This window comes from Heterocephalus glaber, unplaced genomic scaffold (genome assembly GCF_053883595.1).
Source record: "Heterocephalus glaber isolate CG9 unplaced genomic scaffold, H.glaber_assembly_v1.0 deba00000546, whole genome shotgun sequence".
In the NCBI taxonomy this organism is placed as follows: domain Eukaryota; kingdom Metazoa; phylum Chordata; class Mammalia; order Rodentia; family Bathyergidae; genus Heterocephalus; species Heterocephalus glaber.
Genome location: NW_028258147.1, coordinates 7,684,954 through 7,756,650, shown reverse-complemented (window position 1 = coordinate 7,756,650; position 71,697 = coordinate 7,684,954). Strand labels below are relative to the sequence as shown.

Genomic DNA, 71,697 nt, shown 5'->3' with positions numbered 1-71,697 from the left:
GTCCTGAAGGTCAGCTTTATTTGTTATGCCTAAATGTTTTCAGTAAGAGACACTGTGTTCATGTACTATTTACCGTACATAACTTAAAAGGTGTGACCATAAAATACAAGGCAGATAAGCAAAAAGGGCAATATGTTAATAGAGGTGATTTCTTGGGCATAAGAATATAGACAATAGCATCATGATCCTTGTGTTTTTTTGTATTATTTTCACTTAAATCTCTCCTAACTGCTACTCAGTGAGGTTATGAAGATCAAGTAAAGTATTACACATAGCCTGTCCTGAGACCAAATAGAGTCCCAGTAAATATCTGGACACCTGAAAAATAAATGGAGGCTGAGAGTCAGCGACACCTGGTTTGGAGAAGGCTTGCTGTAAAGTGGAGCAGGTGCTGGCCTCCTGCTGTACCCAGCAGGGGAAACAGTTGTGCCTGTGGGTGTGGAGTTGGGTCCTGGCACCTTTAGGGTGGGGGGTCACCCCCTATCAAGAACCCAGGGTTTTCTGTACAATGTACTTGGGTTCAAATTCTTGCTTTGCCTCTAAGTAGCTGTATAAATTTCAGACATATATTACATGAGCCTCAGTTTTTTTCATCTGTATAATGGAGAAAATGTTTGCCTCACAGAGATGATAGTAGTCATGAACCCAGTTCTAGAGATCTTGAGCTGGTTTAGATCAGTCCTCTAAATATCTACCCCACCCCATTAAGAGTCCAGGACTCAGGCGGGGATTTAGCTTAGTGGCACCGAACATGCCTCGAAAGGGCAAGGTTGAGTGCAATCCCCGGTACAAAAAAAAAAGTCCAGGACCCCACTCTCTTTTCTAGGGCTTGAGGGGTGCGGGAAAGTTGGAGGGTGAGGAGGGTGATATGAAAAGCCAAAGGCAGATTGCACAGAGCACTCTCCCAGCTGGTGGCCTTCGGGCCAGAAAGGCAGCAGCCCATGCCTGTGTCTAGCACCTAAGAGATGGCAATGGGTGGCCATGGCTGGAGGTCCTCCCAGGCAGCCACTCTGCTTCCACTGGGTGCTGGAGTTTCAAATAATCCTCCTGCCGTGATTTTCAGTCAGGTTCTACGCTCTGAGCTATTTTCAAGCAGGGCCCCTCTTCTCAGGAAGTTGGCCCCTCAGGAGCCCCTAATGTTATGCTTAGTGTGTGTGGCAGGCGTGTCCACTAGCTTGTGGCAGAAGTGCTCTCCTCCAAAAACTGGATAAGCAAGATATTAATAGGTATCTGGATCAGTCAGTGTTTCCTAGAGAAATAGATATAACACAAAATATACAAATATATAAGAATTTACAAGATTGGCTTACATTGGCCACTCACAGAGCCAGATGAGGAAGAGCCCAGAGGGTCTGTCTGCACACTGAAGACCAAAGGATTCAGCCGAAGGTCTGGAGATCACTGCAGTGTCCCTTTCGAGTCTGTGTCAGGAGGCAAATGGGTCTGTGATGGAAGGCTGAAGAGTCTACTCTGGAAGGCTGAAGGATCCACACTGGAAGGCTAAGAGTCTGTGCTGGAAGCCAGGAGATGATGTTCAAGGTGAAGGCGAAGATTGGAGTGCCTTTGAAGAAACAGAAGCAGATCCATCCTTCTTCGTTTCCCCTTTATACCATCCAGGCAACAAGCCTAGAGTGGGTCCTCCACACCCTAAGGTGTGGAATTGCTGAGCCAATTTAGTTGAGCTTCTCTTACTCAATTTGACACAGACAACCATCCAACCATCGCAGTACCTAGCAAACCGGGCATTGATGATTTAAACAGACCTAAACAGGAATTGCCTGAACTTTGCAATTTTGTGCACCTTGTGAATTTCCATGGAGAAATAACCAGGCAAATTGTACTCAGATCCCTCAACTTCTTGGACTGTGGGGCTGTTGTTCAAGGAACATCTGTAGGTCTTGTGGAACAGGAGTTTGAGGAATGCCTTTTTGGAAATTGCATTCTAAGTAGATAGCTTACACAATTGGATTATAGAAATTGTGATTATCATTCTTTGCCTTGAGCTTTTAGACAGAGGCTGAGGCCAGGAGTGTGGCCCAAGTCCAAAGGATGTGATTTCATCCTCTTGGCATAGATTGATGATTCTTAAAGCAAAAGGGGCAGAGGTAGGGGTTGTGTGTTCTAACCACATCGAGAACATCTTCAATTCAAACCTCATCTGTCCCACAGATGCCTCCTTCTCCTTACCTGTCAAACAGATCAAGGCTTGGAGTCGCCTGAATCTCCGGGCTTTTAATCATGGAGTCTGGTGCAAGGTTGTGCTTGGTACATGCTGGGGTCACAGAACACAGTTCTTCACTTGGGTGCACTTCAAAACTAATTTTCTTGTTTCTATAGTGGGGTAAATTAAAGTCCCTCAAGTTTGAAAAATGGGTGATTTGTTTGACTAGCGAGGGGTATATTTGTTAACTTTCATTTAATAAAAATTTCAGACATAGATAAAAGTAGAGAAAATAGTTTAATGCACCTGTTGAGGGAATTCTGGTCCCAAGTCCTAGCTAGCTTCAGACTTGTTGAGTGAGGCTTATAAGTCATGGTACTTTGGTTTTTGTTTTTGTGTTCTATTTTGTTTTTATTTTGAGACCACTATAGATTCACATGCATTTTAAAGAAACAGTAGGGAGAGATTACTTGTGCTCTTTGCCCTTTTCTCCTCAATGGTAACATCTTTTAAGGATATAGTTACAATATTACAACCAGGCAGGTGGCATTGATACAATATATCAATCTTATTCTAGTTCCCCAGTTTTACTTAAACTACGAGTGTGATTCTTTTGAGGGGTTTTTGACTATGCAATGTGAGAGAGTAAGGAAAGGGTGACCATAGGAGAGGGAAAAGAAAAAAGAAAAAGTGGCAAGGCCCTGGAAGGTTGAGGCATGAAAGGTTGAAGTTAGCTGCAGCAGAGAGGACTTCATAAAAAGAAGAGAAGCTTAACAGGGATTTGCAGACAGTTTTGCTATGCAGTGAATGAGTGATGTGACCACTCCCCCACCAAATGTAAAGATTCACCCAGAAATTCACCTGGACTTGGGTTTGGGGCAGATGGGGAGATGGGGTGGTGAGGGGCTGAGACTGGAAGGAAAGCCTCACCAGGTGCCAGTGAAGGCTCACTTGCTTCTCACCACCATATAGAACGGAGAGAGGAGAAAATATTCTCTCCGTTACTGACACAAGAAGAAGGATTGAACATAAATGACTTGCCTAAGGTCACACAGCATAGAAGCAACAGGCTTTGGAAAAATCCAGGTGTGGAGATGTCCTGTTTTCTAGCTCCAAATCAAGTCTAGCTAATACATTAGGATGCATGTAGAAACCCACTGTTCCCTCCGGACCTCACCTCCTAGCTGTTCCCCTGCAACAAATGGCACCACCATGGAGTCCTCCTGGCTCCTCTCCTGTTTACTTCCATGTCATGTACATAGGCATAGCTGGGCCCAGCCCCAAACACCTGGAATCCTTCCCTTCCCTCCCGCCACTGCAAGCATCACATCAAGCCTTCACTGCTTCCTGATGGATTACTTTGCAAATGCCTCTTAAATGATGTATTGATCTGAGTTATTTGAATTGGGAACCTACATCAGGGGTTTGGTTGCAGGCTAACTTGTGGCTGCTGCCTGATTTCATATAGTTCACATGAGCTAAAGATGATTTTTACGTTATTAAATGGTGGGGAAAATTCAGGAGAATAATAGTTTGTGACACAAAATATTATGAGATTCAGATTTTATTGCCCATAAGTGGAGTTTTATTGAAATTCAGCCACACTCATTTGCTTATGTATTGACTGTTTCATAAGCTGCAAGTTTGCAGCAGAGATTGTGTGGCCTACAAAGCCTAAAGCGGTGCTCACTGGCTCTCTGCAGACAAAGTTTGCAGCTCAAGGGCCGTCGCTTCAGAGAGGCTTCCCTGTCTGCCTCTTCTCCCCTCCTTTATTCCATCTCGTTCCTCATTACTTCCTTTATTGCACTTTAGTTTAGTTGCGTATTGCCTGTGACCCCCCCCCCCCACTCCCCATCAACATAAGCTCCATCTGGGCAGAACACATAGTAAGTGCTTAATGAATATTTGCCAATGAATAAAGGAGGTTCAGAAGCTGTGTCCATTTAAGCTCCTGTCTCCTAATTGAGAAAATTCCTGTCAACTCCTCTTAGGGTTTTACTCTCCTCTTTCACTCACTGCTGTTATTAACCACTGTGAATTGCTTTTCCAAAGCTGTTGTCAGCCTTTAGAGCATTCCACAAGGAATAAAGAGATGGGTGGTACTTAAACAGCTTGCAGAAGAAGTACTTCCCTCTCAGCAGGTGAAGAGGCCCCTTATTCTACTATCAAGACCCCAACCTGTAAAAACAAGATCAGTCATATCAACATTTAAGTTCAGTGATTGGTTCAAATATGAAATGCTTCAACTCATTTGTTTTTCTAAATTACAGGAAACAAATTCAGCTAACAAACATAGCAGACTGCAATGTCATAGACAGTAAGGCTGAGCATATGAGTATGTGAAAGGTAGTGACCAAGTACTCTCTCTCTTTCTCTGAAAACAACACAGGTTTATTTCACCTACATTACATCTCCATCAGGGGTTGCCAGAGGTACCAAGAATGGTGGCCACTCAGGGATCCAGAACAAGGGGACAGCTGACATCTTGAATGTTACTGGTGGCAGTGCCAGGAAGGGACTTTTGGACAGTCTCACATCAGCAGTCGGGTGCTCTGGTGGGTAAGTTGCAAAGAACACTTCCCTCAGCAGCTGTCTTAGTCACAGTACCCAGGACCCAGTACCTGACAGTCTCAACTTAAAGGAGGAGAGGTATAATGTGGCTCATATCTTCAGTCCATAGTCTGCTGGCTTCAAGGCAGGCCAGCATGGGAGAGGGACACAGCAGAGGACATCTGCTCATATCATGATGGCCAGAAAGAAAAGAGCAAGTAGAGGAGCCCGGGAGAGAGATGTACACTTCTAGGCCATGTGATCCATCTTTCCTGCTCAGGCTCCCCCTCCTCACATTGCTCATGATTCAGTCCCCTTTTACAAGCTCGCCTATGAGTGCATGAGGCTTTGGGGGTCATCTAGACATAAACCATAACACCAGCCAGACTCATCACATGGGCTCAGTTCCCACTTATGGGGAACAGGAGTACAGTTCTGTCCTGAGCCTGGGAGGCAGAGGCCTGGTGTACTGGGTGAACAGCAGGAATGACAGCCTCATGGGCAGAAAATGTGTTCTCTTTGGAAGCAAAATCAGATGAGGGGAGGAAAGGAGAGCACAGGGAAGATAGGAACTATGAATGATAGACCTGCTAGGCTTATAAAGCCCTGTGGGTGAGGCTAATAACTCTGGTCACATGCTCTCATTCACCTGAGCTGTAAATTTCTATGTGTCATCTATTGTCATGGTACCTGAAAAGCTTATTATGCACTATTCATAGCTCCTCAACTACTTTCTACTCTTTAGCATTGATAGTACCCTTCTGAATGGTAAGTTACAGCAATCCTCCTTGGGTAAAATTATTCAGCAAGCTCCTGCTTCAGTGAGCAGAGGAATATAATCCCTGGGGGCCATGCCAGCCAAGGCATGAACTCTGTAACAAACACAGCTGAACACAGTATTTCATGCATACTTAGCAGTAAGAACTGTGAATGAATAAAACAAAACTCTTTTATTCATTCTCTGGGGCTGACATTAAATATGTTTTCTATTTATGTCCAACCTTCCAGTTGGTCAGTGTCTTCTTCCTTTGGATTCGTGCTGCCCAATAGCACTTTCTGCAATGAAGGAAGTATTCTCCATCTGCACCATCCAATATGGTAGCCACTACCCCATGGGGCTCTTGAGCACATCAACTGTGGCTAATGCCGTGGAGACACTGAATTTTCTATTGTGTTTAATTTTAAATAATTTAAACCTAAGTACCTACATGGAGCTAGCAGCTACCATATTGAACAATGGAGCTTTGGAATGAAAAGGAGAAGCATAGCTTTGAATTCAGCACATCTTTGCTATACCAAGAAAAAGATAGCCATGTGCTAGAAAGACCAAGATAGTTGCTGGTTACAGTGTTTGAATCCAGTGTCCCCTTCTAACTCAAACTGCCCTACTCACAGTCTCCTATCCAGGGATGTCTTGGAGAAGAGTGGCATCTAATAGAATAGGGAGATGAACGGCTGTCCAAAGAGTATTTTCTTCGACCTACAGGATGTGACAGCCCAGAAAGATGGCCTATCATGAAGTCTCCAAAGGTGTAGTCAGTCTATTGGGCTACTTCTTTTAGAATTTTAAAAGGTCTGGCAAGTCAGAATCAAGAGGAAGCACCAAATAGAAACAAAATCTTCTAGTTGAAGGATTTATATGACTCTAGTCGAGAGAGCTAGGTTCCTGACAGTTTTCCTGTTCTAATCCCAGACCCCAATCATATATATCCTTCAACAAGCAAGAAAATAAATACTAAGTGACTTGGGGGTATAGAGTGACTATATTTCTTTGTTTCAAAAGAAATCAAGTAACTAAAATTCCTTTAACTCAGAGTATCTTACCCATGACTGAATTTGGGGCCAGATAATTCTCTGTAGTGAGGCCAGTCCTGTACACTGCAAGATATGTCACAACATCCTTGACCTCTCTCCTAGATGCTGGTGGCAAATCACATCTACTCACCACTCCTGACATTGCAGAATGTCCTCGGAGTTAGGGTTGGGAGATCCCCCTCCCTTCTGGACTGAGAATCAATTCTGTAACTGGATCCTAAGTCCACCTCCTCTGTCCTCCTTAGGAGGAAAAGATAAAAGCAGTAGTTTATTCCTAGCAATATCACAGCTCTCCCTCCCTCGCTTCTCCAGGCTAAATAAAGATAGCTTTTTTAGTCTTTTTTTCTAGACTCTGTTTCACAGATATTGATGGAGACATCTAAAGATGAGGCTGGAACCCTTTGGTCAGGAGGGACTGCGATCCCTATTTATAGAGACAGTGGGAGGGTGCAGGGACAATGGAGCAACCCTGTGCCATGCAAGGAAGTGGTCATGCTAGAAAGGGGCTGCTCTGAGCTCAGCACTGTGCTGAGCCTGTCTTCCCTTGAGCTGACTCAGACCTACCAAGCCTGCCAACTGTTAACAAAAAAGAGGAAAATGATCCTTGAGCCATCAGTATTTATCTGTTCCTATTCTACTTTTTAGAATCAGAAGCCTGAGCCTCATCCTTGTCTTGTTCTCCTCCCTCATCACCACATCTAACCAAACACCCGGGCTCTTGTGCTGCCTCTTAACACCTCAGCCCTCCCCATCCCCTCTGCCATGAGGTTTAGCTATGCTCCCCTGGATTACTTCTTAGCCTCTGAACTATTTGAGTGGTCTTCACATCTCCCCTGATCCTCTCACTCTTTATAATGTAGCCAACACAATCTTTTAAAAAAATATAAATATGTTTCAAGGATACTTAAAGCCTTCAGTTATTACCCATTGCCTTAGGATGAAATCCAAAATCCTTACCATGACTGCAAGGTTCTCCAAGACACCCTGCTCAGCACTCAAGTCTCACCTCATTTCACTTTTGCAACAGTCTCTGTGGTCTTCTTTAAGCTCTTCAAAGATATCATGCCCAGGGTAGACTTTGGGCCTTGCACATGTCAGGTTCTGTGCACATCCATCCTTTACCTCTTTATCTGGGAGAACTGCTATCTGTTCTTTAAGTGTCATCTTAGACATCACTTTATAAGATCTTTTTAAGGAGACCTTAGGAAATCCAACCAGGTTAAATCTCCTTATTACATCTTCTCATAGCTCCTTGAAATTTCACTGTATTTAGTTAGGTCCCCTAATGAGCCATAGACTTTGTACAGGTCATGTAATGGGGATGTGATCATGCAAATCAGAAGCACAGGAGTGGGGAGAGACAGGATAGGAGGAAGGGTGAGGAATATGGGGTAGGAGGAAGGGTGAAGAATATGGCTCACAGTTTTGTAGAAAGTTTTCAGGTTAGTAGGGACTATCTCTTCCAGAACTCCCTCTCCTTCACATTTCCAAGAGGGCTCCCACAGAACTAGAGAGGCAGAAATGAAAACTTGGCAGTGCATAAGCTTCAAGGAGGATGTTGTCAGCAAGTGACAGATTTGGGCTTGTCCAGCACTGCCTCCAAAATCTGTAGCTGAAATCAGAGATGGGTTTAAAGAATGTGATCCAAGAGAACAAAGGAGTCTCCTACAACCACTTTCCTTGAACTTGCAACTACTGTACCTGGTTAATTCATCATACTTCATCTGTGAGCATGGAGCCTATGTTTGTCCTCTTCATAGCTGCATCCTCAATGCCTGGTCTCCTGCAGTGGAGAGTACTCTAAGAACACATTAGGTGATCAACCAATACTTGTTAAACTAAATTGAATTGAACTGGGGAGGGGTGCCCAGGAGAAAAGGAGCACTGAGGTTCCATTCAGAATTTGATAGCCCTCTATTCCAGTTGAGATTTGTAGTTAATTTATGGATTGAATGCCAACTTTATTGTTGCCTTTGTTTTTGTTTGTTTTTCTCTTGTCAGTTCAGATTCTTTTTGCTTTGGAAGTAAAAAACCTTGTCTCACCATTACCTCCTCATCCTGTCTTATTAACAAGATTATATTTCTAAACTCTAAACTAACATTCACTAGATCTTGATTATTAAAAATGCCAATAAACATCTTACTGGGATGTGATAAGTGGAACCTGATTACAAGGAGTCCTCATTTAAAGTATCTCCTTCCTTATTTGTCCTCTCATTCTGTCTACCAGTCCTAGAATAAATGCCCCTTGTCCTACGTTCCCTTGATACCAGCTCTTGAGAGATCTTTTTAAATCTGCTGCCTGCATATTTGAGAGTTCACTGCATCAGGAGTTGTGCTACATTCTGTGGCTACAAAGACTGTGCTTAGCTTCCAGGAGCTCACAAAGGAGACAAACTCATACTGAACTGTAAAATTCTAAAAATATGACAAATTCAGGAATGGAGGGAGGCTTGGAGCATCAACAGAGCATCACAGAGTGACACCTGACTGCCCTTGAGGTTTAGAGAAGATTACGTCTAAGACAATGTTTGAACTGAGCTTGGGAAGTTGTGCAGGAGTTAATTACACCAAAGGGAACAAGTGAAACACATTCCGGGTGGCACAGAGGCAAGACCAGCAGGTGTGGAGCAGTTGGTAAAATTGAAATAAGATATGAGAGGAAGAGATTGGCAGAAGAAAGTTCTGGAGAGGGAGACTGTGGCTAGCTCATGGAGGATTTTGTGTGCTATGCTGACTTTTCCAGGTTGACAGCTGCTTCTTTTCTTTCCATTGGTCATTTCCTTGTTCACTTCTTGCATTTGACTTTCATCCTTACCACACCATTCTTAATGTCTCCTTGAAAGCTCCCATCATATTCCCTGGCCTCATTCGTGGTAGGCATTAGAAAGGTGTATACAACAGGAGCCAGGAATCATGGGATCATTTAAAAATTCTGTCTTAATCACTTTTCTCATTGCTGAGACACAATATCTGACATCCACAACTTAAAGGAGGAAAAGTTTATTTTGGCTCACAGTTTGTAGAAGTTTCAGTCCATATTCAGCTGGGTTCAAGCCAGAAAGAGCATAGGGAAGGGCCCTTGGAGGAAAGCTGCTCATGTCATGGCAGGCAGGAAGCAGAGAAAGAAGGAAAGAACCAGGGAGGGAGATGCACCCTTCTAGGCTACACCTCCCACAGTGACCCACCTCTTCTGACCAGGCTCCACCTCCTAACAGTCAGTCAGCTATGGGCCCTCATGGTCCACTCCTCTTCCAAAAGCCCTGCCTATGAGCACGGGAGGCTCTTGGGGGACAACTAACCATAACAAATTATGCCACATATTTCCAATTCAACATATTAAAAATATTTTCCCAAATGAACCCTATGATTCAAGTTCACTATTTAAAAAAAAGAGGTAACTGTGCAGACTTAGCTCTTCTCTAGTACCTGAATTCCTCTTCTTGTATAGAAACAATCTACTTTGACTATAGAATTTTTATCTGGATATAAGCTTACTTAGAAAATAAAGACCATACTTCTTAGATTCTATTGCAACTAGGTATAGCCATGAGACAAATTTATGAACAAAGGAATGTACATGAACATGATGAATGGCTAAAGAAATCTCCCTCCAATGACCCTGGCTCTTGCATTTTACCAGTTCTTCTCCATGTGGATGCTGGAACCCAAGAAATGCTCTCTGGCACCATGGGAAGGGATAGCAGGAGTCTGGATCTCCAAGGACTTTGTGGAGCAGAATTGCCTTACTGGCTTTGAATTGTCCACTTTTGGACTTTTAACTGGTGAAGATAAAATCTTCTGTTTTGTTTAGGCCACTGTTGATTGGTCTGATACTCACAGTTAAATATAATCTTAACCAACATAGCAGCTATTTCTTTAGTCTTCCTAGATTAAAAGCTTAACTTTATTTTTCTTCCCTCAATCTCCCTAAGCTCTTATGTCCACTAAGGTCTTAAATCCTACCAACTCTTCCTTTGTGCTTCACCTCACACTCATCCTTTCTTTGCAATTTCCACAGTGCTCCTGATCCCATACTATTTCTGAACTCCATCTCTTCCTTCCAATCAAGACTGTCCCCCACAATTCCTGATGTACTAACTTCCTCATGTCAGGCTGCATCTTCAAACTATAAAATTTCGGTTTCTGTTATGCTTAATAAGATGAAATACCAACATTTCACCCTGTTATTACACAATATATATACAATACATACTATAATGACTTTCAGTTTCTCCTCCCTCTGTTACACATTCTTCCCAACACCTAAGCATCCCTAACAGTCTATTTTGTTCTAACTTCTTTGCCTTTGCATTATGCTAGAGGTTCTCAATCATGGCTATATATTAGAACTATTTGCAGAGCCATTTAACAGAACCAGTGTGAAGGGAGTTGTGATCTGCACTGGAAGGCATTATCTCATGGGGCTACAAAACAACCACAGGAGATGTAGGAGCTATTATTGTCACCATTCTACAGAGGAAGAAAGAAGAAATTTAGGAACCTCAGGACATCATTCTTGCTCAGATGGTCAGTGAGCAGGGAGCCATGATTCCAAGAAAGAGGACTTGCCTTTAAATCACTACCCTAGTCTACTGAACTATATTACAAATTAAAAAATAATATTGGATAGTATGACAGATAGTTGCCAATAAATCACAAAGTACAAATGAAAAATTTAAAACTATAAATGCCCAGGCCTCACTTCTTAACCAATGAAACCTGAATTCTCTGGGTGTGGGGCCTGGGTATCTTTACATTAGCTTTAGGTCGAGGCCAAGCCAACCCCCAGGGGATTCTAATGGAAAGCCAGGGTGAGAACATAGATTTGTCCAGGGGCTCCCACTCCTGTCCTTCTCCTGTTCCCCCTCCCCACCCACACCCTACTTGTCTTTGGAGTTCAGTCAAAGTGTCTGTAGACCCTGACCTGCTTTCTCCAGCTGGCATGAACACTCCTTTTTCTAAATGCTCATTGTAAAACTTATCCTCCTCAGCTAAAACGGTGCCCCTTGTACTCCTTTAGTTTGAATCTAGCTCTTGGCTTTATGCCACCAGATGTTTGGCAAGTTCTCTACATTTAATCATTTGGTGCTCAGCTACCTCTACCTCTCCCTTAAACAACAACAAGGACAATGATGCCTCTATCAGAAAGCAATATTTGAACTCAGGGTCATGCCAAGCGGTATCTTTGACTCAGTATTCCCCTCCTAGGCTTTGAAAACCACCTGAATTTGGGAAAACAGATAGTGGGGAAGGGCCAGGGGCAACAGAGTATTGGAGGAGAGAAGTGTGGGTAAAGGCTCCAATGATCTCAGATGCAGATCTGGAGATCAGAAAGATGACCACAGGCATCTTTAGAGGACAGGTTGGACCCACCAGCTGGGAAATATATAGTGGAAAACCTGGGTAGGGCCTAGGACAAAATCTGGTAGTTAAGAAATGAGAACTGAGGGCCAGGGATTTAGCTCAGTGGTTCCAGTGCCTGCCTTGCAAGAGCAAGGTCCTGAGTTCAATCCCCGGTACCAAACAAACAAACAAGCAAACAAAAAGAAATAAGAACTGAAAAGGGAATAACTGGGACAAAAGTGGTATTGGGCCAAATGAAGTTGCTGAATGACTGAGAGAATGGCTCTTCACTTGTATTGATGGGGAGAACTTAGAGGGCTATAACATTTTTGCTTTGTACAGGAGGCTGTCAGACAAGAAAGGGTAAGAAGGCTTCAGGTGGAAGGCTAGTTGGGAGGAGAGGGCCTATGACTACCAGAGGTCCAGCTAGCTAGGCCACCTCACAAAAGAGCAACTCACTCTGCCACCTGCCTACCTGTAACCCATGTCTCAAGGGGAATGGACTGCTGTTGGCTGGGAACAACTTCCACGGCAGTCGAGGCTGTTGCCAGGTATCCAACTCTGCTTGATTATGCCATTCCACCAGCATATAAAGCAGGTGGTAAAAAGAGTCAATCAGGAAGTAGGGAGCACAACCCTCCTCTAGAGTTATGCCAAGATTTAATGTCAGTGCTTGGATTAGAAGCCAGTACTCCTAATTCCTAACCCAGGCTCTTTCCTTTTTTTTTCCCATTATGTTTATTGGGACATTTTCGGTATAAAATACAGTTACATTCATCATTGGGATCTTGTACCATTACATGAGTTTCTTGGTTCTTTTGTTTTTCCCCTTCCCTTGCTCTCCCTTCACCACCCCCCTTCCCTATTTGCAAAGACTTTGTTTCCAGTTTTTTCCTTTTCTCATATTTTTTCTTTTCCCTTTTTTCCTTTCCCCTACCCGTCCCACTTCCCCTGCTCCTTTAGACCTTGACTTCCTGCTACACAATATCAATTATACATTTTTAAAATTACAATATCAAGGTCTAGGAGACATTACCACAGATTTTACAGAATTTAAAAGGATATAGAAAGCATATTTCAAAAATCTGTTTTGAAATAAATTTGAGAACTTCTAAGAAGTACCTTGGAAGACAAATTAATGAAACTGACTCTGGAGGAAATATAAAATTTGAATAGCACCTATTAAAGAAAGTATATTCCTAGCTTGAAAACCTACCTATATGACAACAACAGGCTCATACACATTTTAACTGATGAATTATATCAAACATTTAAAGCAGAAAAAAGAAGGAACACTTCTCCCCTCATTTTAGGAAATCAACATTGTGCTAATCCTAAAACTGGATAAAGATAATAGAAGAAAAAAGTATGAACATAGATAGAGATTTGTTTAACAAAACAAACTATTAAAAGTCAGATCTGGCAGTATGTAGAAAGTGGTTTGAGTGAAGCTCAGCTGGTCCCAGCACCCGGAAGGTAGCTCCCTGCCTCCATCCCAGGCTCCTAGGGCAGTGAAGCTCAGCCAGTCCCAGCACCTGGAAGGAAGCTCCCCAGCTGCCATCCCAAGCTCCTAGGGCAGAGAAGGTGAGCCATGTGGGCACCAGAAGCACTCCCCCTAAGTGGTTTTGTTATAGAGATGGCAGTGTTGGTTCAGCATTGGAAGATCCACCCCCAAAAGTCATCATTTTAACAGAGGGAAGGAAAAAGCCATATGATCCTGTCGCTAGTTGGAGAAAAAGTATTGGACTAAATTCTACAGCTGTTCATGGTAAAAGTTATCAGGAGATTAGAAGTAGAACAGAACCTTCTCAACAGATGAAAGACATGTACTCCATACTTCCAGCGAGAATGCCTTATATGAATGGAGAAGATACAATGCTTTCTCCTTAAGGTGGGGAACAAGGGCAGATATGCTTACTCTTTATCTGTCCATTAACCTTTGAAACCTAGGCCCCACCAAAATAGTCTGGCAATAAAATGACACAACTAGGATAGGATTGGCATGGCAGGACAAAATCTTTATATGTAGATGAAATGATCATCTACAGAGAAAATACTAAGAAATCTCTAGGAGCCTCTAGAACTTGTACTTGAATTTAGCAGGATTAGAAAACACAAGGTATATATAAAAATTCAGGTCTGTGTATACTTGCTATAGATGAAGAACTGGATATTGAAATTTAAAAGTGATGTAGGAGTACAAAGGACCCAGCAAAGCCAAAAACAAAAACAAAAACAGAGTTGGAAGATGTTTAGTACCCAATTTTAAGACTTCCTCTAAAGCTACAGTAATCAAGGCAGTGTTGGTGTAAGGAAAGACATATAGATCATTGGAATAAAACAGAGAATCTAGAAATAGAACCACACATATATGGTCCACTGAGTTTTGAAAGATTATTTAACATTAACATTTTATAGAATATAAACTCTATTCAAGAGCCGAGGAAGAGATAGTGTCTTCAGCAAACGGCACTAGAACACCTGGTATCCGTATATAAAAATTAACCTCAACTCTTTATTTCCATACATGAAAATAACTTGAAGGGATCTATGAACCTAAATATGAAAGCCTAAAACTATAAAACTTTAAGAAGAAATTATGAGGGAAAATGTTTATGAATTCAGGGTATGCAAGAACTACCTAGTATACAAAAGACATGATGTATAAAAGAAAAAAACTGATGAATGAGATTCCAGCAAAATTTAGAACTTTAAATGACATCATTAAAATGAAAAGTAGTCCTTAAACAGACCATATTTACAATGCATATAACCTATGACCAGAATATATAAAGAATTCTTAGAGCTCATTAATAGACAACCCAATTAAAAAGTAGACATAAGAAGAAGATAAATAGCCAGTGTAGCACAAGGAATAGTGTGCAATTCTAGAATCAGAAAAATACTAATCAGTACAATAATAAAATTGAATTATACACTCATTAGGGAGATGAAGTCAAAAGTTTTAAAAGCCTTGTCATGACTTTTTCTTTTTGTTGGATTCTCCCCCTTTGCATTTAATTTGTCACTCCCAATGGATTCATTCTGCTGGGTTTCCTGGGGTTGTGATCCTCATTGTCTTTTCCTAGGGCATTGTCTAAAATTTTTTGTAGTGCTGCTTTGGTATTCATGAAGTTCCTGAGGTGCTCTTTATCATGAAAGTATCTTATTTCTCCATCAATTTTGAAAGATAGTTTTTCAGGGTACATCAATCTGAGATGGAGGCTGTTTTCCTTTAGAGATTGAAATACATCACTTCAAGCTCTTCTTGTCTTGAGGGTTTGCATTGAGAAGTCTGCTGTGATTCTGATGGGCTTTCCTTTGTATGTGATTTGTTTCTTTTCTCTCACTGCTTGTAGAATTTTATTCTTCTGTTGGATTTCTGGAATCCTAACTATTATATGCCTATGTGTAGATTTTTTTTTGATTAAGGCTAGCTGGAGTCCTATATGCCTCACTTATCTGTATGTCAAGTTCTTTTCCCCTGCGTGGGAAGTTTTCTGCCATCACTTCTATGAAGAGTTTTTTTATGTCATCTGCACTCTCTCCTCTTTCTTCGTTGACTCCAATCAGTTTTATGTTATTCTTCTTTGCATCATCTAGCAGCTGCTGGATTGATTTCTCATGTTCCTTTACAATTATGAAGCAATTTTTCTTTTCCTGGTCACTAATTGCAATCTTATTTTCTGTATGTGAAATTCTATCCTCACATTGGTTCATTCTGCTGTGCAGACTTTCGATGGAGTTTTTAATCTCTTGGAAATCTGTTTGTATATGTTTTATGGATTACATTTGTTTTCTATGTTGGGATTCCATCATGTCCCTCAGATCCTCTATTTTTTTTTTATCTGTGTCCTCTCTAGATTTATTAATCATGTCTTGCACCATAAGCAAAATCTTTGCTGTTATCTGAGTAATTATTTCTGATTTCATTTTTCCCAGATCCTCTTTTGTTGCCAGTTCAGAGAGTCCAGGTGGTTGAGTATCAGATTGTTCCATCTTGTTTCCCTTTGGGGTTGCTGTAGGTGATCTGGAAGTCTGTTTTTGAGGCTTGTTTATGTGTCTTCTCATTTCCACGGTGGGGGGAGGGTGCTTCTGGTGCCCACGCAGCTCACCTTCTCTGCCCTAGGAGCTTGGGATGGCAGCTGGGGAGCTTCCTTCCAGGTGCTGGGACCAGCTCAGCTTCTCTGCCCTAGGAGCTTGGGATGGCAGTGGGGGAGCTTCCTTCTGGGTGCTGGGACCAGCTCAGCTTCTCTCCAGGCTCTTTCTTTTTGATCCCACTGCCCACATTGGTCATTCTGCCTTTGCAGAGGCCCAGAACAAGCCTTCTGGTAGAGGGCATTCTGCAGGAGACCCCAGGTCTTCTCCGGCTGAGGTTGTTCTTACAAACCAAGTGGGGGTTGAGGTGGTTCACACAGCCTCTGGGGAGATACCCTGGGTTCCTTACCAGACCACTGGCCCTCTGGTCTGGCTGTTAGCTCTTGCTGCCTGAAAGCTGTGAGAGAGCCTAGGCAGTCCATAGAGCACTCTGGACCCCAAATGGCATTCTAGGTATCTCCTCTGCCTAGCAATGCCTGCCATGTTTGCACATGCCCAGAATTCTAACTCCCTATCCCCTCCTTACAGCAAACCCAGTTACCGGAGCAGCCTGGTCAAGGCCCTGTTTCCAAAGTCTCCTGAGATGGCAGGAGAGGCACTAGTTGGGAGGAGCATAGCAGGACAAAGCAGGGTACAGTGAGGTCTAAGTGCCCCTCTCCACATTGAGAATGCCTACCTTGGAGGATGAGGAGTGTTATATTAGATGATGCCACAGGGCCCTGGGGACTCACAGGCTGGAATAGTTATGCTGACAGGACTGGGATACAAGGCTGAGACTGGGGGACAGTGTGGCAGGTCAGTTGGGGCCACTGAAAGAACTAGTCACAGGCCTGCATCTGTGTGGAGGGGGCCTGCAGCTGCCACTGGACACTGCTGTGGGCCTGGGTGGGACTGGAGTCTGTCCTGTGATGGTAAGACACTGGCTCTCCTACCCATCAGCTCACTGGGTAGATTATGGCTTTGGCCCTAGGTATCTCATCGTCTCAGGTTGCCAGACACACACTGCATTCTCCCTAGGGAGCAGAAGAGCCAGAGGGATGCTGTCCCAGGGCCTCGGTGGCCTGGGACATTTCTTACAGACACGGGGAGGCCTCTTTTAGCCCCTCACCATCAGCTTCAGTCTCCTTCTCTGGCCTGAGAGATAGTGATCAAACCTGCACAGTTCAACTCGACAAGCATTTCCTAAGCACCCACTGTGAGCTCACCTGGCATGGCTGAGCCACATGGAGAACACAGAGATGGGTGAGACCCACCTCCAGAACGAGTGAGACCCCACCTGAAGAATTTCAATATGTAAGGGAACTTACAGCTTACTCAGAGAATGACAATTCAGGACAGAATACGATCAAACCAGGACATCCTTCCAAGTGATTCAAGGATGAATGACACATGAGCTCACAACCCTGAGAACCAGAGAGGAAGAGTCAGAATTTCACCCAGGCCTCAGGGGCCATGTGAACTTTGACATGGAGAGGTAGATGGGAGCAGGAGGCTGGAGCAGGAGGTTCCTAAAAGAGGGATTAGCAATTTTTTTCTCCACAAATAATCACTGTCAGTTATTGCGCCAGGGACTGTGTCAAGAGGAGCTGCCACTGTCCACGGGGAGTGCTGGACAGGAGATAATGGCCACAGGGACTGGCAGGGGATCAGATGTAGCCTTGGGCATGTCCTGCTGGGAAATAAACTGGGAGGGGCAGCTGCCCACACCCTGTCACCACCATTTAACTGAACTTGAATCTGAAGGCACTGGAGAGCCACTTTGGGGGGGCTTGGTTAGAGACTAATGGATAATCTGGGAGGAAAGAGTACTGTCAGCATTCCTCTTGGGGTTAGAGCTCTCAGTGTCAATGTTCCCCAACTATAGCCTGACTTAGCTTCCCCAAATATGCCGCTAGGGAGTATGTACAGGATGGGTTCACTCATGGCTGAAAGAACCCTTTTCCGGGGCGAGGGTGGTGGTGGTGGTGGTGGGGATTGGGAATATGATTTCCCAGCACATTCTCCTACCACCTCTTGTCATCTTCCCAACAGCCTGTGGAGGGGGCTTCAGGACCCCAGTTTGCAGCCAAGCCTCACGGAGAGAAAGACACGGGCAGAGGGAGGGTCACAGAATTCTCAAGGGGCAAGGCCGGGCCCTTCCTCTCCAAGTCTTGTTTTTGTTCTGGCTCCTACCTGAGGGGACAGTTTGTCTCTGATGGCCTTTTACTACAAGAAAAGGGCCAGCAGGAACCTCAGGGGCCATCTCTCCTCTAGCCTGGGTAGGGCAGGCTCAGGAAAGCGTCCCCGCAGGCCAGTCTCACACTCCTCCCCCGCCAGACGGAGCAGAAGCGAGACAAGGCTGGAATGAAGGAGCCGACACCTCTGTGCCCCTTCCAGATCCCTAGCGGCCACTGGGGAGAGGAGGAGGACCCTGTCCGCCCCCCCCCCCCCCCGGCTCCCTACCTACGCAGCCGCGCCCCTCCGTCCTCCAGGCAGGCGTTTCTTCCGGCGCCCTCGGAGTTCTTCGGCCTCGCCTGTCGCCTCCCCGCCTCTGCTCACAGCCCTAAACGGAGCGCTGTTTTGATCGAATACCCTCCGAGAGAAACTGAGTCAAGGGCCCCGATCAAGGAAGAACGGATAGCTAGGAAGAGCCTCTGAAGCCAGGGGCTCGCCTGGGGCTGGCTCGCTTACACAGCGCGGGGAGAGCAGCGGAGCGCGGGGAGCTCAGAGTAATCGGTCACTCTCCCGTCCAAACTATTCTGGAACCTGCGTCAGCAACCCTGTCCCGCAGTCTTCCTGTCCTAAACCCAAGTCCTCCTACCCTGTTGAGCTTGGAGTCGCCGCAGTGTAGTCTGACCCATCCCAGCCCCGCTAGGAGAGCCTCGGGCGGCCGGCTGGATCCCTGCAGGGTTTCCCCCAACGCAGCCGGAAGGGAAGCCGCAGGGAAGGGCTGAGTGCGCCTTTGGGAGAGGAGCCCTCCCGCCCGGCCCGGGGTGGCGGGGACCGGACGGGCGTGTAGAGGGAGGGAGAGTGTTTGATGTTGGATCGCGTTGGCGGTGGCGGGAGGGATCTAGTACTTCAACGCCAGTGGGGCAGGAAGCTCTGCCTCTGGCCTGGCCCTGCGCGCCGAGCGTCCAACGCACACACCCCAGCAGGTGCCTGAAAGCCCGAACGCGGGGACGCCCGCCCGAGGGCAGACAGACCCAGAGGTCGTGTGCTTACGCTTGTGTGTTGAGGGTGTGCGCGCGTGCAAGGCGGGAGGGTCTAGACGTCCCCTGCACCCTCTCTCCGGGGTTCTATATTTTGCCTTCCTTTGTTCTCAAAATAGTAGGCGTGCGCGGCCGGCGCTGCCCTCAGGAGGGGTGGGGGCTGATGCGCGCTCGCTCGCGCGCGCGAAGTGAACCGCAGGGTTACAAACAGTCTCTCCCTGCTCCCCCGGCCTGAATTAATGTGTTACTATTTCGGGCGAGCCAGTGTTTCCAGGGGAAACCTAATGACGCAATGACGTCAATGCAGGTCAGCGGCAGACTCTCCGGGAGGGCGGGCGGGCTCCCAGCTCTCAGGCTCGGCGCAGTCTGCGGGCGGGAGGGCGCCGACGAGGTGGCGAGGGCGGCGGGCGCGGGGGCGCGGGAGCCCCGGCCAAGCCTAGGGACCGGAGGGCGCCCCCTCCCAGCATCCGAACGCGAGCAACTTCCTGCCGCCCGGGACGGAGTTTCTCCGTTGCCCATGGACGTCCAGGAAGCCGTGTGGAGGGCAAGCAGGGTAACTCCCACTCCCACCCCACCTTTATCCCGGGGAAGCCAGAGGAGCCAGCAAGTCCGGACTCGCTGAGGGGGCTCCACGCGGGGCCTCCCACGCACAGGTACGCGTTGGTCCTCCGGGTGTCCCCAGTTTGGGAGGGAGTCGCACTCACACACACTCCCATACCCCCCCCCCCCGCCCCCGGCACCATAACTGGGAGTTTGGGGGAGGAGGGTGTCGGAGACCTCCCCCTCCTCCACCCTACCTACCCCTATCTGGGCGTAGGAGCTCGCTGGTTGCTCCGCTCCAGAATCTTCCTTGCTCTTAAACCGGAATTTGGGCTTCCTAGGGGCTGTGCCTCCCTTGGGGTCACCACCTGAGGCCTACGAGGAAAGTGGGAGGAACGTCCAGGCCAGACAGGCCAGAGGGAACGTCCAGGCCAGGCTGACCTGTGTGTAGGACGCATGAACGGGACTCCTTGCGTGTGCTTGGTGTGTGGTGATTCTGGGAGCGTGCCCCGTGTGTCTACGGACTGTGTGTGAACCCACGAAGTCCACTGTGCAAGTATCTGAGCCATACGCAGGGGAACACTTGTGTACCCCTCCTTGCCATGCGCCCTTCGTGCCAGAGTGTAGGAGGTCAGCGAGGGACCCACCCAGATCCGAGATCTCTCCCTGCTCGTCCCCTACAGCTGGCCCAGATTACATTCTACTCCCAGGGGGGCAGTGGCCTGCTTTCCCCTCGCTGGCCTCAGCTTTGGCGGCTATATACTTCTCAGAGTTCAGCCTTCCTTCTTCTCCAGCTCTCTTGAGCCCTTCCTTCCTCGGAGAGTGAGTAGAATTAAGGAAGGGGCGGGGGGAGATCCACGTCCACCGCCCATCTCATCTGGGGCGGAAGCGCAAGCGCCGCACGCTGCTCTCTAGGCCACCGCTCTCCGTTTTCAGCACCACAGCCCGGACAGCTCCACTCCCGTGGGCGAGGCCTCTGCCGGCCTTTGCAGAGCCTGGCCAGGGAGTGACGGCCCCACTCAAACCGTGGTCCAGCCTTTCTAGCTTCTAATTAGCTCCAGAGCCTGATTCTAGACCTTTCTTTCGGGTCCCCCACCCCCACCCCCGGCCACACACAAATGCAAAGTCCCCAGCAGGTGGCCAGAAGCACCTAGGGGCAAAAGTCAGTCTACAGAATCTCAGAGGTTGTCTGGAAGGCCTCGCTACGTCACAACCGGGCTTCCTTCAAGGGGCAAGTGACTCTGTAGAATTTTCTTTTTTCTTTTTTTTTTTTTTTTGGTACCAGGGATCGAACTCAGGTCCTTGCACTTGCACAGCAGGCGGCGAAACCACTGAGCTAAATCCCCAGCCCAAGGGGCAAGTGACTCTGAATAGGACCCTGCCACAAGTTCCCCTTTCCCTCCTCAATGCATTAAATTCAGTGGGAAAAGGCTAGATTGCCCCCCTCTCCCGCAGGTCAGACTTCAGAAAGTAAGGAGAAGGAGTCTAGGATTTTCTGGATGCTAAAGATCCAACTGGTGTCCTGAGATACCCTTCCAGACATTCTCATCGCCCTCTGTCTCTTTTCTTATGTCCAGACCTCACTGGGCAGAGGATCATGGGATGAACCCCAAGTACCTTTCCACCTGCAGCAATAGGCAGAGAGGATGCAGATGATATGCTTCTGGGGCCCTCTGGGTGGGATGGCATCTGAGCAGGTTTTCCCTGGAAATGTACCTGACCCAAGAGGGCCACAGAAGTGATTTTTGTGGTGATGCTTCTTTACATACAGACCATACTCACTGGGCGGTGGCCACCCAGGACCTCTGAGACAGCCTCAACCCCACATCCCAGCACAGGTAGAATCCAAGGTGTAGCAACTCATTCTATGACTCCCTCCACTCCTGGGTTTCTTGAGTTTGTAAAATACCAGCAAGGTGCTAGAATATTGTCCCAGACACTTTCTCCTCCTTGCTCAGGAATCTTCTTACAATCATCTCAGATCTGCCAGGAAGAGCAAAAAGGGCCTATGTGATGCCTCAGCTGGCTCAGAGATAGGTGGGGGAGACCAAGGAGAAGTCACCTCTCTCCATCCTGCCCCATCCTGTTTCAGAGACCTTTGGCAAGCTGCAGACCAACCACGAGCCTTTTCACCTGCCTGGGAACCAGGCAACACTTCCTCCATGGATATTCTCTTTCAGGCAGTAGAGATTAGGCCAACCTTGTTAGATCTGACCCAGAAGTGGATCCTGCTGTTATCTTTGCCTTATTAAGTCCAGGCTGTTAGAGGAGTTTAGGGAGGAGGGCACAAAAGCTCTGGGCCTGGAGCTGGCCTTGCACACTGTCAGCAGGAAATAACCTTTTCTCTGAAGCATTGTTCTGCCTGCTGCTGAGCTACCAGAGAGAAGAGAGAAAAATCCCTAAGAATGGGGACAAGGGAAAGAGAGACAGCATCCTTAGTCCAGTGGCACTTCCTTCTCACAGGATAGAAGCTTAAACTCAGTTCCCATGAAACCCTCAGTTTCCACAGGTCTCAAGGGAGCCATGAAGTGGCTGTTCTCCCAAAGAAAATAATTTTTATGATAAGGGAGAGCATCGTGTGAACTAGCTAAAGAGATGACAGTGTGGGCAGAACATACAAACTGCAAGGAGATGTGCCTTCCCCTAAAGGACAATGGCCTCCCCAGGGTCTTTCACCCAAAATTCAGTCCTCTGGGAGTGCTAAGCATCTGCCATCTGCCTAGCCCCACACCTGGCTACTTTCCAAGCTTTCCCCAGCTTCTGGCTTTCCTCTGGTCTCAGCTGGGTAACATCTGGCTGTAGCCTCAGCAGAGGGCTGGCAAGGTCAAGCAGGTTCAAGGAGGTTTGCCCTGTGAAATATGGGCCTCGCTTCTCCTCCAGTTGTACACAGCAGAGAACTCAGAGAGGAGGCCAAGGTATGGTGAGGGGCCCCACCCTGCTGGAAGCCAGCACGTGGCATTGCACTGAGTGTAGGAGAGAGCCCAGGCTCCTGCTGTCCTTGCCTGATTACACACATCATAGGCCAGAGGAGCACCTGGTCCGTGAGTCCTAGGGTCAGTTGATCAGTAGGGAGTGGACTGATGCAGCACCACTCCCACGACAGGGGGCCTGATTCTCTCTTCAGTCTCATGCTGACTGCTTAAGCAAGTCCTTGTGATGAACCTGTTGCTTCATCGGCATTATGGGTACTTGAAGTAGGGATGCCACTCACAGCTTGAGAGGCTGCCTGAATAGTATTGTATTAGTATCTGAAATTAGACCTAGTGGGCAGAGCTGGCTCATTTGTTCACTAGAATGCCTAGGGCCCCTGACAGGCTTGCATGCCTTGGGGTCTGGGAAAGGATGATCCAGGTCTGATGGTAACTTGTCTGCCACTGAGCCAACTGATCTTCCTGCCAGGGTCTCAGCCTCTTCCTGTAGATGAAAGCCCAGGCCCCAACATTCAGAAATCACAGGATTCCCCTTTCACTTTTGTCAGAGAGGGAAGTATGTGTGGGGAACAGGTCCATTGTGGTCAAAGTCACTCAGCCCTGACCCACAGTTTAGGGCTCTAGTTGGCAATTCTCATGTCCCCAAATAAAGGATGAGGGCTGTCTACAGCAAAATGGCAAAATTTCTAAAATTTACTCTTGGGGCCATGAAGCTTGGGGTATTCCCAACTGCAAGGATGTTGTAGAGGTCTCATGATCACCTCACTGTCCATCAGCTGGACCCCTGAGCCCAGAAGGGACTGAATTAAAGGTCCAAGTGAGCTGGAACAAGGTCACTGTTCTCTCTTCCCTATGCAGAGATTCCCAGGAAATATGGGTCTCATGCAGCCCTCAAGAAGGACTCAGTCCAGAGGTGTCCTGCAGCCACTTTGGTGAAGGTGAAGTTGGTGAGACTTGGAGTTTCCTCACAATGGGGAGGAGTATCCATGGGCAGCCACAGGCACAGGGCTAGCACTGACCCTGGAGTAGGCCTGTGAGGGTGGGCTGGCCCCGTCTTTCACACGTGACCTCAGACAAGTCACTTCAACTCCCAGAATAGAAACAGGTGATGCATCTGCCAGCACTCTTCATGTGACAGTAGCAGGAGTCTGATGAGCTGCAGTGAAGATAAGTATCAAGGGGAGTGGTGTGAGGGCTGTGGTTGCAAGAAGGCACCAGATACTCTCTCTAGGGGTCAGGGTCTCAGCCTCTCCCGTGAGCGGAAACTCAGGCACAGCCATTCAGGAGTAGGAGAAGGATCCCTTAGCCCTGGAGGTTCAGGATTTGGACAGTGTGTTAGTTTCGGAGTTCCAGCGTTCCTCTTACTAAGTTATCTATTCTGGTTACCACTTATGTACCCTGTTGGTGAAGGAAGGACCCCTGTCCTAATTTAGATTAGACAGCCAAACAAACCACACCTGACAATGGACAGATGTGCTCGGAGGCAATTTACTAGTCTCATAGACTCAGCCTGGTGCTGGAGGACAGCACATGTCATGCAGGCCATGGGAGGATTGCACCAGGACCTGATTAAACCAGCAGGAGTTGTGAGATGCAGGCTTTGTGGTGACAAGAGGGGGAAGTGCTCCCGGTTCCTGTAGGAGGCTGTAATTGGCTTGTTTGTTATTTCATCTGCTGGTGGGGAGGTGAAACCCATTAGGTTGAAGACCAGGTCGGGTGCAGCTGCTCAGCTGCTCAAGAAACTAGCCAAGGGTTGAGTATTTCCCACAGGGTGAGAAAGAGAGCATGGTTAGGTCTCTGGAACTCAAAGACATCGAGGAACACTTGAGGACTTAGGCCTTATACTATAATGCTTCCAGTTCAGTGCCCAATCTCATTGCTCTCCAGATCACCCCTGTAAGATAGCTATATTTCCCAGATGAAGAAACTAAGGCTGGATATGAGCCGAGATCATCCAGAGCAAGCTGTGTGCCCAGGACTCCTGACTCCACTCCACACTGCTCTCTATACATCTGCAGCAATTTTTCTCAGTGGGCATAGGAGCACAGCCTGGCCCAAGCAACACTGGTGTCTCCAGATGCCCCCTGGGAAGCCTTTTGCCATTTTCAGCACAGAATTCCCTGCAGCTTTGCCTCTAGCTAGGATGCAACTTTGGCACCTCTTGAGTGTGGAGCTGATGAATAGATTAGCCTATTGAATTACTGGCATTTCTATTCTGAAGCTCAGGGTAGGTTCCAGAGCATGGAATTGAGATGACTAGGTTGGTGGGGAGACCTAGGTTCCATTTAACCCAGGCCCTCCTTTGATGTGTGCCTCTGGGCAGACTCATCCTTCTCTGGGTTCAGAGTTCTCAACAGTACCCACACAGGGTTGGACAGGCTTGAAGGCTTATTCAGTTTTGTAGTGCTGTGAATCCTCAATGACTCAGTCTATGGAATAAAAGCCCCATGTATGCAGGCAGAGGGTTCAAAGGCAGGTGGTGGGAGGGTACTTTTATTCCTGTAGAGCCAGGGAGAGCCCACACTGTCTCAGTCCTTTGGGATGAATAGGTAGTGGCACGATGGGAGCCTGAGTCAAGACCTGTCCCCAGCCCAGCCTCACCTGACTCAGGGAAGTAACCAGACTTTCCTGGCCAACATCAACTCCCTGAAGATGCTCTGGGGACAGAAAACTGTTTTGTTTTGCTGTCTAGTTTCCAGAGCCTTGAAACCTTTAGTTGGGCAAGCTCTCTCCCTACTGGCCTGTCTCTTCATATACGCCCTGTGCCTTTAAATGCCTTCTTTCCTCTCCTGTAGGGTTGCTGGATTTAGTAAATAAATGACTAGTTAAATTTTAACTGTAGATAAGTACAAGAAATATTTTTCCTTTCTTCCCCCCGCGCCTTCGGTACCAGGGATCGAACTTAGAACCTTGCAGTTGCTGGGTGGGCACGGTGCCACTAAGCTACATCCCCGACCTCCCAAGACATATTTTAATATATGTCTCAAATTCCCTGTACCTAGGGGCCAGAACCTGCCCATACTAGAAACTGCCTCCTCTGTCTCCAGCCCTTTTACCTTGGGGCTCAGGGTTCCTGCAGCCTCCAGGGACAGGAGTGTGCCAGCTTGGTACATGATACCAATAAAAGAGGAAATAATATGACAGCTGCAGAGGAAACTGAGTTCCAGGCTCATGCAGCCAGGGGCAATAGGCCAGATTTAAACCTAAGATTTCTGTGTTTGTTTTGTGCTTTTCCCTCAGCACCATACAGAGATAGCTTATAAGAGAGAAATCTGGTGCAAATCTCCAGGCTGTTGCCATGGGTCAGGTGGCAGCACTGTGGTGTGTGCTAAGGGACAGCGGGAGTGCCCTGGCCCTGTGTGATGCCAACAGCCCACTGTGCAGCATGCAGTGTCCAGGCTGCAGGCCAGGCTACTTTGCAGGGGTCATGTTTGATTCCACCTCTCATCCTGCAGCAAATGCAGGTCCTCGTGACTTCCCCTTTGGTGGCTGGGCTGCTACTAAGCCATCTGTTCTCTAGCTGGGCTTACAGCTGGGAGTTTATGCAGGATAGCGACTTCTCTGCTGGCAGCCAGCCTCATCCACGGGGACTCACATTCACTACATGTTAGAGAGGAGAAGACAGGCAATGCTGTCGACGTTTTTCCAGATTCCACTGGTGACTTGTCTTCCAGAAGCCTCCACTACAATTGGGGCCAGGTGGAGCATGTACTTTGAATCTTATATTGGAGATGAGGTTAAATTAACTTCTTGGAGATTTTATAGTACATAACTGGAAAATGGGGACTTTATACCTACTCTTTGTTCCAGGCTTTGAGCCTTCATCTCTGTGACTATTCCTTGGAGGCAGAGCCTGAAAACAGTGGATCGATCCCCAACTCTGGCTGCATATTAGGATCATCTGGGGAGCTTTACGATGCTCAGGCCCAACCCCAGAGATTCTGATATAATTGATGTGGGAGTGCCCCTGGCATTAGTAGTTAGCAAGAGGTCCCCAGGTGATTCTAATGAGTGTGTATCGCTGAGGAGCAAAACTGAGGAAGGGAGGGAAGACTCAGGTAGGGAGCTTCCAGACTTCACTGTGCATTGGAGTCAGCCAGTGGCTCTAAAAACTCTGACCTTCAACTCTTTTTCTTAGATATTCTGAGTTAATTAGTATTTTTAAAATTGGGAATTAAAAAAGTCTCAAGATGACTCCAAGATTGAAAAAAGTTTGGAAGCCACTGGCATAGGCTAGGTCCATCTCCTGTGAGTGTGATCAGTAGACCAGCAGCATAAAGATCACCCAGTAAAGCCAGGCATGGTGACACATGTCATTTTAGCTACTCAAGAGGCTGAGGCAGGAGGATTACAAGTTTGAGGCTGGCCATGGCAACTTAGTAAGACGCTGTCTCAAAATAATGTAGTTCAGTGTTGCCCAACATGTGTGAGGCCCTGGGTTCAACCTCTAATATGAAAAAACAATCACCTAGGTGTGCTTGTCAGAAATGCAGTCTCAAAAAAAAAGAAAAAAAAGAAAAAAAAAGAAATGCAGTCTCTCAGTCCCCATCCTGAAGATATTGAAGCAGAATCTGTGCTTTAACAAGATAGCCAGATAATTTGTATAAACATTAAACCTTGTCCTAGGGAATGATTTGAAGAGGTGGATGAGGGCATTAAAAAACATCAGTACCTCTGTTGATTCATTTATTCTGCTGCTTTACTGATCATTGCTGAGCACTTGCTGTGTCCAGGCACCATGCTGGGCACTGCTTATTCAAAGAGGAACAAGGCTGAGGGGTGAGGATGACACACGGGCAGTGCCCATGCTGGTGGAAGCCTGAGGAGGACACTGTGTGAGAGGACAAGGGATATGCCCTTCACTGTCCTATGGTGCAAAGGAATTGTCCCGCAGGGCCTGGTACATCCAGGAGCTACAGAGGCTCAGGAAAGCACAGGAGAGGTGGACAGGACAGGTGAGTGAGGGGTGTGCTGTGCCCCTTAGCTGTGAACAGTAAGGAAGCTTCAGAAAGGAAGGAGAAAAATGTCATGAGTCATATTGGCCTTTGTGATGGAGAACCCTAGGAGGGTCCATGAAGGACTGGAGCAGAGAGAGCCTGGTGACCCTGGAGACCACCTGGGACCCTCAGAGCCCAGAAGCCCAGTGAGGAGGGAGTGGCAGAGGAGATGGAGAAAAGGGCCAGGCTCAGAAGATGGTTCTGGTTCGGGACCCACTAGATTTCGGGGCTGATTGCCTATGGGATAGGAGTGAGAGAAGTGGAATGTGTCTCCCTACCACAAGAGGAGAGGGCACCATTTAGTGAGATAATGATAGGGGAAGAAGAGCGAGTTGGGACGAGTTGAGCTGGCAGCTACCCCATCTGGATCCAGAGCCAAGGAGGGAAGTCAAGGCTGGATGTAGATCTCGGAGTCTACTGCATCCGTGAAGCCATATATGTAAGAGAGAGAGAACTTGGAACAAAAGGGAGAGAAGGAGGGCAGACAGCATGCAGGGCCTCAGTGCTTAAAGGAAGACTGGAGGGGGAGAGGCACCAAAGACAACAGGAAAGATTAAGTCAGAATAGGAAAGAAAGAGTGCCGAGAAACAAAATCACTTAGCAAAAGGAGCAGTGTTCGTGGAATCAAATGCTGCAGGAAACTCAAGCTGGAGATGAAGGCTGGAAACGGGATTTGATAACTAGGCCACTAGTGACCCAATAATGAAGTAGTGTGGTAGAGAGAGGGACGACAGGTTGCAGAGGTTGAGGAGGTTGAGGGAGAGGATGGGATGTAGTAGATAAATCCCCAACGCTGGGAGGAAGAGAGAACTGGAAATGGACCAGTCACGTGAAAGAGAGGTAAGACTGAGGGGTGCCTTGTTTCCTGCTTAGGTTAGGAGGTGAACCAGTTTCTGAGTGGAGAGGAAAGTGTCAGAAGGTAACTACAGTGGACCCTTGACTTAAGAACTTTATCAGTTCCCGAGGGCTGGTTGTAACTCAAGTTGGTTGTAAGTCAATACAGCTGAGATCTGGATGTTTATCTGAGTACACACTATAGATAACAAGAGGCAGATGCATCTTCCATTAACCTAATTAACCCAAGTTGTTTGTATGTCAGGCCAGTTGTAACTTGAGGGTCCACTGTACAGACTGACATCTCAGAAGTGCTGGGAGGAAGCCATTCTGGGTGGAGAGAGAGCTAGCTCCTCTTGGAAAGGACAGAGGTGTTAAAGTAGTCCCCATCCGTGGGTGTGACTGTCCTACGTTTGATCTTCCAGAGATGAAGTGCAGGAAAACTTGACTAACAAGATGATGGCCTCCATGGTGTTCTCCTAGCACCTTGATGCCCTTCCTTTCCACCCTGCTGTGTGGCTAATCTCTGTGCCTGAAGGAAACCGGCCACCTTCATTCTGCTCACCTCTTGAGCCTCTGTGGCTGCAGCAGCGTACTGTCACACCCACTCAGTGAGCCTCCTTCACGGGCAATGCCAAGGACAAGGCTGCTGGTGCCTTGGCTGTGCACGTGGATCTCTTTGGAGGGAGGGAGCCACACAGGTGCTACTGTGTGTCCACCAGCCTAGATGGCTGTAGAGACTGGGGACTGTCAGTCTCACTTACCCCCTCCGATGGCTCTCCAGGTCCGGAAGGAATCTGAGGATCCAATATTTAGAAGGGACTTTATGGTCACTTAGTCTAGCAGTGAAACACAGGGGCATTTGGAAATATGTCAATACTTTTGATTGTCACAATGATTAGAAGATTGCTACTGACCTTTAATGAGTGGGAGCCAGGGTGTTGCACTACTCAGTCCTGCATAGCCAGGATTGGGCACTTATCTCTTATAGCTTTCAAGTGCCCTGCCAAGCAGTAAAACCCTACTCAGAATGATCGATGAGCTATGTTGACACATAAAACAGTTGAATTGTCTAAGACTATTTCTGTAGGTAAATTGAAGAGAGATGGTACGGTAGAATTTTCCTAAAAGTTGTGCATCATTTTGGAAAATCATGTCTTGGAAGGCAAAGCTCTTATAGTAATTGAGTCATTGAAGCAGCATGCCTGTATCTGGCTGCACTTGCACCAGTAGTACCAGGAAGATTCTACACATTGGTGCATTGTATTAAACGCCATCATGCATTTGCATTTGTATGTTGAAATGTATATTCTTACATTATAAATTATGCCATTTAAATTTTATATCTCAGGGAGTTGTATTGATTCAAAATATGTTATTTTTAAAAGTACATATTACTTTCTTTTATTTTAGAATAATAGAGGAGATTTTATCAAATATTTGGTATAAAAGAGGGTGCTTTAATTCTGATAAACTTAGAAAAGGACCTAGTCCAATATCTGAACCAGTGAGTTGAATTCTCACTACAGCAACTGTGTTGCTGGCTGTCCAGCTGTGCTTGAACATCTCCAGGGCAGGGAACTCATTCCCTCTCCAGGTAGACTGCTCCATCTCCAGCAAGATGGCTGTTCAAAAGGGACTGCATGTCAGGAGCTGAAACTGTCACAAGTATCTTCCACCTGTGGCCATGTCCTCTGAGGCTACGTCAAGAGGGCCACTTCTACATGAGATCTTCCTGATATTGGTAGGTGCCACAAGCCCCAGGTACCTCCACTTCCCCACCTCTACTGTCTTCTCTCCAGACACAATGTCCATAATCTGTGTGACATGATTTTTGTGTCCTCTTGTTGTATTTCCCAGTCCAGGCACCAAACTAAGCACAAGGGACTCAAAGAGGCCAGAAAGGTCAATTCCACTTGACGGATGTTTTATAAACTGTTGACTGACCTATGTCATTCACTGTGCTCAGATTTGGGGACACAAAGATGATTTAGAACCAACTGTTGTCCCTGGAACCTCAGCCAGCAATGAAACCATCCCATATAATGGCAGGGTGAACACATATATTCCTGTCTTGCTCCTCTTCAAAGAGTTCTCTAGACTTATTGGAAGAGGATTTCTTTGCTTTTTTTTTTTTGGTACCGGGGATAGAACTCGGGTCCTTGCACCCGCGAGGCAGGTGGCGGAACTATTGAGCTAAATCCCCAGCCCCTTTGCTTTATTTATTTTTATTTGGAGGATGGGGTCTTGGTGTGTGGCCCAAGCTGATCTCAAACTCGCTTTTTTCTGTTTTGGTGGTAGTGGGGATTAAACTCAGGGCCTCACACATGCTAGGTAAGTACTCTACCACCGAGCTACATCCTCAGGCCTGATCTCAAACTCCTGAGCTTAAGTGATCCTCCCTGCCTCAGCCTCCCAAGTAGCAAAACTATAGGAAAGGGATTTCTTTAAAAAAAATTAACATGTTTTAATAAAGAGAGTACATCAACAGATGAGAAGTTTCCACCAAATTATAGAAACCTAAGAGCAGGTGGAGGTATGGGGTGGTAACGTAGAAGAGTAGAGAAAACAGTAGCTTAGAGTTCACAGAGAAGGGCCTAGGGAAATTATGGGTTTACTTTTCCCTGGTGAATCCTCAGGAAGTGATTTCCAAAGGGTCAGGTATGGCAGAAGCAGAAGTAAGAGTTGGTACCAGAATAAAAGGATTGGTTAAAAAGTCTACTTATGCAACAATCACTCCTACACAAAGAAGAATGTTTACAAACAAGGCTGTGCCCTTCCCCAAGGAGACTGGAATTTCTTCTCAGAACAACTGAGGAACCCCACGTGTGACAGCCAGCTCCCACTGAGGACCCAAGCCTAGCTCAGCTACTGAGAGAACCTCACCCACATACACTCAGCTCCCAAATGATCACTGTCTTATTCTTAAATACATGTATAGGTAGCCAAAGATAACCCATTCACAAGGAGAGTCTCTAGTATGATTGAAACAAGGAAACCAAGAGAGAAAATAGAAGCAAATAAAGAAAAGTACTAAAAACAAAACAATAAAACTTGTAATTCATGTCCAGAAAGACAGTACTAAAAAAGGAAAACTCAGAGGAAAAGAAAATGCTCTTGGAAATTAAAATGTTTTAAAATTGGCTACCAAAATAAAACATTTCATAGAATTGAAGATAAGGTTAAGGTTTCTACTTTTTGAAAGTGGAAGATAAAACAATTCAATAAAATTGGAAGATGAAGTTGAGGAAATCTCCCAGAAAGCAGAATAACAAGGCAGATGAAAATGATAACATAAATGAAAAGTGAATCAATTTGGAAGGCTCATATTGGACTAATAGGTGTTCCAGAGAGAGACAGAGAGAGACAGAGAGAGAGAGAGAGAGAGAGAACAGAGAAAATTAAGAGGAGGAAATGATCAAATAAATAAAATAGAAAAATTCTCAACCCTGACATTTAGAAGTCTTTAAAGAGCCTGCTGAGCTGACCCAGCACAAAGAATGAAAATCGATCCACAGTAATGTATGTTAACCTCAAATTTCAGTATATCAGGGAAAAAGGGAGTAACCAACAAACTTTCAGAGAAAAAATGTAAAATCCCAATGAACATTAAAATGGCATGGAGATTTTTCATTCTAACATCAGATCCTAGAATACAGAGGAAATAAGCCTTAAAATTTAGAGGGAAAGTAATTTTAACCCAGAGTTCAATATCTAGATAAATTATCATTGTGCATTAGGGTAGAACAGAGACATTTTTCAAATATGTAAGGACTCAGTACCCTATTTAAGGAAGTTATTAATAATGTGCTCCAGCAAAGGAAAAGAGTAATCCAAGAAGAACAGGTGAAAATCTGAAAATAGTGGCTTCATTCTAGAAAGCAATTGAGAGAAGTCCCGGGATGCTAGTCATTGAGTGAAGACAGGGAGCAGCCATCCCCAGGATGGAGGGACCATGGCAAGTCCTGAGAAAAAAAGGGACTTGATGAAGCACCTGAAGGGCCAGAGCTTCTGAAGAAAACATGGAGGATTGTTTAAAGGAAATCATGACCCAAAAAATTAAAAAAAAAAAGAAAATAAGGAATTGCTGGAAAATGCAAAAATCTGCACACACAAAATTTAGTCTTTGTGTCCTAATTGGTTAGGCAATGACACAGGTAGTCACAATAATGTAAACAGTATTTGACCAAATACAGTAGACATAATGAAAGAGTCCAGGTAGGGCAGTGTCATAGATTTGAACCCTCATCTGTATCTAAGGAGTAAAAATGAGGGATACATTTGATAAATCAAGAAATGACTTTAAAAATATATTAGTTAGAGAAATGAAAGTAGTTACTAGAAGAAATAGCTGCCAAAGTTAGAAGTGTTTGTCTCCAGGGAGGAAGGAGAATGTGGGCTTGGTTTTTGTTCATTCTCGGCCTTTATTTATTTATTTATTTATTTTTGGTACTGGGGATTGACAATCTCAGCCTTTTGATGCAATTGACTTTTGGTTAGCTGTGTACACATATTGGTTTGATAAACCTATTTAAAAAAACTCAAGTCAAAATATGGTGAATGGGGAGCAGTATTCTTCCAAAGCAGACACAGGCCACCTAAACCCAGGATGGGCAGTGGTTCAGATGACCCACTCAGTATTGCTAGGAGGCTTCAGTGTCTCCCTTGGCAGCAACAGTGTCCAAGTGGGCTGCTGAGGAAGGCTGAGTGGAGCTGGCCTCAGGAGCCCTGTAGACTCTGCTAGGAACTTGGACTTCATCCTTGTAGCAAAACTTACAAGGAGAGTAAGAAGATTGAATTTATGTCTTAGAAATACACCTGGACTGCACCAAGTCTGGAAGCTGGTTTAAAGGGCTATGGATGGGGAAGGAGCATCCATCTGGGGGCCCACAACACTGGCCTGGTAGGGGAGTACACGAGGCTCTGAAGGAATAACAATGGAAGAGGAGGAACAGGGGACACTGAGAAGATACTTAGAAGGTAAATGTGTGGCGAGATTGCCTGATTGGATGGACAGGATGGGGAGGAGGGAGGAGGTTTTACCTGGGGAAAGAGGCAGGAGCCATGAAACTCACCAAATGAGATAGAGGCTTGGTGGCTGAGGTGAGTGGTTCAGTGGTGAAAGTGACAGATTGGAAGGGTTTGCAAGGAATTTGAGCGAGAGACACAGAAGGCTGTGGAATGTACAAATTGGACGCCCTGGGAAAGGTCAGGCTGGGCTGTAAACTTGGGAGCCACTGGCCCATGGTGGGCAATAGAGGAAACAGCCCAAAGAGTGTCCAGCAGGAAAAGAACAGGCCAAGGACGAAAACTAGGACTTTGGCATTTAAGGGGCAGGCTAATAATGCTGTACATAAAGGTGAGCATCTTTTAATATATTCATGAGTCATTTTTATTTCTTCTGTATGTTTTGACTGTTTTCCTATTTTATTTATTTCAAACCAAATCCATTGTCTAGCTTGATGTTAAAACTATGAAAAGATTCCCACTAGAGGAAGAAGCAGTTAGGAAAAGTATTAATTAAAGAATTTAAATAAGAAAAAGAAATGAAGCACCAAATTAGAAAACACAAAGTAAAATTGTATCATTAATATAAAATGATGTGATTGCATAACTGGAAAACCTGAGGATAGAAAAATTGCAAATAGTGAGAATTCTATAAGATTGCTGATATAAAATTAATATGGAAAATTGATTAATATTCCCATACAAAGCAGTAGGAAGTTTAAAAATACCATAGGAGGGAAAAGCCAATTGTAAGTGCAATAAACATGCAAGGCTCAATTTTAAAACATTGTTCAGGAAGGCTGGGGATTTAGCTCAGTGGTTCCACCGTCTGCCTCACAAGCACAAGGACCTGAGTTCGATCCCCAGTATGAAAAAAAATAAAAAATAAAAAATAAAACACTGTTCAGGAACACAATAGAAAAACTTACAAAATGGAAATGAAAAACCTCATTCTTGAATTGCAAACTGTTGACCTTAAGTATTATAAAGCTAATTCTTCTTAAATTATATTTTATACTTAATTACCTAGAAAAATTCTTTCTTGGAATCAAAGCAGTCTATTTTCAAGTTCATATGGGAAAATAAATATGCACAGATACCCAGGAAATTCTCTTAAATAAGAGTCATAAGAAGAGATCAGCTCTGCCCTATGTAAAAACATAATTAAAATAGAGAATTACCAGAGAATATTCAGTCAGAGCAGTAGAATAGAATAAAAGGCTCAGAAATAGGCCTGAATTAATGTAAGAATTTAGTATATAATAAAATGGCATCTCATATCAAGGGGAAAAGACAGATTGTTCAATATGTAGGCTGGGACAGGCAAGGACATATCTAGGAGAAAAGGTGATTCCTACTTTACATCAAGTAATAGAGATAATATTTAAAAGTTAAAACTGAAGGCATAAAAATACTAGAAGAAAACATGGAATATATATATATATATATATATATATATCTTCTAGTAAGGGAAGATTGTTCTCATGAAGTTGTGCAACAAAAGAACAATTAAACTGGCTAAATAAAAATAATATAATTCTACACTGGGAAATAAAGCACATATAAACAAGATAACAAATGATAAATCATGAAAAGATATTTGCAACCATAGATGATAGGCAAATGCCTACTTATTTTATATAAAGAGCCATTATAAATCAAAATGAAATACATGAAAAATGAGTAAAGAATATGAGTAAAGCTCAAGCTAAACAAAAACTAATTCCTCTCACACACATAAAAAGATGTTCAAGCGGCTGGGGATTTAGCTCAGTGGTTTCGCTGCTTGCTGTGCCAGCGCAAGGACCCGAGTTCGATCCCCAGTACCAAAAAAATAAAAAAGATGTTCAAGCTTATTTATGAGGGAAAGATAAATTAAAATTATAATGAGATGTCATTTTATATTCATCAAAATTCAACAAAGGTTTTAAAAAGTTTGATAGCACAGTGAATTGGCAAAGATGGGAGGACATTCATGCATTATTAGTGGAAGACTAAATCGGTCAAGATCTACTGTCAAGTGGAAAGGACAAAAATAGAAAATTGTATAGAACATACTACCTACCATTTGAGTTTTTTTAAAAAGACAAACATTTGGTATAGATTTAGAGTATTTTTGAAAGAACACACAAGATACAGGTTTTCTCCCCCCTTCCTCCCATACTTCCTTCTTTTAAAAAACAGACATAATTTTAATTTTTCTAATTATAAAAGTAATACTGTATTTGCTTCTCATAAGAAAGAATCTGGGCCAGACATGGTGGTGCACACTTGTAGTCCCAGCACCCAAGAGGCTGAGGTAGGAGGATCGCCACAAGTTTGAGGCCGGTCGGGGCTACATAACGAGACACTGTCTCAAACCCCCTCCCCCCAAAAAAGAAAGAATCTGAAAATACAGAGATTTAAAAGAAAGCAAAGTCAACCCTCAGTCTTTTTAACCACAGAATAATCACATTAACATTTTGATATACATTCTTCCAGATATTTTTCCTGATACATCTTTTTGAAATAGTTTCCTATCTGCCTTGCACATTACTTTTAATGTGATTTTTCTCACTCAACTGCATCTCTTTCCATGCCATTAGATTTAAGTCTACATCATCTTTTTAAATGTGTAGATGCATAATTCATTTAATTATCAATTGACTCATATTTGAGGCATTTCCCCAATGTTTCATTCCTATAAACAATAATATATATACATATGACTGTAAACTTGAGTATTTGTATCTATGAGAAAAACCTTTAAGAACTGAACTGATGAGTGAATGCATAGTATATTTTAAAAGCTCCTTGTCTCTAAAATGTTGGCAGAATTTACTCCCAACCCATATATGAGAGGCCCTTTTTCCCCTCATCTTCACTTGCCTTAAGCAAAATGACCACGTTCTCTAGTTAATCTCTGATAGTCTTATAGGTTTAAAATTGGATCTCCTTTTAAAAGAATTATATTTCTTTGATTACTATTGAGACTGAACATTTGCATTGCTTTGTAAGAGCGATTTGTATAAGGACATTTATCTTTGTGTGTCACTTTGCAAATTTTCCTAGTTGGGATTTTTAATCCAGGTATTATTTAAGCTTTCTATTATAGAAAATTCCAAGCATGTATAAAGGAAAGCAGAAGAGTATAATAAAGGTCCACTTATCCACCTCCCACCTTTAACCATTATTAACACATCATTTTGTTTCATCTGTACCCCTCCCAACTTTACCCCGATTATTTTGTAGCAAACCCAGGCATCATAACATTTTTCCTGTAAATAGCGTTTTTCAGTAAACATGTCTATGGTATGATGTCTTTGACATATGGAAATTGTTTATGTTTCAGTAAATCAAATCAAATCAGAAGAAAACAGTCTTCATGTTATCCCAGCAGCATTTCCTGAATAGCACATTCTTTCCCTCACTGGCTTGAAATACCAATTGGATTTTCTGTTCTGCTCCTTTGATCTGTCTGTTTACTCTGACACCAGGACCCTACTGCAGCAATTACTATGGGCTTAAAATATATTTTTTCATATTTGATATGACAAGCATGCCCTGCTCTGATTCAGACTTTTTTCCTCCAAATTTTATGAATTTCCTCAAACTTCTTCGTCTAGATTAATGTTAGGTTCGTTTAATCAAGTTGGACTCAAAACTCAATTGAGATTTTGATTAGCATGATAGGAGGTATATAGATGAATTTGGGGAAGATTGACATTTTTACAATATTGAGGCTTCCTGGAGTCAATCAGGTCAATCAAGATCCTGGAGTCAATCAAGTCTTGCTCTTTCCAACAATTATATTGTGTTTTCTTTTTCTCTAATGATTACATTGACTAGAACTTCCAAACAATGCAGTATTTCATGGTTGCTCTAATCAAAGACACCTATGTGCAGTGATAGGGTAATGTTTCATTGTTAAGAGAAATATTGGCTGTTGGTTTAGATTTGTTCTTCATCATGCTCCGGAATTATCACTCTATTTCTAATTTACTAAGAGGGCTTTAAAAAATACTTATATTAGGGCCAGGGATTTAGCTCAGTGGTTGCACCACCTGCCTTGCAAGCACAAGGACCTGAGTTCGATCCCTGGTACCAAAAAAAATGCATATATTGGATTGCATCCAGTGTCTTTTGGGTATCTCTCAAATGATCACATCATTTTTCTATTTTACTCTATTCATGAGATAAACTGTATTAGTAGATTTCCTGACAGTGGAAGCCTTCACACTCCTGGAATAAACTTCACTTTATCACTATTATGCTTATTACTCCTCTGCTAGATTTTATTTGTAATATTTTATTTTATTCCCATTAACGTTGGTATATGAGAGAACAGATTACTCTTTGGAAAAGTTTGCTGAGAAGAGGAGGGAAAAGAGAGCTGAAGTTCCAGAGACGAAAAGGGGAAGAAGCTCACACTTCTAGAATCTTCCCGGGCTCCAGGGAGGAAACCAGGAGAGAGCAGGAGCTTGAGAGGAAAGAGTCCAACAAAGGGCCTGCATAGTGGAGGTGCTGGGCCTAGCACACCACAGCAGGGTGGCCCTGAGCAGGAAGAAGGACTGTCCGTCCGTGCTGTGAGTCTGGAAGGGAGGAAGGCAGGGCTGGTGACGTGGGCAGATCGCTGGCAGGAGGACGCTGCGGAAGGCCACCGGGTTAAGGAAGCCAGTTTGTCTGCAGGTTGGTGTATGAGGACTTCAGGCAAGTCACGAAGGATGGAAACGTTTTCTGAGAGCAGTGGGGACAACTCAGGACTGTTGCGGGGTGCTGAGGCCTCACTGAGGTTAAAGACTAATTTTGAGGGGCATCGGTTTGTAAGAGCACGTGATGACTTTTCTCAGGGCACTGTGGGAGTGGGAGTGGGAGAGGGAGAGGATAGTGGGGCTGAGGGTGGGGGAGCAATTTTGATGGATGAACGGAGGGGCAGCTAGGCCAGGGCAGTGTGCAAGTCCCGCAGATCAGCAAGGCAATGGCAAAGAGCAGGTGAGGACAAGCACCACTGCGCAGGCCTCACTGGGAGCAGCAATCATGGTCTGTCTTTGTTTTATATTGCCACCTTGAGGTAAAATTTTCCATTTTTGCCCTGTCACAAAACAAATAGACTGCATCCCGGCTTCAGCTAGATCACTTATGTAATGGATTTCATGCTCTGCCACGTTCTTGACAGTTACAAGAAGTTTGTGCTGTTGGGACTCTCTGTTGGGACACCAGGAAATCCGTTCCAATGTGGGGGACACTGGGATGGGGGCACCTGAGCCCCAGCTCTGCACTGCCGGGCACTTAGTACATGGACAGGAGAGTGGCTGAGCATGCTCACTTTTCTTTCACCTTTAATCATTTTCTCCAACAGTGCCTCCTTCCCCACAACCTGTAAGCAGCAGCTCCCCTCTACCTCGACCCTTCACATCCCTGCATGCAACCCTCCTGCTTCCCTTCCCTTGACCGGATATTTTGAAATAGTGTCGCCCTCACCCGCCCTCCACCTTCCCTGTCCCCTTCCTGAAGCCCTCAGGCTGCTTTCTTGAGGTTCTGCTGCCCAAGGCCTTCCTCAGAGCCTACTCTCTGGTAGCCCTCCTCCTCCTCTTCCTGTTCCTCTTCCTCCTCCTTCTTCCCTGCCTCTTCTTCCTCCCGTCTTCCTTTCCATTTGCCTCTTCTTCCCTCCCTTCCTTCCTTTCCCTCCACTCCCCTTTTTCACTTCCTCTTCCTCCTCCTTCTTTCCCTACCCCTGCTTCTCTCCCCTTCCTCTTTTTCTCCTTTCCCCTTCTTCCTCTGCCCTGCCCTTCCCCTCTCTCTCCCCACCTGCCTTCTTCCTTCTCCTCCTCCTGCTTGTCCTACCCATATCTGTTACACTCTCCTAATCCTACCCCAGGTTAACAACGCTAATTCACATGCTCTGGACTGGAGCCCTGGCTTCTAGGTCTGGGTCTGAGTCTGGGTCTAGGTTGGACTTTCCGTGCTCCCCCAATTCAGTGCATCTAAATGCCAATTGAGCCAGATATGGTGGTGCACGCCTGAGATCCCAGCACTCAGGAAAGTGAGGCAGGAGGATCACCATAAGTTCAAGGCCAGCTTGGCTACATAGTGAGATCAAGGCCAGCCTGAACTACACAGTAAGACCTTGTCTCAAAAAAAAAAGCCAACAAAAAAATAAAATATATAAGTAAATGCCAACTGAACATTTCCTTTCACCCCCAAATTAACCCCTCCCTGTGGATTCTCCTTGTGCTAATGACTCTAGCCCCCAGGCACTGCGTGAAAACAGGAGCCTTGCCTCCAACCTGCCTCATGTGCCCCCACCCAGCCATCCCTAGACTACCCAGCTTCCCTCCACATTGCTCTTTTCGTCTTAGCTTTATGTGCGATTGACACATAATTGAACATGTTTATGTGGTACAGTGTGATGTTTCAATATATGTATACATTGCATAATGATCAAGTCAGGACAATTAGCATATCTGTCATCCCAGCATTTATTATTTCTCTGATTGTAATATTTCAAAATAGCTAGAACAGAGGATTTGGAATGTTCAAAGAGCCTTTCTGTTCTCTCCTTACTGTTACACATCATTGCCTAAAAATAATTGTAAAGTTAACTTTTTTCTCATGGCAAGTAATACATGCTCAGAGTAGAAAATTTGGAAAATAGTGATAAAGACAAAGAAAAAACTAGAAAGTACCCACAATTTCAACAACCAGAAATAATGATTATTTAAATTTAGGAATATAGACTTTCTGCCTTTCAAATAAACATATTTATAAAATTTAATTCTTTCAACTGAAAACAATGAATTGAAAGTGTTCTATAACCTGATTTTTAAACCTATTGACCATGAACATCTCCATCTAGTGCAATATTTTGTTACACCTTTTTAAATCCTAAAAATATAAGCAATTTATACATTGAATAAAAACTTCAAAATACATCATAGTGAGAAAATGAATTTATAAGGGAAGATTTGACCTACCAGAAGTCAAGAACTATTGTGATTGTGATACTATAGTAATTAAGACAGTGTGGCATAGTAGGGACTAGACAGGTAAAGGAACTGAATATATGGAAATCTGATTTATGGCAAGGGTGGGCACTGCAGGGGCATGGGGATAGCTAGACTATTCAGTAAATCCTGTGCAGACAATTGGTTATTTTTAAGGAAGGAAAGTGAAATTGTTGTTATACTTCATATATATATATTTCACACTTTTTATAAAGTTTAAAAGGCAAGCCTGGCTCAAGGGTGCAGACCTATAGTTCCAGCTACTCAGGAGGACTTCTTGAGCCCAGGAGTCTGACCAACATAGTGAGAACTTGTTTCAAAATAATAAATAAATAAACACACAAATCAACAAATAAATAAATAAATAAATGGCAAAACTGTACAATCTTTAAAAGATATCAGAGATTATCTCTAAGATCTTGGGCAAGGAAATAATTTTTAAACAAGACATACAACCCCCCCCACACACACAAAATAACAATTTTAAAACAGTGGGACTGAGCTAGGTGTGATGGCACACACCTGTAATCCCAGCACTCAGGAGGCTGAGGCAGGAGGATTGCCATGAATTCAAAGCAAACCTGGACTGAACAGTGAGTTCAAGGCCAGCCTGAACTATACAGCAAGACCCTGTCTCAAAAGAAGAAGAAGAAGAAGAAGAAGAAGAAGAAGAAGAAGAAGAAGAAGAAGAAGAGGAGGAGGAGGAGGAGGAGGAGGAGGAGGAGGAGGAGGAGGAGGAGGAGGAGGAGGAGGAGGAAGAAAAAGAAAACAGATGAATTCTGTTCATCAAGTGAATCATAAGAGTGAAAAAATTAAAAGTTACAAATTAAAGAAAATATCAGCAATACATGAAATCAATTAAGGCCAAATGCAATTAATATGTAAAAGCCTTCTACTATGCAATAAGAAAAGTATGAAATGTCCTGTGCAGTTCTGTAACCCGGGAATGTGTTGATGAATAAATTAGATGAAGGCCTGTGCCTTAATAGAGCTTACATTCCAGCAAGGAAACACAGACGATAACAACAGACATAAAAACAGGCAAATTATAAAGTGTATTAGAAGCTGAAGTGTTATAACCAAAATAAAAACAGAGACATAAAGCTGGGTAAAGGGTTGCAGAGTCCTGGGGTGGGGGGACCATATGCAGTATTAAATAAGGGGATCATTACAGGCCTTGTTGAGAAGTGAGACTTAAGCAAAGACTTGAAGGGAGCGAGAGAGTGAAGTAAGGAGGTACATCTGCAGTGGGGGAAGCATCACAGGCAGAGGAGACACCTGGAGCAAAGACTTGAGCACGTCTGGTGAGTTTGAGGAGCAGCAGGGCCAGTGTAGCTGGAGCAGAGTGACAGAGGGGAGAATGGCAGAATGTGGCCTACTGGGCTCTTGTAGGGACCATCTTGTTACTCAGAATGGCCTAGGGAGCTGTTGCTGCAAACACAAGCACTGTCGTGAGGACACAGCCAGGAGAGCCCTGGAAGAAGGGACTCACCCTCCTGAGCCGGGTGTACCTCCTTTTCCTGGGCTTGGTCATCACACTGCTCCCCACGGAGGACCATAAATCTTGGGGTGCTAGGATAATACAGTCTGTGTTCACCAACTTTGTTTTCCCTTCCAGAATTGTTTGTATTTTCTAAGTTCTTTGTGTTTTTGTCCAAATTTTCCATTTTTGCTTTATTGAGGTATACTTTGTATTAATAAAACTCAGTCATTTTAGGTAGACTGTTTGATAAACTTGATAATTCTATACTGACATGTAAACTCTACCACAGTTGTGACAAAGAATTATTCCATTTCCCTAAAACATTTCTTCACATGCCTTTGTGCTCTATGCCCTCTTCCAATCCCTGGCCTTAAGACACCACTGACCTTTCTGTCACTATGGTTTCACCTTTTTAAAAGTTTCTCATAGGTCTGGAGATGTAGCTCAGTGGCACAGAGCTTGACTAGCATCTGTGAGCCCCTGGGTTCAACCCCCAGAACTAACACCAACAAAAAAGTTTCAAAGAAATGAGTCATTTTAGAACATAGGATTTTGTGTCTGGCTTGTTTCACTTGGGATAATGTTTTATAATGCATAGTGTATCTATCAGTAGAATGCTAGAGGTTAGAATGTGATATCAAGTCTGCTTGCTTAATACTACATTCCATACAATGTAAGAATTTACAATGGAATTATTTATATTCTCTCATTCTTTGTGCTACTGTTGTCATATATTTTACTATACTTTTATATGCCATAAACCCAATAATACAATGTTATTATTTTCAACAATTGTCTTCAAAATAAGAAAATGAAAAAGACAGTCTTTCATATTTATTCATGTGTTTAATTTCTGGTGTTATTTCTTCTTCCTATAGATCACAGTTTCTATCTGGTATCATTTCCACTCAGCTTGAAGAACTTCCTTTATCATTGTATGCATATCTTTTGGCAATGAATTCTTTTAGGTTTCAAGTTTCTGAAACTGTAATTCCTCAGTTTAAAAAATGCTTTCCCTGGATATAGAATTCAGAGCTGCCATTGGTTTTTTCTTGATTGGGGGGGCGGGGCGTTTGTTTTCTTTTAGCAGTTTACCAATGTTCCATTGTCTCTTCTTCATCATTGTTTCTTATGAGAAGTTGGCTGTAATTTGCATGGCTTAATATATCTTTTTTTTCACCTTTGGCTGTTCTTAAAATTTTTCTCTTCTTTTAATATTTTGGTAATGATATGCCTACATATGCTTTTCTTTGTATTTACCTTGCTCAGAGTTTCCAAAATTTCTTTTACCTATGGATTGGTGTTTTCCACCAAATTCAGAGAATTTTCAATCATTATTCTGAAATTAAGCCATTATTCTTTTCTGCTTAATTCTTTTCCACTTTTTTCTGATTCTCCAATTACATGTGTTAAATTATTTAATATTGTTCCATGGGTCAATAAGTTTCTACTCCTTTTTTTGTTTTCTTTGAGGCAGGGTCTTACTATGTAGTTCAGGCTGGCTCTGAACTCACTATGTAGCTCAGGCTGGCCATGAACTTTGAGCAATCTTCCTGCCTCAGCCTCCCGAGTGCTGGGATTACAGGTGTGCACCACCAAACCCTCATTTTTAAAAATCATTTTTCGCTGTGATTTTAGGTTGGATTGTTTCTGCTGAGCATTTTTTCTGAAAAGTCTAATATGGATTAGTTATCCAGTGAATTTTAAATTTTAGATCTTCTAGTGTTCAGTTCTAGAATTTCCATTTAGTTCTTTTTTATGGTTTCTATTTTTCTACTGAAATTTCTCTACCTATTTACTCATTAAGTATATTCTTTTAAATCCTTGAACATATTTATAATGCCTGTTTAAAATTCCTTATCTACCAATTCTAAATCTATGTTATTTGAGGACCTGTTTGTATTGTCCTACAACAATTTTGATTCTACTGTCTTGATCATAGATCACATTTTCCTGCTTCTCATGTCTAAAAAATTTTTATTGTATGCTGGACATTGTGGATGACACACTGTAGGGAATCTAGTTTATATTTTCTTCTTTTAAAGGGTATTGAATTTTGTTCCAGTAGATATTAAATAATAAAGATCAACATCTTGATCCTGGCCAGCTAAATTTTTGTTCTTTGCTATGTTTTTTTCCTTTGGTCCCAGAGTATGGCCCTTACTCTGGAGCATAACTGTAACTCTTAAGGTACACCCTTTCTGGGATGACTCTTGAATGCCTGAAGTACTTACTGAGGTCTTACTACTCACTGTTGGACTGGAACTTTGTCTCCAGACCCTGCATGCACTTTGTTAACTCTGTTCAGCTCTCATCCCACAGCAGCCACTCTCTGTTGGGCTTTGTAACCCAGCTTTTGTGTACAGCAACCCATCCTTCAGCCAGTCACCCAACTGGAGCCATTGTAGATGCCATAGTTTCCTTCGCATAATTCTGGAGGTTAAAATATGAGATCAAGGTGCTTCTCTGTATTCTAAATATTCTCTTGTATGAAGATTAGAATAGCACCCACCTAACAATCTCATTTTAACTTAATTACCTCTCTTAAAGGCCTTATCTCCAAATATAGTCACATCTTGAGGTACCAAGGGTTAGAATTTCAACATATGAATTTGGCAGGGTCAGGGAGAAGAATTCATCCTGTAACAGCTATAACCTGACCATCATATTCTAGCTGTTCAGAAGCCCTGCTCTCTGATGTCTTCCATCTGAAAAATGGCCTGGGTAGAAGTCTAAGGCAAATGTGGGCCTCACCTCATGCATTTCCTTTCAGCAATCACACTTACCACATGACTCGAAGCATTTGCTTTTTATGTTGCTCAAATCCAAGGAAGGCAAGGGTAGTACTAGTGACCCTAACATAATTGGCAGTGAAAGCCCAACTCCAGCTTTTTTGTCTGCTGTACCCCAGCTCAGTGGTCAAAATTATCCCTGGGGCAAAACAGACTTATCTCACCTTTAGTTCAGCATTTCTTTCCCTCATACCACAGTCATTCTGTGGAGCTCAGCAAATTGCAAGTACTCACTGACCTTGCTTGCCTTGAGTCTTCTTCCTGGTCTCCCCAGCCTATAGTCCTTGGATTGGGATTGGATAGGAAACAACATCTCCTTCATTTTCCTCACTGCCTTTTCCTCCCTCCACTTCATTTATTGCTCTAGAAAAAAGAAAGTCAAATTTCCACTGAAGGTAGAATTAATGGGGAAGTAAACAGAGAGACAGAAATGGGCTCAGAAGGAAGAAGACAAGGATCTGGAGATGGGGCCCAAGGGAAAAGAGGTGAGACAGGAGGGGAAAGTAGGCAGGAGAGGATGGCTTTAGTTCAGGGCTTCACATGAGCCAGTGCTCTGGGGTTCCAAGTTAGATACCACCTTCTCAGAGTCAGGATCAGGACTTGATGTCTCTGGACCCAGCACATGCCATGATCTAGGGCCTGTCTCAATGTTAGAAGAGAAGAAGATCGGCAGGTAGCTTATTCCTTGACTGTGAGTAGAAGGCAGCCAGGGGTAACTTTCTGAGTCTTGTCACACTCTTGTCCAGCAGCTGCCCACTGTCACGTCAGGAATCACAGGCCAGGAAGGTGTGTTGGCCACCAGAGGACTTCTTTCCAGTCTGGGATGAAGTCACGGTTGATAGGCAGGCCCTGAGTGTGAATGTCTCCTTCAGAATAGAAGGAGACAGAAAACCAGCCCAGACCTCTGTTCCATTTCCCCATCCCCAGCTCCCTTCAGAACAGCTCCAGTTGCATTTGGTAGAAACAGCTCCCAGCTTTCTAGCTGTGGTTCTGAGCCCAGGACCATCTCTGAGAGCCTTTCTAGGAAGATCCAATAGTACAACTCCTGGGGCCATTACTAGGGTGCAATATGCTCATCAGCTGTGCCGTTTTATGTTGCTTCTTACCCTCTCTAAGTTTAGAGGACGATGCTTTCAGACCTGCTCTGTCCTTGAAATGAGGAAGTGCTTTCTCTCTGTACATGTCAATATTTGGCCTTTGAGAAGTGTTCCTTTTCCTTTGAGGTCAGACCCTGGAAAGCCCCAGTGAATGAGTGATAGTTTCTGATTTTAAGGTACCTTCCCTTACTCCACAGTCCAAATTCCCTCATATGGCAAATTCAGGTGGGTGGAATGGGAGTGGGAGGTTGAATTTTCATTAGCATCAGAAAGAAGGAAACTCCAAAGTTATTAATAGAATGGAATTCAATAAATGGCAGTATCTTAATTCATACACCATTCAGGGTATACAGTAGTTATTTTTATCTAAATTATTTCCTGAACAAGAGTAAGATTCCGATGTGACATTAAACAACTGTTACTCTGTTTAGTTTCATTTTATGGCTAATGAAACCATGAAGACAATAAGATCTTATAATAGATCTGGAAAATATTATTACTGAGCTGATAAAAAGAGTATAAATGGTGGCTTATAAATTAGTGAGTAATACTTGAATAAGAAATAGTCCTATTTCAACATGAACTAAGAAAAATAAATGCTCAGTGGAGAAAATTGTAAGGGATAATTTGTCAGCAAGCAGTGACAAAGCAAGAATTATGAAGCTAAAATGAAGAAAAATGTATAAAAGTTATTCACTAGGTAATGAAGGCACAATGTGTAAAAATGCTTACTGTTTAACAGGAAGTCAGTTACAGTGTCTTGGTCCATTTTCTGTTCCTATAACAAATACCAGAGACTGAGTAATTTACAGAGAAGAGAGCTTAACTTTGGCTCACAGTTTTGGAAGCCCAAGAGCATGATGCTAGCAACTTATTGGCTTCTAGTGAGGGCCACATGCTGCTCCATGGTAGAAAGTGGAAGTGGGCTTGTATGGTAGACAGGGAGAAGATGGAGGAGCTGTCTGCTTTATAACAACCCACTTTCCAGAAAGCTAATCCATTGCCCAAATCCAGTCTCAAGATAAAGGCATTAGTCCTTCTTAAAGGTCCCAGCTCCAAACACAGCTACGTTGGCAGCCAAATTTTAATATGAGTTTTGGCATGTTCAAACCGCATCCAAACCATAGCACGAAGACATAGACTGGATTCCCATTTGAAGAGACCCCTCCTCCCAGACCTCTCAGAGAAGGGGTGTCATTGGGCACAGTAGCAATCACAGTAGAATCCATGGCTCTTTAGGGAAAACTCAGCTGCCAATTGCTGCCTACAAAACCCAGTGGCACATGTGAAGGCCCACAGGTAGGGGTAATCCTCCTCGGTGAGTGGCAGCAACGTTTGGAACAAGACACAAGGCCAAACTCAGCAGTTGTGATGAGGTCTCAGCCTGCTGCCCCTTGCAGCTTTGTCCACCTAGCCGAAAGACTCTGAGATCTAGCCTTAGAGTCGCCATGCCTTGTTACCCCAACCCTGAATCCCCTCCCTGATGTCTAGCTACAGGTGCTTGCAATGACTTTCTTTGGTTTTTCTCTCTTGGTCATATTTCTGGTCACTCCTCAGCCTTCCTCTGTATGATGCCTTCTCCCCAGGACCCTCATCCAGGAATCAATGGGCAGAGAGTGCTGACCTTAGAGCAGGGACCTGTGCCACTGCTTTACCTCTGTCCCCTGGTGGTGAAGTATGGGCTGTTCAGGATGAGTCTACCTGTAGACACTGACCAACCATGCTCCTTCTGTCCACATGAATCAGAATAGTTACAGACCCTGGATCCAGAGATGTCTCCAGCTACCTCTCTCTTGCCCTTCTTTCCTTCCCCTCTCTTTTCCTGTCCTTTTTCCTCCCATCTAATTCTTCCCTTCATTCCATTGACACTATGGTGGTGGGCATACAGCAGCTAACAAGGCATCAGACAAGGTTTCTGTCCTGAGGGATTTACAGCCCAGTGGGACAGACAGACATTAGACAAACAAATCACAGTCATCTGCATGTATTTGTAAAAGGAGATTAAGTGCTAGGAAGAAGTACAGGGTATTCTTGCAAGGGACTAGCACGGTGGATTTAATTTGGTTGCTCAGGGAAGGTCTCTTAGAGCCAGTGATAATTAAGCTCCCTGCTGCAGGCTGTTGGGGAAGTGGGAGGAACTGTGTTCCTGGCAGAGGGGACAGCAAGGGCAAAGGCCCTGAGGCAAGCTTGGAGTATTCAAGGAGCTGGAAGAATGCCAATGAGGCTGGAGCATCCAAAGAAAGGGAAAGATTGACACCGGAGGAGTCTGGGGAGAAAGCAGGTGATCACACACGATTTAATTTTAAAAGTGGCAAGAAACCACTTACATATTTTTCAGACAGTGAAGGAACAGAAGCATATTTGCATTTAAAAAAAAAATCTGTGAGGATGGGAGGGGCAGGGGCGGGTGTGGAGTGAGCGGGAAAGGGAACCGCTGTGGTCAAGAAGGTCAGGGGACCACACAGTTTTCTACAGGGCAGAGCAAGGGGGTGGCAGGAGACAAGTGGGTAGATTCAAGGACCTTTAGAAGTTTGACCTTGAGATGTATTAGAAATGAGGGGTGAGGAAGTGGAGATGCTGCAGTTTGGCGTCTGGGTTCGGGGCAGGAAGAGCCAGGATGCTGGAGGCTCCCTTCCGTGGGTGGGGCAAGCTCTCCTCCTCCGAAAGGTTCTTGGTTTACAATTAGTGGCCTTAGTGCTGGGCTTTGAGAAGAGACGTAGTGAGCCGCCCAAAGTCACCCAGTCAGTGGGCAGAGCTGGGGCTGGAACGCAGGGGCTTGACCGTACCAGACGTCCACCCACTTCTTTCCGGGGCTTCGCGGCCAGGACTTGCGCTCAGTTCGGGGCTCAGAGCTGGGGTTGCCTCCCGGCGGCCTCAGGAGGCCACGCCCTAGCCGGGAGTGGGCGTGGCTCCGAGGCTACCCCCCCCCATGGGCGGGGTTTCCTGCAGGCTGGACTGCAGACTCTGGGCCCTGACTGCGACCTTGCTAGGGTGCACTTCACCCTGGCGCACTGTGTCCAGGGAGCAGCGAGGTCCCAATCCTGCACGTCTCCCTTCCTCCTTCAGCTTCTATTTCTGTCTCCTCCGGTCCTTCACATATCAGCGTCATTATCAAGTCCCGCACCTTGAGAGCTGAAGGCGACCCTATATGTCCTAGGTCTTCAACGTGTTTATTAAATTGGACTGCATTCCTATGTGATCCAGTCAGCTCACTTCCCTCTGTAGCTGCCCCCTCTCCTCCTTGCGGAGACCCCTTCCCTGCCTCCCGCACGACCAGTACCTTGTCCGTTCATATTAGACCCTCATAAATTCTCCACACCACTGTCCCCTTTCCATCCTTCTGGATCAGCCAGTGCTCCATTACCGCTCATCAGAATTATTGTAAAGCTTTTATTTTCTCCCCTACCAGCACCACTCCTGCTTCCAGCCAATTTCACACATTTTTCCGGCTCAAAAAACTTCAGATACTGCCGATTGCCTGCTGCAGGGACAACAAACTCTTCAGCCTGACCTGAGGACCAAGCTTTGACTGAAGATTCTCTCCCACCTTTCTCTCACATCTACGAATCGCGCCCCCCCCAAGATGTTTCCGCCTTGAGCCTTTGCTTCTTCCACACCCCTCACCCATCTTCACACCCCTGTCACCCCCACAACACGCAGCTCAAACACGACTGCCCTGACAGAGCCTCCCAGTCTCCTCCACCTGACCCCAGCCAATGTGGAGACGGCAGCTTCCTGGGACCCTCCTCCGCATCTATCTGGCATCGATCTTAGGCCACTTGCCTTGACGCATTATCATTTACACTGGTGTAGAGATGGCCTGGAGGGAGACCTGACTCCCCGAGGGGCCGAGGGGCTGGTTACAGGATGTTTCCTCTGAAGCGCTTGGCCCCCAGGGAGAAATGCCTTTTGAGTGTGAGAGTTGCTACAAGGCAGGGTCTGAAATGGGCTCATCTTTGCATCCTTGCCCCCAGCACTGGCATGGCAGGTGCAGGCCAAGTGAGCAACAGAGAGTCCCTGCTTGAAGGATCCAGAGAAAGGGATTAAGGTATCCAAGTGAAGCCTCATGGAACAATGGGATTGGTGGATTAAAGCAGAGAGGGATTTGGACAGGGAGGGTGATGATGAAGATGTTCTGAGAGGGAGAAGGAAAGAACTTCGGGGGGGGGGGGACTAGCAGAGAGGCTGGAACTTGGCCTGCAGGAAGGACAGTGTCCCATCTGTTGGCTTGGTGCTGCAGAGCAAATGTCAGGCAGAAAAGTGGGGAGAACAGGGTTGGCCAGATGCTTGAGCAGAAATCTGAGACCCAATCTCCTCTGCTGTGTCCCAGAGGTCACGGATGCTGGATGGGACCTCTCGCCCCTTCCCATCCACAGGGGAGTGGTCAGGGGAAAACACTTGCCAGACCTGGTACAATGCCATGTGTGGGAGGAGCTGGAGCAGGAGGGGACACTGAGGACCTCTTTCCAGGCACCATCTCATATTTTATGGTTGTCAAGTTCCAGGGGAGATGTTGGGAAGGTGAGAATCTCAGCAAAGCACTTGGCTTATTCCCAGAGGAGTGCAGAGCCACCATGACAATTGCACAGATCCTAGGAGTTTAGGTGGCAGGGAGTGGGAATGTGAGTGGCCTTTGGAGGTGGATCCTGGGGACTGCTCCAGAAGAGGGGTACAGAGGGAGGAAGTCATGGGTGACTCTGAGGAGCAAACCTACCTGGTCAGGCTTGATTTTGGGATCCAGGGCCCATCCCATGTCCGCTGTCCTTGAGCAGGAGTGTTAGCCAAGTGAGCAGGACAGGCTGAAACCAGCCTCCCTGTGGGCCCTAGCCAGCCTCAACGTCTGGGAAGAGGGTTGGCTTTCTGTCATTTACACAGAGGCTCAGTGTGAGCTAGTGGGTCCTGTCTCTTCTATCTCAGCCCCTCCCTCCCCTCATCCTTGGCAGTAGACCTTCCTCCTCTGAGTCCTGTTCCACAAGGCCTCCACTTCAGCTTGAGTCAGTTTCCTCTCCCAGTCCCATTCAGTGAAGACTTGTGAGCTCTGAGAATAGGCTTTGCTGGTGGCCATTGTCACCTCTGCAGGGGGCAGGTTCAGACTCAGTATCCCCTTACCTCTGCAAATGCAGCTTCCTTCCTGCTAGAGTGGGAGGCAGTTTGGAGATGGGAGGGTGTGGAGAGAAATGACGCTTTCCTGTGTCCTCATCACTTGCTTACAACCTGTGACTTTCTCCCATCATGACTGCCAACCTGGGGCAGCAGGTTGGCCAGAAAATCTGAGGGTCATTAGTTCAGGAGGAAGTTATTATGAGTTTAGTTTCCAACAAGTGTAGGTATCTAGCAGCAGAAGGACACACACACTTGGCATTGTTCCATTAATGGAGACATGAGAATGTGGGCCATGACTCCCTGCCAGCGGGATGTGTGTGTGTGTGTGTGTGTGTGTGTGTGTGTGTGTGTGTGTCTACTCAAAAAAGAACAGGGGGACTCAGAAGGGGGTGAGTGTGATTTGGAGTGGGATTTCAAAGGAAGGGCCTATGAAGAGGACAGGCTGATGTTTAGTTGTTCCATACATCCGAGCCCCCTCTACAGTTGCCAAGCATTCTCTATGGCCTCATTTCATGTGCGCACTCGCTTGTTGAGCATCTACTATATGCCAGGCACATTTCCAGGTATAGCAAGTAGAGTAACAAATAAAACAAACCAAGTCTTGCTTCTTGGCAACAAATTCTAAAATATAATGTCTGGCTGTTTTAAGTATCATGAACTCTCACAGAGTGGGTGAGGGCATAGAGGATGAGTACATGTGTATCTAAAAACATTTACTAGTAAGAATTGGTTATGTGAGTATAGAAACGGACAAGTCCCAGGATGCGCAGCCAGCAAATTGGAGGGCCAGGGGAGCTGATGATACAGACCCAGACCAATAGGCCTGAGACCAGGGAGAGCTAAGATTTAGTTCAAGTCCAAAAGCAGGGGGAAAAAATATCCCAGTTTGAAGACAAGCAGAGAGAATTCTTTCTAACTCAGCCTGTTTCTCCATGCAGGCCTTCAAATTGGGTGAGACCCACTCCCGTTAGGGAGGGAAATCAGTTTTATTCCGTTTCTTGGTTCAGATGTTAATCTCAGCTAGAGACACACTCAGGATAATGTTTGACCAAATAGCTGGCACCCTGTGGATCAGCCAAATTAACACTTAAAATTGATCACCACAGCCTCTCTAAGAAGGCATCAATTTGAGAAGGTGCCAGTGAGCACTGGGGCCAAGCTGTGGGGATGCAGGAGAGAAGGTCATCGGGCAAAGGTGACAGCAGGTGCCAAGCCCTGAACAGAGGTGCAGCTGGCAGTGTGAGGACCCACAAGGCCGTGGGGTGGGGTGGGTGTGAGGTTACCTGTGGCTTCCTTGGCCACGACAGAAACTGGATTTAGTATGAGGGAGATAGGAGATGCCCAAGATGAAAGTTTGAAGCAAAGACAGGATGGTCTGGATTGCTCTGGCCCTGCTTGGAGAATGGACTGTGGGAGCGATGGTGAAGGCAGCGGGAGCTATTGGGAGGCTGGCAGAGAGATGGTGAAGCAGGTTGGAGCCTTCTCACAGATGGACCCAGCAATATTCCCTGCTGAGCTTGAGTTGAAGGGAGAGAGGAAGAAGTCGGGGATGACTCTGACTGAAGATTTTCCCCTAAAGCTGGATTTGCATTTCCTGATGTAACAAGTGAGGTCCCATAAGGAAAACCCACAGTGCTGTGCAGCGTGTAGTGAGCGCTTGGTAAAGGGCAGTGCTGGAAATGCCAGTTCGGATGGAGGAGCCTGGGAAGAGGGCCACAGTGATGCCAAAGAAAGAGCCCTGGGGGAGAGGCTATGCAGGACAGGAGGTGGCCCAGGCTCCAAGATCTGTTGGTTCAGCGAAAACCCACCAGGAGAAGGTGCTCTCCTGTCCCCTACCCGTGGTGTCCCCCCTCCTAGTGGGAGCAGGGCCCAAGGGAGCCAGGGAATGGAGTCCCAAGATTTCACGGGGACCATGCTGGTGGGGGTGGAACCAAGCACAGCTTGGAAGCAGCCAGAGCTCACAGCAGGAGGTGGCGGTAATTGTCTGTCCTGTCCTGTGGCAGGCAGCACACTCATCCCCTGACCCAGGTGTCTGCTGCGTCCAGTTTGGGGCCTAGCCCCAAGATGAACATCTGGGAAAGGGGCGCCACTCCCTGGCAGGGAAGGATTCCCTCCTCTTCCCCTGAGAAAGCCAGCAAAGCCCCCCACAGGGAGGCAGTGTGGGTGCCACTCAAGCCTCATGGCCTCATGTGGCCCCAGGTACTCCTCTGCAGCCTGCCCTGTGGCTGCCTCCTGCTACGATGGCCTCTGCTAACAAGCTGGGCAGTACCATGTTGGGAGTCTGGAGCAGGCCCCTGGCCACCCTCTCCAGCAGGTCTCAGTTGCCTCCTCAACCCCTTCAGGAAAAGCGAGAGATCCACTGACCCATCCTGAGCACTGCAGTACACTGGAGGCAGAAACCAGCCATTCACACACCCTCGGGTCGACCCTGCTGGGATCTCTTCTGCTTTCTACAGCAGTGGCCTCTAGGCCCTCCAGGTAAGGCAGGTAAGACTCCAGCAGGCTGGCTCGGGGACTCCTAGTGAGCTTTGCTGTCCTTGTATGTCCTGGGAGCAGCAGGCCACTGTGCAACATGGGAGCATGGCTGCCTCTTTTGTGGAACAGCCTTTTGAGGTAACAGGAGGGGTTGGATCAGGTTGGCCTCCATCTGACAGTGATGTCCACATGAGGAGACCAGAGCCACGCCTGAAGCTCCAAGGTGTCTGTGCTCAGTGTCTCATCCAATGACAACATCTTCCTCTTGGACTTCTCAGTGTTTTGAGACTCTGGGAGAGTCTAGCGAGGTCAGGGTGAGCTCCAAAGACTCTGGGCTCCACTAGCTGACTTTATAAACCCCGCTTGCAGGAGGCTACAAACTCCCCCAAGGCAGGAGTGAAAGCAGGGTGACATGGACCAGAAGGAGAACTTAGGTCAGATAGCTTCCTGTGCGGGTGCGCTGCAGCTCTGCCTTTAATAACTGGCCAGGTAAGAATGGGGCTGATGTGAGGAAGGTGGAGGGGATTAGGGCTGGGATCATTGCTCCACCTGCCTTTTGGGGCTCCCATCTCTCCCCACTCCCTGCTTTTTCTCCTCAGCCCTGGCTCTCCCCATCCGAAGGTGCAAGACCAGCCCAGGAGGGGCCATACCCCCCTCCTATGCAGCAAAGGTGCTGTCTCCTTTGGATCTTTTTGCGGTCTGGGCTTGCTGTTTCTTGCAACAGTAGTCAGGAAGCCCTTACCCCAAAAAGTATCTACGGGAGGCCAGGTCCACAGCAGAGACTCCTGAATGCTCACGGTGAGTGATACAGCAACCCAGGAATGAGTGGAACTGGCTGTTTCGTAGAGTTGCTGGGTAACCTTAGGTCAACTGCTGAGGTTCTCTCTGCTTCAGAGTTATGCAACCCCCTTAATCATTTCCTAGCAGGCCATGTCTAGTGAGGAACTCCACACGATAAGGACAAAGGAGTGGGTCCAAGACAGGCCAGGAAGACCACGAGGTAGACATTGGTGCCCTGGCTCTCCCACGTTCTGTCTTCTGCCTGCACATGGCCAACCTCTGAGCTCCTTCAGGGGAATGACCCTTCCTGCACTGTGGGCACTCGTGGTAGGACTGTTACTCAAAACATGCTGCCCTCCCTGCCCGCAGGTAGACATGAGACCCAAGACAGGCCTGGAAATGGAATCCCTTGCAGAGGGCTCAAGACTGATTGATATCAACAAACTGATTGATACCAATTGAATGTAGCAGCTGCTCAACGAGAAGATTAGGAGCTTCTGCCATCTGGATCACTGAGAAGATTTGTGTCTGCTCATCTCCAGCCTGAACCTTTGATTGCCCCCTTCATCCTGTGAACCATCCTCAAATCCTTCAAATAAAATCTTTGATTGCTGAAGTTCAGCAGAGTCTATAAGATTACTAACCTTGGATATAGAGACCTCTAGAGGGAGGAGGGAGGATTGTGTGCCTTGGAGAAGAGGCGGGAAGGACCGACCTGGGGGAAGGTCTGAGTCACCATTCTTGGGGAAGGCTGGTAGACAGAGAGACAGGGGCCATATGCAAGGGTTTGGGTTAGGGCCCAAGGAAACTCCCCTAAAGGTGAGAACCATGTTCGGATAAAAGAGAGAAAAGGACCTATATAATACAGACAGATTTGGAATAAGGTCAATGAAGTCCTTATTTTCCAAAGGAGACAGAAGATAGGTTATGACAATATCAGGTGGCCGTGGGTTTCCTGTCCCTTCTAATAATGCAGGGTAGCTGGGTGGTCACTTCTGTAGTTGCGATGAGGCCACACTGGTGGGTGGGTGGGTGGGGGAAGCACCCGTCTCACTTCCCACCACAGAGAGAAGTCCTGAGTACCTTGTGCTCTTGGCTAAGAGAGAGCTGGGCCCCCAGTGTCAGGCCTACTCCAGGTCCTATGCTTGTTACAGAGCCACAAATCTCAGAAGTAGGGCACCTGGAAACTTCCTTCCCTAAGCAGAAGCTGCTACAGGCAACCCTAAGGCAACTTGGGAGGTGTTGTGTGGCCCCACACTGAGTTCAATGGTGCTGAGGGACCCTGAGTGGTGCTGGGGGTTCACTGTGGAATTCGAAAGGAGGGCTGGGCATGTGGGTCAGAAGCAATGGCTGTAGGTATGTGAGGCAAACAGCCCCTACCTGGACACAGGCAGACATCTATGGGAGCAGGCAGGACAGCGACAGGCAGTGCGGCGGGGCCAATTTGTGCCTGTGACCCATGCAGTTCCTGCCCACCCCGCTGCAAAGCAGGTCTTGCAGGCCACCTGCCCAGTGTGCAGATAGGCAGTGTGTGCAGCTCAAGGGTGGCATCGTGTGGTCATAATGGGGTAGTGCACCCAGGCCACCATCACAGGCAAGGTTGCTCAGCTTTGCCTGACTGGGGGACTGTTGTGGAATCCAAGAATCTTTCCCAACGAACAGGAGTGTCTGTGCAGAGCAGTCCTGAGGGGAACAGAGGCTGAGAGGGGAATAGAGAAGGTGAGCAGGAGGAGATTGCTGGAGGGGACGTGGCCTTCAATAAGGGCGTCTAGTCTGCTGCTTTCTGGGATCGAGTCACCCCTCAAAGTGGGTTTCTGGGCCCATCCCCAAGAAATTTGACTGTCCTTAGCCCTTTACTTGAGAATCTCAAGTTGCACCCCTGCCACCGTAGGGAGCTTGTTCCTGCCAGAGGACATTATTCAGAAAAGACTCCAGGTTCCAGTGGTCATGGAAAGAACCTGGAATTCGGGTCAATCAGATCTGGAGTCAGATATCATGTGTCCCCATACTAGCTGTGTGACCTCGGGAGAGTCCTTAAGCCTCTCTGCGCCTCAGTGTCTTCATCTGTAAATCAGAGATAATAATGCCTGTCAATGAGATGAGGTTGGTACAATGAATGACCCCTCTCATGTGAAGGAGGCCCCCAAATCTGTTCTAGAGGGTGTCAGCTAGGGGTGGGATCAGCTTGACCACCCGCGCATGGCTGTGTCTTTCTACATTTGTGTGTGTGGCATTTAGCAATAAGTTGTTGACTGAAAGCAGCAATGGCAGCTGTCTCCTACCTCTGCCACCCAGACAGACGAGGTATGCGGTGTGCCCTGACCCAGGGCGCTGGGGAGGGAGCAGGGCTACAGCTCACCCAGGCAGAAAAGACTTGAAGAAGGCAGAGGGCGCTGTCTCCCCGCAGCTCTTCCCCAGTGTGGGAGCCAGGGGGAGGGCAGCGGACTGCTGTGTCCTGACCTGCGGGTCGTGTGGGCCTTGGACAGGGAGGAAGAGTATGAGAAGGTGGCACAGAAGAGGTCCAGGAAAGTCAAAAAAGAAAGGGAGTGGTAAGGGGAAATGGGAAGCCTCTCTAGGTGGCTGAGCTAGGGTTTCTGCATCTGTAAACAAGCGGAATGTGCTGGTTTCTTTCTCTCAGCTGCCACCTCCCCCTCGAAACAAGGGGCAAAGAGTGGGTCTCCAATGCTGTGCTTGAGGATGGGCACTGCCTAGGGCATGGGAGGGGCTTCTGAGCCTGGAAGCCAGGAGGCGAGGCAGGCTGGGCAGGTTCTGGGGGGAAGGAGGCAGAGAAGTCAGCAGCAGTGGGATCCCCAAGCCCAGTTGGAAGAAAAGTCAAATACACCTGAAGCTATTGTGACCCATGGCCCTGATGACACACAATCCTACATACCCGGATGATACAGTTCTACATCTGTTTCCATCCTGCTATCTGTAAGATGATCAGAGCCTTCGGGGCTTCTTTGTTCTTCCCAAGAGGCCTGGGCTGGGCTGGGCCTGGGATGGGAGAAGTAAAGTCAAAGGCTTCCCAGATGAGTTAGCATGTCAGTTGGAGGGGAAAGGACAGTGGCCATTTGGTGCTTTCATTTTTGCCTACTCCGGTGTGGACCGACTGACAGTTCTTCTCTCTCCTTTTCATTTCCTTCCCTTCTTTTTTCCCCAGTGTCTATACTTTGTGTGGCCAGGAACAACCTCGGATGGAGTTCTTCCCTTCGAGAGTCCCTGGGGGTAAGTGTGCCCATCCTGTCAGGTGTGCTCCAATAGAGAGCTGAGGTCAGGGAACACTCAGGACAGGGGCCGGGACCCCCAGCCCAGGCCCCAGCTTGGGCTGGAGTCAGGCTTGTTTTATCTTCAGGGTACCCTGTGCCAGACCCTGTGAGCCTCCTTTGCTTCGAGACCCTGTAATCTCTTTCTGGATTCCTTTTGAGATGGGACTGACAAGGCCAACTTTCCAGACACCACACTTCTGTACTCAGGCTTCTAGGACAGTGGCTCTTAAAGTATGAATCACTTCAAGAGCTACAGTCCGAATCCCCTTAGATCCCCAGGTCTCAGTGTCAAGGGTAGGCTGGAGAGGGCAGGCACCGCCTTGGGAAGGCCAGTCGTGCACATCCCCTCCCCAACTCCACACTCAGTGACAGTCACACTAGGGGCTGGAAAATGGCCAGGGCTTCACACTGTGGACAGAGCCAGACACTTTGGATCCGTGCTTGTTTTTCTTTTCAGAGAGACTGTCCTTCGCCCATTTCCAGCACACCACTGGGCTCCATCCGGAACTATTGAATCAGAAACTCCAAAGAGGGGGTCCAGCAGCCTGTGCTTTTATTTGCTTTCCAAGCCATACTGAGCCACACTGCAGCACGAAAAGCACCGTTCCCTGGGACAGCTCTGGTAGAATCATAGGAAAGAAATCTAGGGGTTGGAGATAGAAAAGGGAGGTGCTGGGTGGTCGAGAAGGGTCTTGCAAGGAAACTTGGGAAAGGTAAAGAAAGAAGAGGAAAGTAAATGAGACCCTGGGGCTTCCCTCTGGGCAGACAGTTCCCCTGGATGGAGCTGAGGCCTCCAGCGGCTGCCCAGTAGGTTGGGTCAGCCTACTTCACGTGTTCCCCTTTTTCTGTATATCTGGATGATGGTGATAGTTTCAATTTCTCTGAGTCATGAGATCAGAATGGCATGGGATAATTGGCTGGAAAATATCCCTGAGGATACATATTTCTGCAACAAGGAAGAACACATTTTGGGCATTTCATGGAACATACAAGGAAGGAGAATCTAAAAAATTTCTTTCAGGGAAGAAATTAAAATGGGAAATCACAGTAGTTTACCTGTTACTATTCTTATAAATGTGTGCAAAATGCGAGTGGAATTCTCTTTCCTTTTTTCAATTTTGAAATACTTCAAGCATACAGCAAAATACAAGGAAAAATAAAAAGCCTTTTACTCACCAAAAGAAATGCTAACATTTTGCCACATTTATGTCTGATTATTTTTAAAGAAATAAAACCTTCCAGAAACATTCAAATCCCCTTTGTACACCTTCTCCTTCCTCCAACTTTGCAGCAACTATCCTGAAATTGGTGGGTGTTCTCTTACACATGCTCATAAATTAGACCTAGCAATACTTGGAGTGCTTTTAATTCACATAAATGGTGTCACACTGACCATATTGTTCCAGGACTTGCTTTTTTTAATCTACCCATGTTGATAGGTTGAGTTCTAGTTCCTTTTAACTGCTGAACAACATTAAACTGTACAAAGAGACCACAATTCATCCACTCACCTACTGATGGACATTTAAGTTTGGCTATGGTTAAATAAAGGATGAATAATAGGAAACAGGGAGATGGATTTTTTGCAAATGGGAAGGGGATCTACAAGTAGAGAGGAAAGAGAGGGAGGGGCAGGGGACATAAAAAGAACACAAATATGTTATGTGCACGTATCAACTCCCCATGATGAATTGTAGTCGTTATGTACTGCAAACATGTACTAATAAAAAAAAGTTTGCTATGGTTTGTTCCCTCTGAAATGAGTTGAAATTTGATGGTAATGGTGGTAATGTTGAGAGGTAAGAGGTGATTGAGTCATGAGTGCATTAATCTATTCCTAGGTTAATGAATTATAGAAAGAATGGTTTTGTTTTCAAAATGAGCTCCCTCTAGCTAGCTTGCTTTGTCTCATTGTGTGCTGCCCTCTGCCATATTGTGATGCAGCAATAAGGTGTTAAGGTTTATATCTAGATGTCCTGAAGAGCCTCACGTGCTCATAGGCAAGGCATTTGGAAGGTGATTGGATTGTGGGGTTTATAGCTGACTTGCTGTTAGGAGGTGGGGTCTGGTCAGAAGAGGCGGGTCCCTGGGGTCATGACCTGGAAGGGTTTATCTCCCTCCCCTTCCCTGTCTGCTTCCTGACCACCATGCTAGAAGCAGCTTCCTTCCACCCAGGCCCCTTCCACCATCCTGTTGACCATTCAAAAACTAAAATTTCTAATCTCTTCCTTTAAATTGTGGGTCTCAGGTATTTTGTCCCAGAGATGAGGAAAATGACTAAGACACCAGGTGCCAAGCAGATGCCAGCATCATACTCTTGGACTTTCTAGCCTCAGAAATCATGAGCTAAATAAACCTCTATTTTTTATAAATGACCCAGGCTCAAGTATTTTTATAGCAATGGAAAATTGACCAAGACAAAGTGTTTTGTTTTGGTTCTTTTGTCATTGTCACAGATGATTCTGAAGCAAACATCCTTGAAAGTGTTTCTCTAGGGGAGATCCCATGTGTGGGCTGCAGGGTCACAGGGAGAGTGCATTCCCACTTACAGACATGTTGTCAGTTTGCTCACTAGCTTCTCTGAATCGGTTCACACCTCCACTTGCAACATATGATGCAGGACTAAAATGTTCTTTATTTGTTATGCTCTTGGATTGTGTTCTTGATTGATACAGAATCAACCATAAGGATTAAATCACCCCTCACTTTTGTTCTCTTGACTCTACTTTCCCTTAAAGTCTTAAATGCTTTGGCCATGAATTCTTCTACCACTAGGGCTTTCCAGAATCTGAACCTAGTGGCCAAGAATGGATGCCTGGTATGTGTGTGATAGGGCAGAATGTGTGTGTACAAGTGTGTGACCCTGTGTGTGTGTGTTTGTAGCCTTGTACCAAAGACAAGAAGGAGAAAAGACTGAGAGGAGCAAGTCTCCCCTGATATCTTTTCAACAATGCATCAACCCCAGGAAAGAAGGGGTACTCAGAGCAACCCAGAACCCACATTCAAGCTGTTGGTTTTTCCCTTCCCTCATATATGTTGTGGGTCAAGGTGGGGAAAAGTTGTTCCAGGACATCATCCCATAGTTCCACCTTTCCTGCTTCCCTATCCCCACCAAGCCTCAAATTCTTCTCTATGTAAATCCAGGGGAGAGGAACAGAGGTGAGCTGCAGGGTGGAGAGCCAGTCCCACATGCTCATCTGGGGCAAAGGGCTGACTTTTGGCCTCAAGCTAAGAGCTCTCTGTCCATGCCAAAGACTGCTCCCGCATCTGGGCCTGCGGGGACAAGAGAGCTGCCAAAATCTTACACTGGGCAATGACAATAGTGAGCCTAGCTCCCTCCACTATAGGCCCTTCAGCAGAACATCTTCAAGGCCTCAGAAACTGACCTGAGAATGGGTGCAGTGATCAAAGGGTCCACCACCAGAATGCCTATCTCAAAGGAAAGACATTTCAAGAGGCAGGGCCCTAAACTGAATAAAAGAGTGCAATTCATTTTTGTAAATGGGAAGAGAACCAAGAGGTGGAGGAAGGGATGTGAAAGGGGAGGGGAAAGGGAAGTAAAAAGAAGGAAGATGTGTTACGTACATGTACTGACTACTCATGATGAACGTAACCATTACGTACTGCAAACCTGTACTAATAAAAATCAAATCTTAGAGAAAAAGTACGGTTCACAGTTACATGGATGTTGAGGGGCCCTGATCCAAGGAGTATTTTTTCATGGGACACCACCCCCCCCAACACCTAAAGTGTGGCCTTCAAGAGCTGTTTGTTTGGAGGGGACATTCGTTATTTATTAGAAAGATGAAGCCTAGTTCTCATGAGCCTGAGGCAGGAGGATTGTGAATTTGAATTTGAGGTCATCCTGGGCAACTACATACAATAGCAAGTCCAAGCCCAGCTTAAAATACATAGGGAGACCCTACCTCAAAAAAAAAAAAGTTCCACAGACTCCTTTTGATCTTGCAGGGTCTTTGCCTTCTGGGCAACAGGTGACTTATTTCAATCTTGAGGACATGAGGCCTATGCCTGTGTCCAGGGCATTCCACAGGGGACTTCACATAGGAGCTTCACCCACAAGCCAATGGGGATGTGCAGAGGTGACATCACTACATCCTCCTGCCCAGCCCAGCTGGGGAGGATGGGACAAACTGGGGAAAACAGCCGGTAAGTAGTGGATGCCACCAATGATATTGGTGAAGAAATGATCAAGGGCGAAATGAGTCAGCAGCAAGTTTAAGCAATGAACAATTGCACCACGGCATGTTTCTCAAATTCTTGTCTACTTTTAGCAAGTAGGCAATGACATTCAGTGGGCATCTTGATTCTGAAATAGCTACAGAAAATGTTAAAAATGCTGTGAGTGAAGTCGTGACCGCATTGACCTCTTTTCTAAAACAATGGTTAACGATTGTGCACTATGTCCTTAAGCATATCTTTTAACCTGGCCATTCTTTGGTTTCCTCATCTGTGTGACATGATGGGAATGTATGAAAGCTATCTCTGGAGGTTTCTTCCAGTCTAAATTCCGTGATTTGATGATTAACACTATGCTCACATTCTTAATGCTCAGGCTGTGTCTGCACAATGCCGAGACCACTGGCCAATTCACTTAGTGTGGACAAAATGTTCTCTCCAATCAATGCTTTGGCATGGAACAGATAAAACAATGAGCTAATTGGCACCATCCTTCATTTCACAACTGATTACTCTGGCATTGCCTTGCCTAGTGGTTCCTACACAGCAATGTCCTGACATGCTGTGTGTCTGGCACAGGGATGAGGTATGTCATCCACAGCTGGCTACTAATAAGTTGTTTTCAAGTGATAAGGACTTTTTATCAATTAAACAGACTCAGCGTATCCCTTGCATTTTTATATGTCCTTTTGTGCAGAAGAAAGAGCGGTAGAATTACAGGTAGGATCACCTGTCGCCCTGTGCCTATGGGACACCCATGTGAGGCTGTCATGTGTAGCATGAATGTCTATCACTTGCAACACCTGCAGGATGGCCAATGGAGACTCCCAACACATAGTTGGACATTAAGTCACTGGAGACCAGGCCCTGGAACAATCTGATCTAGATGTGGACAGCTGCCAGCAGCCTCTGATCCAGTAGCCAGCCAGTGAAGAAAGCAGTCCACAGAGCACAGAACAACAGGGCTGTTTAATATGCCTATCTCCAGGCCCAAATAGAAAGAGAGCCAGAAGTGGTGTTTATTGAGATTTTGGTTCCAAGCACTGTACCAGATATTCATGGCAGGTTTTAATGCTGCTCACCAGGTAGTGTTCTTCACTGTTCAGTGGGATTTTGCACCCTCTCTTATGGTGCAGAAGAGTCCTGTCATATTCTGACCATTGAGTGGTGGGTAGGAGTGACATGTGTTGATCCAAAGCTGTGCCATTTCATTACTAGTGTTCTATTCTCCAGAGCTTCCTCTGCCCCCAGCATGGGGACTGGTGACAGTCTGGTGACTCTCCTGCCATGTGCTTGAGTCCTGGCCTAATGTGGAGCAGAGCCCACACAGCTGGGCTGTGATGCGTGTCAATCATGCAGCACACCGAGGACAACACCAAATTTTGTTGCTGTGAGCCACTAAGATCCGAGGGTACTTGTAACTGTGCTGACTGATGCAATGCCTTTCATAACATAATGACCTAGTAGGAAACCGTGAGCAGTTAAAAGGACTGAGGTTGGAATCTTAACTCTTAATGGCCACGGGCAAATCTATTAATATCTCTGAATCTCAGCTTCTTTGTCCATGGAATAGCAGTCTCCTATCATATCTATAGCTATATCTATATCTTTTTTTCGATACTGGAAGTGGAACCCAGGGAAAACTGGGCTACGTCCCTAGCTCCTTTTTTAAATTTTCATTTCAAAACACCAAATTAGGATGGAATTATTCTGTTTGGGGCTGGAGACAAGCATATATAACAGGCTTATCATTCTGTGCTCTGCTGACTGCTTTCCTCACTGGCTGGCTACTGGGTCATAGGATCAGGCTGATTACAGCCTCACTAAGTTGCCCAGGTTGGCCTTGAACTTGTAATCCTCCTGCATCAGCCACTGAGTAGCTGAGATTATAAGAAAGTGTCACTGTACCCAGCTCATAATGTTTTTATCAGGTTTGGAAATAGTACTTATAAAATACCTAGCACAGAACTTGACACATACGTAGTAGATGCTGTTATAATTATCGTAATTTCATGCATTCCTTTAAATAGCGATGTGAATAAAGAGAGAGCATAAGAGAAAGTACATGAGTATACTCAAATACTTGTAAGTATAAGAGGTAGGATAATTCAATACTGATGCTTCACATGCCATCAGACAATATGAGGAACACTGGCCAGGACCCTTGGGGTAAATAAACGTGTGAAGCCATCTGTGCCCACCCTCCCTTGAGCTCAGAGAAGCCCTGGAAGGAAGAGCAAACCCATTTATCATTGATCATTTTTATTGCCAGAGAAAAGGGGAAGTCTATTTATGGGAGTGATTATCGATGCCTTCAGCATATAAAGCAAGAATACAGCCAAGGAGTAGGTTAGGATCTGCGAGCCTCACTGAAGCAAAGCACCAGCTGAGGCCTTTCCCCAAGGTCCAGTGAGCTAAACTCTTCTCTTAAATCAGCCTATTAGTGTTATCACAACCACTGCGGCTGGCTCAGCCCGCACCTAGGAATGCTCTGGAGAGTGGACTGCAGAGCAAGGGAGAGAAGGAGCACATCCATCAGCCACGAGAGGATTCCCTGCAAGCCCGGCCTGATGGGGGAGCAGGAGCAGTGAGGAGGGAGGTGGGGGACCATTCTGACACTCCGTGGCCCTTCCCTCATTGTGCCAGTTGCCCTGGAAACTGTCAGGTTTAAGGGTGTGATTCCAAGCCCAGTTTTCTCCAAGGTCTGTTCCCAGGTCACTGTTTTCTGCTGAAATGCCACAAGCTGGCCATGAACTTGGAATTAGAAACATTCAGTGGTGTGTACCACGGGACTCTCCAGTTCTGCCTCTAGGATGGAAGCTCCCTAGACATATCCTACATGGAAGGTAGACAGCCAGGCCCCGAGGAGAACTTGGACACCCACGACTACCTGTCATCAGCAAGAATTCAGGCAGGAAACATCTGTTAAGGCCCCCACAGCCTTCACTGAATAAAAAGTCAAGATGCCTAGTTCTAGACAAAGCCCCACCTATGTGGGCAGTGTTTATAGCTGCCATCAATCCAACCTCCATTGTTCTTCGACTTGTACTTTCCCACACAGAGCCAGGTCCCATGAGAATTCCCGTGGCCAGTGGGGGGACTCTGACCTCCAGGGGATGGGTGATTCTTCTGTTAGGAAGCATGTACAAGATGCACATGGATTTGTGGCCAGTGCTCAGGGGTTAAAGCATAATGAGAATGGAAATGAGATTGTGAGGTTGAGTCCTGGAGACTCAAACAACTTCATTTTTGATCAAGATCTCAGATTCAACCCCTGACCCAGATTAGAAGCTACTAATTGTGTTTCTATGACATAGGAGGGACAAGTAGTGGTGTGCTAGAGCACTCAAAGAAGTTAATGAGAGCCAAGTGAAAATATTCACTTTGTGAGGCAGTTTGTGAACCACAGGTAGCTTGAACTAGTTATGGTGGGAGTATTTACTCCCTGAAAACTAGCAAGCTATAAATTGGGCCCGATTCCTCCTCCTCCTCCTCCTCCTCCTCCTCCTCCTCCTCCTCCTCCTCCTCCTCCTCCTCCTCCTCTTCCCTCTTTCCTCTCCCTCCTCCTCCTCTTCCTTTTTCTCCTCCTCTTCTTCCTTCTCTCCTTCCTCTGCTTTTTTTCCTCCACCTCCCCCTCCTTCTATTTCTCCTTCTTCCTTCTCATTCTCATTATTCTTTTGTAAGAGCTACTTTGCCAATGTATATATGGCTTCTACCCCAGGGATAGAAATGGGATCAGAGGAACCAGTGTTGTATATGGAAAGAATAGAGGCCTCTGGAAACTTAGACAGCATGGAGGACTCTTTCAAAATATCACTTTTAACATTGAAAGGTACTCTGATCAGAGAGGGGGCTGTGGCTTCAGACACTAGATTTTACATTTAAAAGCTTTAGCTGAAATGAAAATTGCATGTAAATGTTGGGTTGTATAGAGCTGCAGGAGTCTGCAGTAATGTTCTGGCAAAAAGCCTTTATTGAATTCTCACTGGAGCAGCGGTCACTCATTGATGTAGCTTCCTGAGAGAAAGTGGCTAACCCAAGCCTTGCAGAGAAGAGCTGCCACCTGCATTGTAGCTGACTGCACTCATTGCTGTAGGGCTGCTGTGAGAAGGACATAGCAGTCTGAAGAATCCATATTGTGGACTGAATTGTGCCTTCCTAAAACTCATATGTTGAAGTCTTAAACCTAATGTGACTGTCTTTGGAGATGGGACCTTTAGGGGTAATTATGGTTACATGTCGTAAGTATGGGACCATAATCCAGTCTCATTGTCCTTAAAGGAAGAGGAAATGTGGACACACAGAGAGACACCAGGGGTGAATATTCGCAGACAAAAGGCCACATGAGGACGTATTGTAAGCCAAGGAGTGAGGCCTTACCAGAAACCAACCCTGTGGGTGCCTCAATCTTGAACTTATAGTCTCCAAAACTGTGAGAATATGAATTTTGGTTGTTTAACCCACCTAGTCCTGCTGTTATGGCAGCTAGCTGACTGATACAATCTATAATCCAGATTGATTATTTTCTCTTCTTTTCTGTTTTCTGATTAGTTTTACCGCGTAACTGATACTCTTCCATGATTCTTCAGACCCTCTTACTCCCACCTGACACTTCCAATGTGCTCAGTCACCCAAATGTGAAGCTAATAGACAGGACCAAGAAGACTAAGTCAGAACTCAGTATAGTCTTGTAGTGCAATAATCACTTTCCTGTCACTGGAACAAATACCAACACCCACAACTTAAAGGAGAAGAGATACGCTTTGGCTCACAGTTTCAGTGTGTTCAGTCCATGGTTGGTCAGCTCCAAGGCAGAAACAGCATGGTGAAAGGGCATGGCCAATGAAAGCTGCTCAATGTCTGGCAGTCAGAAAAAAGGGAAGGAGAGAGAAAGAGGGGGAACCAGAGTATATCCCTTCAGGAAGGGAATGAGAAAAAAAATTAAGATATATTATGTACAGGTACAAATCGCCTATGATGGATGTGATCAATATGTATGAAAAATATGTACCAATAAAAAAATAAAGTTAAAAAAAGAAAGAAAGACTATACTCTTCCGATTCACATCTCCTAGGTGGTTCACCCCCTCAAGTCAGGACCCACCTCCTAACAGCACATTCAACTATGAACTCATTAGTGGGTCAATCCACTGTTTAGTATACCACCACCATGATCCAGCCACCTTCCAAACTCCTGAGCACATGAGTCTGGGGGGGGGGGGCGCGCATGTAGCTCTAAACCGTAACACGTGGGATGACAGAATGAACATGATAGAACTTGGCTTGCCAGCCTCTAGTGGCCACATCACGAGCACATCCTCATCCCTTCTGTGCTTCCAGCAGAGAAAATATTATTCTACCTCATATGGTGAGTGTCAAACAAGAAAATGGAATGATAATCACACAGCGCAGTGCTCAGGGAGCAATCCATCCTGAGGCAAAGCCAGCCTGCACACAGCCTGGCTCTGGGACAGGGCTGTTCACTTTGGCAGTGGGTGGGTGGGGAAACTAAGGGTCAGGGATAGGAGAGCCTGAGAAGGCAGGGTCTTTCCTTTCCAGGTGACCTGCACAATGGGGGAGTAACTGGGAGCTACCATCTTCCTCCCCCTGTTGTTCACAAACATGAGAAGCCCTTCAAAGATAACACTGTGCATCTTAATAAATAACATAATGAAAAAAAGGTTTCCCAGGGTGCCTGGCTCTCAACAAGCACTCAGTAAATGGTAATGATTTTTATATATACAGCACTCACAAGCAGTTTTCGTGCCACCTCCCAGTGCAGCTGTGGTCACAGAATTGAGGTATAATTTGGATACTACACTGTATTACAATAGCAGCTTCATTTATCACTTTGGTTCAGTTTTACTAAGATGAAGATTTCTGTTTATGGTCCATTCAAAGTCTTTTCCAAGCCTTTCCCATATACTCAAGATGAAACTTCCCCCAACAATGGCCTCCCCTAAGATGACTCCCTGCCAGAACCGAGCACACCTCAGCAGGTGGTCCTTCCTGCCTCTCTGGTCCTTCATACCATGAGGAGGTGAGGACTCCACTCTGACAGAAGATTCCACTCTGTGGATTTACTAAACTCTGCCAGCCTCACTTTCCAGCTCCCTTTTCCTCTACTGTGAGCAAAAAGCATTGGCATCCTGTTCCCAGAATCCAGGCCAGCCCTGACTGCTGATAGCAGAGTTCAGATCTGCAACACCTGCTTAAGAGTTGGAAACAGGGCTTTGGTCACAGGTGGTCCTAACCCAGCAATGATGAAGCACATGATGCTGGTGGCATCAGCTCTGTGACATAGGGCCAGGGCGCTTTGTACCTGACTCCCCATGTGCTTCCATCTGTATTGGCTGAAAGCTCCTTCAGCACTTTCTTATTTTCACATGCCCTGAGATCTTGCTGAGCACACAGGGAGGCTCAGGGAGAAGTCACTTTTGTGTCACTTTCTGCTTAAAAAATGTACTTTAAAAGTCATGTTATAGAATGACCTGTTTTGTACCTGCTGAAGAGCAGGCTTTGTAAAGTCAGGTGACATAAAGGCCAGTTTACAATCTAACTTTATCAGGGATCAGGTGGCTAAGGGACCTTTCTGTGGAGATTAGTGATAACAAACTCAACAAAGAGCTGAGGCTGAAAAAGAAATTCAAGAAAAGAAAATCCTCCTGCTGATTCAGAAAAAGGCAATCATGAGTTTCAGACATTCTGGAGACATCATACCTTCCTATAATTTACTCTCTTTCTGTTTACAGACTACAAGGGAATGGGGCTAAGGCAAAGAAAACTGGAACACCTTCTTCAGAGAAGTTGTAAGGGATCAGAGAGGGTTCTTCATAAGACTTCGAAGATCAAGGCTCGAAGGAAGCTGCAGACCTGAACTCTAGTCAAATCTGACCATACCTAAGAAAGCTAAAAGATTCAGAGTCAATTAACTCTACCTAAGTCTAAAAAGGAACTGGATTAAACCAAATAAAGGATGAAAGTTCTGGTAATGAAGATATGAACTTTTCCCTATGAGTTTACATTTCTTTGGATCTAACTCCAGCTATATATCTTGTTTTAAGTTAGTATTTGTTGGTAGCTTAATTTGATATTCTTTTTTCTCAGATATATTAATAAAAAGTTCTACTTAAATTTATTTAAAGGGCATCAATGCCACTAGAAATGAATGCTTTAATTATTATGGCCTTTGGGGATATCAGCAATTCAAACCTGGCTGGATCCTTGGTGGCAGTTTGTTCCAAGGACAGGCAAGGAGCTTCAAAGGAAATAAATAATTTGTGAGATGCTGGTGATGTGAACCTATAAAATTCTTATAACTGTCATAGTGTTTGATCAATACTTATGAACAAACCACATCCTGGAAGCAGTAAGTCTGAAAACACAGACACCAGTGTCCTGAAGATGACTGAGTAATAGTGAGAGGAAGAAGGAACTCAGCATTTCCCTGGGGCAATGCAGCTGTGCTTTAGGTAAAAATGGTGGTAAGAGGTTTAGCCTCCACTGGTTTAGCTGGAAGGGTTGAAAGAAATGTTCCTGAAAAACCTCCCCCAACACAACACTTCAAGTTCTGTGATGTGAAGAGTGGAAGCCTCTGAGTGCCCAGAGCCTTTGGAGGTTCCAAGTCCCTAATAGAGATTCTTGGGGCTCTGAGATATTCTGGGGCAACTCTCTTGGTTTGAAGATGTAGAAAATGGATCACTGGAATCCAAAAACACATGTCAAATTACTATGTGGGATAAACTCTTGTTTCTCCCCAAATGTCCATGTTCTTGCCAACATTTCTAGACCCCTTCTACGGTTTGGGGCCACCTGGCTAGGAGCAGTGGCAGATGTTGCTTCTGGGCTGAGATATGTAACAGCTTCATCCAACCATGCCAACGCACTCTCTTCTGCTGCAGAGGCCATGGAGGCCACATGGTGAAATGTCAGGGGAGGATATGCTGTAGAGACCTACCCCCACCTGAGTTGGACACACTTTGAATACACAGTAAGCCTGGGGTGCATAGAGCCTCTGTTAAGCTCAGAGTCGGTTTGTTCCCACAGCTTATGCCTCGTCTGGTCTAGCATACAGTTCTGATTAGTGTGTATAATCTGACCAGAAGGCAGTAACACCTCTACCCACTATGATCTTGAGAAAGTCACTCTTCTCTGGGTGCCATTATCCAAATTTAGAGACTTTCATAAATTCACCTTTCTGGTCTATAATTCTCTAGTTTTGTGTGTTTGAAAATTTTATTCTAATACTGACTGAAAAGTTACTAATTGCCAGTAACTTCCTAGCCACCCATCTATTTACTCATTACCCGTATTTCCTCCATCCATCCCCCCCCACCTAAGTTCACCTTCCCCTCCTCCCACCCACCCATCCATCCATCCATCCCACTGTCCATTTTACCTCTGTTTCATTATAAAGGGAGTTAGGGCAGCTGAAGTAATGTTTGGGACTCAGCAATTTGTTTTCCCTTCCCTACATCTCCAGGAGGATTCCAGGGATCCCTTACTGTGATGGTTAATTTTTTGTGTCAAACTGACCAGACCAGACAGTAAAACATCATTCTGGGTGACTATGGTGTGGGAGGTAGATAAAGTTAACATTTAAATTGCTGGGCTTTGAGTAAGCAGATTGCCCTTCACAATGCTGGCTGGCCTCATCCAATCAGTTGAAAGTATGTGTAGAGCAAAAAATCTGACCCTTCCCAACTAAGAAAGAACCCTGCAGCAGACTGCCAGCAGGCTCAGACTAGAACATCTGTCCTTCTGGGTTTCCAGCCTGTCCTGGTTTTGCCTAAAGTCATTGCACAAGCCAGTTCTTACTGATAAATGCCTTTATGCGCGCACACACACACACACACACACACACACACACACACGCACACAATACTTCTAGCGATCCGAGGATCCGAGTGCTGTGGATTTGGGACATCAGGGCAAGGTTCCCATGAGACATCTTGCCCTGAGTCACAGCTGCCTTAGCTCTGCGGGTCCTGTCTCCATAGTGGGCACTGCACCTGGCTGGAGAGCTCCCCAGAGGGGCTGTGGCATGAAGGGACCAAGGAGGAGTCTGGAATCATGTTACCCAGTCCAGCCTCTGCATCCTCACCAAGGACCTGGGGATGATCATACCTGCCTCTCCTGTGAGGCCAGGTTGCTGGGAGGATAAACTGAGAACAATGTATAGGAAAGTGCTAGGAGAACAGAAAAGCACAATGCAAATATGGGTTGCTGTTACCCAATGTTCATTCATTTCACAAACACACTCTCTGACAAAAACTTTGCTGGGGGTGGGAAGCCAGGGAGGGAAGATGCAATCTGTTCTCAAGGACCTCTTGGTCTAGTGGGTGAGACAGACAAATAAATGAGGGATTAGAGCAGGGTCTGGTGAGTGCTATAGTAGAGGCATGACCAGGGTAGGCGGGAGCCCTGACAGGAATTCCCTCCTTACTCAGGGGAGTTGGAAAAGGCTTCCTGCAAAAGGTGACATCCTTGAAGAATGAGCAACATGTAGCTAGATGAAGAGAGAGCAAATGGATTCCAGGCAGAGACCTGCAGGTGCAAAGGTATGGCCAAGGGAGCAAGTTTAGCATGTTTGGAGCAACAGTTTGGCAGGTTCTCAGCTGGGAGGAGTGGTGGATGGGGCACAATCCGGAGCCATGAAGATGGAAGCAGGGGGACCCTGCCCTGTCAACACATCACCCAGCTTCAGTGTCCTTCCCTCTGCTGCCATTGCCCAGGACCAATAAACTACTAGAACGCCAAACATCCAGGCAGAAACTTCTCTCCCCACAAGTGCAAGAACATGCACATCCCCGAAACACTCAGACATGCGTACACAATAGGACATTCTCAGAGACAGACGTCCTTGCAGACATGTAGGATCCCACCCTGGATTTCCTAACAGAAATATAAAAAGGCCTCCATGTCACATGCTCACAAGCACACACTAAAATTCAAGGTGCTGCTTTGAATTTACCAGCTTCCTAGCACCTCATCACCATGATCCTTCCCACTGCCCTCACCTCTGACCTGCCCCAAACCACCCAGTGCCCCAGCCAG

General features: G+C 45.8%; 2 long non-coding RNA genes across 5 annotated transcripts in view; one reads left to right on the top strand and one right to left on the bottom strand.

Moving 5' to 3' along the window:
* LOC110344266 (uncharacterized) overlaps positions 1-12,944 on the bottom strand; it is a 15,670-nt gene extending 2,726 nt beyond the window's left edge. Inside the window, exons 1-3 of one of the 2 annotated variants that reach the window (XR_002386725.2) lie at positions 6,657-12,944; positions 2,188-4,713; positions 1,311-1,561 (exon numbers count right to left, since the gene is read on the bottom strand). This is a non-coding gene — a long non-coding RNA (uncharacterized LOC110344266). Of the gene's footprint in view, positions 1-1,310; positions 1,562-2,187 lie in introns of both variants that reach the window. The other variant, XR_015448697.1, reaches the window with a different exon arrangement.
* A 6,577-nt stretch (positions 12,945-19,521) lies between these two features.
* Positions 19,522-54,800, top strand: LOC101723042 (uncharacterized). Of its 3 annotated transcripts, none has more exons than XR_205731.2 (4): positions 19,522-19,811; positions 53,267-53,402; positions 53,769-53,888; positions 53,999-54,800. It is a non-coding gene; the product is annotated as an uncharacterized LOC101723042 (long non-coding RNA). The 3 variants fall into 3 exon arrangements; XR_002386720.1 differs by having other exon boundaries at positions 53,267-53,411; XR_002386721.2 differs by lacking the exon at positions 19,522-19,811 and adding an exon at positions 19,866-30,203 and having other exon boundaries at positions 53,267-53,411.
* Positions 54,801-71,697: the final 16,897 nt, after the last annotated feature.